This window comes from Bubalus kerabau, chromosome 11, assembly GCF_029407905.1.
Source record: "Bubalus kerabau isolate K-KA32 ecotype Philippines breed swamp buffalo chromosome 11, PCC_UOA_SB_1v2, whole genome shotgun sequence".
NCBI classification, from domain to species: Eukaryota; Metazoa; Chordata; class Mammalia; order Artiodactyla; family Bovidae; genus Bubalus; species Bubalus kerabau.
The window spans coordinates 11,103,525-11,175,613 of record NC_073634.1 but is presented as its reverse complement, the minus strand read 5'-3'; the positions used below and the strand labels follow the sequence as shown (position 1 = coordinate 11,175,613).

The following is a 72,089-nucleotide window of genomic DNA, read 5'->3' as shown; positions in this document are numbered from 1 at the left end:
CCTATAATAAAACAAGCTGTATTAATAAAAGTTGTTATTTTGTAAAGGATGTTATTTCATGTTGGTTTTCTTTGGAAGTAAAATATGTATGAGATAAACACATTCTATAGCATATCAGAGTCTGTTGCATACTATATGCAAATAGAGAATGACAATCAGGAAAATCATTTTTACATTAGCTTAAATCATATGACATGATTTATTACCCATTCAATGTCACATTGAACTATCTTATGGAATATATATATATATATATATATATACATATGCACACAATGTATAAGATAGACTAAGATAGACTTTATGTATTGCCTGGACCATCGCTATTAGGGGTGGGATGCAGAAACGGATGGCAGAGTGGAAACAAACAGTCCACAGTGGAAATATTGTCAATGATAAGCCCCATATGGACCATCGAGAGGTAATTGGATTTGATACACATTTTCAGCTGGGGCTTTAAATAATTCCCGGGTGACTTCAACCCATATTAAAACTTCCCTTGAATTGTAGATTTCTCTAAAATAATATCCTTTTTTTATCCTTGATGATAATGTATTAGAGTTCAGCCATTTAAAATAATAACATGATGGCAAAGTTTATCACTAAATTCTGTTTTTAATTATAGTCCCAGCAAAATTAATCTTTAACTTCTCCAGAGGGAGTATGGCCTAGAGCATTGATTATTTGACTTTAACAGCATAAAAACATTTCACTTGAGAGTCAAAGTGCCTATGAACACCTACCTCATAATTTCCCCTTTCACTGGAGATAAATTATAAACTCACGCATATAATAAAGAAACAACAGGCACTCTGTTGTTTACTTCAGTACGCAGGCTGTATACAGCAGCTCAGAGCAGATGAATTTCAGAACATGGCCTGAGTTTTTCTTTCTCTTTCGCTTCTCACCCTCTGGATTCAAAATCATGGACCTACACAGTTAACCTGGTTTGGATTCATCCCAAAGCATTGTCCTTGATTTGGAATTTTGGTGGGTGTAGGATGGTGCCTCTATGTAAGATGTCTTCGTTTATCTTTTTAAAAAACAAAATAGAGCTGCCAACATTTAAAAATTTGAAGATTTCACCAAAAGTTGGTGTCTCAGTTTTTCTTGAAAGTACAGGAATCTTACAAAACCCACATTTCCTCCATACCTTGTCATGGGGGGCACCCCTTTGTAGGAGATCTGGTCACTCAAATAGGTTACTGACAGTCCAGAGTTTGCATCTCTCACCTCCCCCTACATTCTAGTCTGAAAACCAGTGTTATCTTAATTTAGACAGAAGAGTGCATGACCTTAAATGCTTCCCTAGACTTTTCTCACATTAATTCAGGAGCTAACTGGTCAGAAGTATTTAAGAAAATTGGTTGAGAATATCCTTACAGTAGAGCTTGCCAAATTCTGTTCTATGCAAGATTGACATATATACACTATTGATACTATGTATTAAATAGATAACTTAGGAGAACCTGCTGTATATCCCTGGGAATTCTACTTAAGTAGAGTTAATGTCTAGTTAATGCTACTAAAGTTAAGTCTACTTAATGCTCTGTGGTGAGCTAAATGGGATGTGTGTGTGCTCAGTCGTGTCCAACTCTTTGAGACCCCATAGACTATAGCCCACTAGGCTCCTCTGTCCATGGGATTCTCCAGGCAAGAATACTAGAGTGGGTCGCCATTTCCTACTCCCAGGGATCTTCCCAACCCAGGGGTTGAACCTGCAACTAAATGGGGAGGAAATCCAAAAAGAAAGGGGTTTATGTATATGTATAAATGATGCACTTTGCTGTATAGTAGAAACTAGCACAACATTGTACAGCAACTATACTCCAATAATAATTATTATATATGCACACACATATATAAATTCCCTAGGAACTAGACATTATAAAAATAAGAAAGGTTCCTGTTGTCAAATAACTTTTGGAAAAGCTGATTAAGCAAAGTCAAAAGAGTTTCCTCATGCAGAATTTCCTTGTGCATTGCGTGTGGGTTGCGAATTATGAATAGACCATGTATAATGCAGTATTTTCCTACTTTGTTTGATCATAGAATGTCCCTTTGATAAGTCACACTGTTTCAAATATGGTGCTTGGAGGTTTGTGTCATTATACATGCATGTAGGAGCAGTTGTGCAGTTCAGGCTTAATCCGAGCTTCAGCTGCACGTGAAGTGTGTCTGAGGTCCAAACTTTGGGATACTCTGCCTTCACATGGCATTACTTGATTTGGCATTTTCCTCCACTGAAGAATTAAGGCAGAGTTTTGAAAGCACATTTAGAGAAAGAGAAAGTAGGTTGGGACTACAGAATGGCCCCAAATCTGTATGAGAAAGCTAGTGGGAAGCTGCAGTGTAGCACAGGGAGCTTAGCCTGATGCTCTGTGATGACCTAGAGGAGTGGGATGGGGGTAGGGGTGAGAGGAAGGCCCCAGAGGGAGGGGATATATAAGCATATAGCTGATTCATGTTGTACAGCAGGAACTAATACAACACTGTAAAGCAATTATCCTCCAATTAAAAAAAAATGAAAGATAGTGGTCTTCCGAACACTCCATGGACTTGGATCTGAGTCTGTGGAGTGAGGGGCAAATTCAGAACTTGAAGAAATTGTTTTCAAGAGGGCCTCCATTAAGCCTGAAGATAGCAACTGAAGTCTGTTCTGGTGCCTGGGGAAAAGGAACACAAGTTAAGGGAGATGCTTTTTTTCCATTCTGTCCTGCCCCAGCCTCATTTCAGCTCAGGGCAGGGGGTGGGAACCAGTTTACTCTCACAATTAGATGGTCTACATGAGGGCCGCCTAACAGGTGCCCTGCACACAGACCTGAGTGGGCACCCAGAGGGCACTGGCCGCTGTGACAGTGAGAAGCACCGTCTGCAGAGACTTCCTGACAGACATCCACAAAAGGCTGGGTCTAAAGTCATGAGAGAGCTGGCCAGACTCACACAGCGTGGGCTTCCTAGGCGGTGCAAGTGGCAAAGAACCTGCCTGCCAGTGCAGGAGACATAAGTGATGCAGGGTCCATCCCTGGGTTGGGAAGATCCCCTGGAGGAGGGCATGGCAATCCACTCCAATATTTTTACCTGGAGAATGCCATGACAGAGAAGCCTGGCAGGCTACACAGTCCATGGGGTCATACACAAGGTCACACATGAGACCCCCAATCCCAGGAGGAGGAGCATATGGGGGGCTGCTAAGACCTTTCCTCAAGCAGTGAGCAAGGGTTTCTGAAATGTCTGTTTCTGCCATGTGACCCATATAATTTTCCTAAAAGCTGCGAATTCTCAGGAACTTGGGTTTTCTGTACTATGGGTAGTAAACCTTCTAATCTTCCTGATTACATGAAGACCATGGGAAAATTCTGCAACATTTTCCTTTCACGTGCCTGGAAAATCCCATGGACGGAGAAGCCTGGTGGGCTGCAGTCTGTGGGGTCGCTAAGAGTCGGACATGACTGAGCGACTTCACTTTCACTTTTCACTTTCATGCATTGGAGAAGGAAATGGCAGCCCTCTCCAGTGTTCTTGCCTGGAGAATCCCAGGGACGGGGGAGCCTGGTAGGCTGCCCTCTAAGGGGTCACACAGAGTCGGACATGACGAAGCAACTTAGCAGCAGCAGCAGCAGCAATAGATTCATATTTGGCTCACAAAGCAATTTTCATAAAAATGGAAAAGAAAGAGGCATTTATTGAAAGTTGTGCTTATCTTGGTAGCTTTATTGTTTCTATATTTTTAGATGGCTTCTCTTAGGATTTGACACACAGAAACTTTGTCTTTAGTATAAGATTGGGAGAAGGCATGAAGTATGCCAATTGCTCAGTGAGGATCCCGCCACCCAGTCGGCTGGGCTTTAAATGATAAGAGCCCATGACTGTCAGCTCACCCCTGCATGGTCCTGGGAGCAGTAGACATCCCAGGGGTTGAGCATCTGCATCTAGCAGCTGATATTTAGGCTCATGCATTAAAGAAGCAGTTGAAGGAAAGGTCACAAATTCAGCCTAGGGGATTCTGAGCATGCAGAGCACAAAGTGCGAGGGCTGATGGAATCTCTCCAGCTCCCCCCCAGGGCTGCCCAGCACACACCAGCTGGAGGTCATGGACTGGCCTTTTTACATGGCCTCCTAAAAGGAAACTTTGCTGTGAGCCAACCTAGGTTTGCGCAGTGAGACTGAATCATGGCGGGTCTGCAGCGTTGCCACAGCCCGACTCACTAAAAGCTTTAACCATTGCCCGACTGTGTGTGTGAGTGTGTGCAGGCAGCCCCAGGCCTCACAGGGGTTTCAGATGGCCTTGAAGGCTCTCTGTCTGGTAAAGCCTGGAAGTGGTGGAAGCTTGCAGTTAGTGAGTGAGGCTCTGAGCCCCTGGGCTTGTTCAGAGCTGATGAGTCTACAATTCTTCATCTCTGCCAATCAAATGCCTCTGGAGTTGAATTACAATTCTTCTCTAAGCCTCTAGCCTGTCTACTCTGTAGGTTTCAGATTTGCCAAGCCTCCACAATTGTGAGTCAATTCCTTAAAATAAGCCAATGTCTCTTTCTCTCTCTCTCTCCATGTATATGCGTATGCGTGTGCGTGTATGCATGCTAAGTTGCTCAGTCGTGTTTCACTTTTTGCAACTTTAATAGCATAGCCCACCAGGCTCCTCTGTCCATGGGATTCTCCAGGCAAGAATACCAGAGTGGGTTTCCATGCCCTGCTCCAGGGGATCTTTCTGACCTAGGGATCACACCCACATCTCTTAAGCCTCCTGCATTGGCAGGGGGATTCATTACCAGTAACATCACCTGGGAAGCCTGTATATGCCTATACACACACACACACACACACACACACACACATTCTGTTGGCTCTACTTTTCTGGAAAACCCTGAGTAGTATACACTGATTTTACTCTTATTATCTCCTTTAATAGGAAAGCTAGACAAACACGCTGTCCTGTTTTTGTTTTTTTTTTTCTCATTATGATTATGCGGGGCTTTATTTTACACCCAATTCTCATATCTCTAGTTTTCCCAGTACCTCCTGCCCCTCAGCCACCTGACCCATGACTTTAGCATCAGGAGGATCAGGAAAATGACATCGTCCTTGGTGACTATTGATCACTTCCACCACGTGCTTCCCTTGAACGTCCAGGGCCCTCATTCATCATGTCTCAAACCATCCATAGCAATACCAGGGGACACACAGCTCAATGCAGGCTTGGTAGGAGAATTAAAGGTGACGTGATGGATAGGTGCCCCATAGATACTGTTCTTTTATGAGAGTAAATGTGCAGTGGCTTTTTACTATATTTTTATTATAAAGTAGCACAACTCTCATAAAAATAAATAACTCTAAAAAATTGAAGCTGAGGGACTTTCTTGGTGGTCCAGCGGTTAAGACTTCCCCCTCCAATGCAGAAGTGTGGGTCGATCCCTAGGCAGCTAGGGATCATGCCTCATGGCCAGAAAACCAAAACATCAAACGGAAGCAATATTGTACCAAATTCAATAAAGTCTTAAAAAAAGAAAAAAAGAAAAACCCTGAAACCGGTATCCTCAAGCATTATCTTTACAGTAAAAAACAAGTCCTTGGGGATGTTTCTGTGGCTGAGGGGTCTGGCTGTAGCCTCCTCAGCTTATTTTACCTTCTGCCTCTCAAATAACAGTGGTGACCTCATGTCTCACCACATGTTTGGGAAAGCGAGTCAATCCATTTCCTTGTGGCAAATGCAGCCAGCCTTTATCATAATTTGAGGTTCATTGATGGCATCACCGATTCAGTGGACATAACTTGGGAGAACTCTGGGAGATGGTGATGGACAGGGAGGCCTGGCGTGCTGCAGTCCATGAGATCTCAAAGAGTCGGACATGACTGAGCGACTGAATGACACCAGTAATTAAAGCATTAATAGCTGGCATTCTGTTTGGTCTTTCTGAAATGAGCTGTGAGTGTTCTCCAGAAAATAAGGCACTTATGCAACGGAGCAGGAGCCCATGGTCATTTCCTCCCCCACCGTGCCCTCTGCCTGCTTTTTGTCTGTGGAAAAACTTCAGCCAAAGGACACGTTTAATCAGAGAAGTGAGAAAATGCAGAAACAGGAAAACAGTCCAGCAAGACCAAAGAACAGCAGTTTAGTCCCTAAGCACAAAGTCAAAGACCTTTAGTTCCTCCTCAAGAGCTATAGGTAATATTCTGAGCCGTGTCCTCTGAGCCGTCTTATAGATACTGACGCTCTCACCAGATGGAAGAAGTTAACTACATAATGATAAGGCTGAACGAAATATTTGGCCAACCCAAAACTTGAAAGGAAGAAGAGCCCAGTCTAGAGGCAGGATGACTGGCCTAGAATGAAGGACACAAGAGTGGGGAGATCTGATAGCAGCGGGTGTTGAGGTAGTTCATCTTTATTGGACTTGATATTTGTTTTCATATGTGACTTGCAGAGTCACTCCAGTCGTTTCTGACTCTGCAGCCCTATGGACTGTAGCCCGCCAGGCTCTCCTGTCCATGCAATTCTCCAGGCAAGAATACTGTAAGGGGGTGCCATGCCCTCCTCCAGGGGATCTTCCCGATTCAAGGATCGAACCTGCGTCTCTTAGGCCTCCTGCACTGGCAGGTGAGTTCTTTACTACTAGCGCCACCTGGGGAGCCTTGTTTCATACCGTAAACATAAAACAGGAATGTCACCCGAAAACCAGGAGGCTGCTCAGGGACCTGAAACAGAGAGGTCAAGGTGAGTCTTCAAGCCACTCCTAACTAAATATTGCTTTTTGCATCACTCTCCAGAGCATGACTTATTGTATCACAATTTATCCTTCGGGAATTACAGGTGCTGTGACTGTAAGTAGAACGCAATGAAATTCAGTCCTTTGTTTTTAGCAATAATGCTCATGTCTAGTATCGTAATTATTTGCTCTATAGAAACTTGCCAAGCTCACCATTCCATTTTAGTCCAGAAAACATAAAGTGTACTAGGTACTACGTGTTGGAAAGGCTGAGAGGGGAAGGTCAGGTAACTCAGAGATCAGAAGCTGATCTGTAGAATTCTAAGAAAGGAACTCCCCCCACCCCATTTTTGTCATTTCCTTTTGTAAAATACCTTTTGTCATTTCCTTTTTTTAATTAAATAAATTTGATATGCAAGAACAACAACAACAAAAGAAACAGATCTGTAGAGTGAAGGTCTTAAGATGAGGCAGGGGCATTAACAGAATGCAGGACAGAGAGCTGGGACAACTAATACCAGTTATGGACTGTGATAAAGATATAATTGGGCTTCCCTGAGGGCTCAGAAGTAAATAATCTGCCTGCCAAAGTAGGAGATGCAGGTTCATTCAGTCTCTGGGTTGGGAAGATCCCCTGGAGAAGGAAAAGGCAATCCACTCCAGTATTCTTGCCTGAGAAATCCCATGGAGAGAGGAGCCTGGCAAGCTATAGTCCATGGGGTTGCAAAGAGTCAGACATGACTGAGTGACTGAACAATAACAAAGATATAATTATGTTTGGCCCTTGAACGGGAAACCTGTGGTTAATGAGTGCTCACCCAAGACGGAGATAGAACAGTGAAGCCGGGACAACAAGGACTAGCCTGGAATCATGGAGGAGTAGCTACCCGATCATTGTTGGGATTATCAAGTGAATCATGGGTGGCTACTTGACCAAAAGCTAGTTCAGGAAGAAATAAAGCCACCTTCAGGGAATCTATGACAAGTAGAGAAGGAGAAATAGATAAGAAATCCTTCTTTTTCCTTCATGCTTCTGATGTCAGGCTAGATACCTTAAGAGCAGAACTTAAATATAAGCCAGCTTTCAAGGGACCCTGGGAAATCAAGCAATAAGGACGGGATGTGAGTAAGACTTAGAAACAAAAGGTACATCAGTGACATCTAAGTACCTTAATTAAGAATAAGTCTAATCCAGAAAGCCAATTGCTATAATACTCTTTCCGCACAGAATTTGTAGCTTAATATGCTTGCTTAACTCAATCTGGCGACATTTCCTATTTCTGTATGCTGGTGTGGGGTTATGGAGATTTTAGTGAAGATTAAAGATGACAATTATGTAAAGTATCTATCACAAGGCCTTTATTGAATAAGAATTCAATGAAGCTTATTATTCTTTTGCATTTTCACCGTTATCATGGATTTTCCATGTTCACTATTTTATCTTTAAATTATTACTTAAAATTTAACCATCTGACATTGACTTTATTAATATTTAGAGGGAATTGTCAAGAGTCCTATTACATTTTCTTTTTAACTCAATCACGTGACTCAGTTGAGATGCCATTTTTTTTTTTTTTTTCTGTGAAGGCGAAAGTCCCTTCTTCATGCTCCCAGTTATGATGAAGAGTTAGGAATTTGCCTCTAAGTTGCCATGTCCAGTTATTCCTTAGATATTGAAATATTAGTGGCAATAAAAGGTCAATTTTTTCACTTGCATTCTTCTCTTCCAAAAATTATGCAATTCCTGTTATAATAATAGATATTATTCCATCCTACATGGTCAATGAGTTTTTATTGTGATAACTGCAAGATAGCATATGAACATTTTGACTTATCATGCATTGGCATCCTTACAAAAATAAAATTGATGCACCAGTGCCCTGGAATATTGTGGTTTATAACAGACTCCTTTCTCAGGAGGAAGAAAGAATAAGTGCCAAGAAGTATAGAATTTATAAGATATGGTTTCAATGGCAACTGTTTACAAAATCTTGCATTGATGGAGAAAAATAAGCATGTGCAGAATTTATTTTATTATAATGGCACAGACCCTGGACTGAGAGTAATGATACATGAGTAGAAATCTGGTCATAGACAATGATTTTTTGGTCAGGGTACAAGTGAGACTCAGTCATGTCCAGCTCTTTGTCACCCCATGGACTGTAGCCCGCCAGGCTCCTCTGTCCATGGGATTATCCCAGCAAGAATACTGGAGTGGGTTGCCTTTCACTTCTCCAGGGGATCTTCCCAACCCAGGGATCAAACCAGAGTATCCTGCAATGCAGGCAAATTCTTTGCCATCTGAGCCACCAGGGAAACCCTCTAGTGGGACTAAAGGACTTAAAAGCAATGATGATATCTAATGTATTAATATTTTAACTTGGTTTCTGTGTGGTGTCATCATGTCAGTTCCATTCAAACTCCAGATTTTATTCAATAAATTATTTTCTATATGTAAATATCTTCTAGTGAATTCCTTAATTAACTAATTAATTGTATTAGATATGAAAGTGAAAAGATTGTGCTACATGATCAGCCAGCTTGGGACATTAGGAGGCAAATAGTGGCTGGATGGGAGACAGACTTGATAGAGAGAGCAGAGGTTTACTGAGAAGTGAGAACCTACACACAGGCCCTTGAATTCTGCTTACTTGAATGACAGACTAAACAGATTCAGATCAAACCTGCTGCTGAAAGCAACTAGAGAAGTTGAGGAATTAAATAAATTTGAAGACATAGAAAAAATATCAAAACAGGAGAACTTCTGGGCCAGGCTCTGAGAGATGAACTTCCAGAGAGATGAACTGAGATCTTCCAGATGTTCAAGCTGGATTTAGAAAAGGCAGAGGAAGCAGAGATCAGATTGCCAACATCCGTTGGATCATAGAAAAAGCAAGAGAGTTCCAGAAAGACATTTACTTCTGCTTTATTGACTACGCCAAAGCCTTTGACTGTGTGGATCACAACAAACTGTGGTAAATTCTTAATGAGATGGGAATACCAGACCACCTGACCTGCCTCCTGAGAAATCTGTTTGCCGGTCAAGAAGCAACAGTTAGAATCGGACATGGAACAACAGACTGGTTCCAAATTGGGAAAGGAATACATCAAGGCTGTATATTGTCACCCTGCTTATTTAACTTATACGCAGAGTACCTCATGCAAAATGCCACACTGGATGAAGCACAAGCTGGAATCAAGATTGCCAGGAGAAATATCAATAATCTCAGATATGCAGATGACACCACCCTTATGGCAGAAAGGGAAGAAAAGAACCTCTTAATGAAAGTGAAAGAGAAGAGTGAAAAAGCTGGCTTAAAAGTCAACATTCAAAAAAGTAAGATATGGCATCCAGTCCCATCACTTCATGGAAAATAGATGGGGAAACAATGGAAACAGTGGCATATTTTATTTTCTTGGGCTCTAAAATCACTGCAGATGGTGATTGCAGCCATGAAATTAAAAGACTTGCTTGCTTCTTGGAAGAAAAACTATGACCAACCTAGATAGCATATTAAAAAGCGGAGATATTACTTTGCTGGTGAAGGTCTGTGTAGTCAAAGCTATGGTTTTTCCAGTGGTCATGTATAGATGTGAGAGTTGGACTATAAAGAAAGCTGAGAACTTAAGAATTGATGTATTTGAACTATGGTGTTGGAGAAGATTCTTGAGAGTCCCTTGCTTGGGCTGCAAGGAGATCAAACCAGTCAATCCTAAAGGAAATCAGTCCTGAATATTCATTGGAAGGACTGATGCTGAAGCTGAAACTCCAATACATTGGCCACCTGATGTGAAGAACTGACTCACAGGAAAAGACCCTGATGGTTGGAAAGATTGAAGGCAGGAGGAGAAGGGGATGACAGAGGATGAGATGGTTGAATGGCATCACCGACTTGATGGACATGAGTTTGTGCAAGCTACATGAGTTGGTGATGGACAGGAAAGCATAGCATGTGGCAGTCCATGGCTTCATAAAGAGTCAAACACGACTGAGTGACTGAACTGTACTGAACTGAGAGGTGAAGGAGGCAGGCAAGGCAAGCCCTGAACCAGGGCTGCTGGGTTCCTCTGGATACTTGTGCATGAAAGCTATGACTGATGTTTGAGAAGGTCTTTAAACAGAAGCATAGAGCTGAAGGGAAAAGGCAATGGAGAGCAATGCCTGCCAGTGTGTGGTGCTTCTGAAAACATTGTAGGCTTTCAGTTGAAACCCCAGAGGTCTACGTCCTAGAGTAAAGCTAACCCAGAAAGTGACCAGCACATACACTAAGGGAAGTCTGTCTGCCAATACCTACTTGGATAAAATGTTTTGATATTAACATATTATCATATATGGGGAGTCTAGAAAAATGATATTGTTGTTGTTTTGTTACTAAGTTGTGTTCAAATCTTTGCGACACCAGGGACTGTAGCCCATCAGGCTCCTCTGTCCACAGGATTCTCCAGGCAAGAATACTGGAGTGGGTGGCCATCTCCTCCTCCAGGGGGATCGACCTGTGTTTCCTGATCCAGGGGTCGACCTGTGTTTCCTGCACTGGCAGGTGGATTCTTTACCACTGAGCCACCAGGGAAGCCCCCCAGAAAATGGTATAGGTAAACCTGTTTGCGGGGCAGAAATAGAGACATGGACATGGAGAATGGATTTGTGGACACAGAAGGGAGGGGGAGGAAAAGGATAGTAGAACAAATTTGGAGATTTGAAATGACATATATACAGTGCTGCTGCTGCTACTGCTGCTAAGTCGCTTCAGTCGTGTCCGACTCTGTGCGACCACATAGACGGCAGCCCACCAGGCTCCCCCGTCCCTGGGATTCTCCAGGCAAGAACACTGGAGTGGGTTGCCATTTCCTTCTCCAATGCATGAAAGTGAAAAGTGAAAGTGAAGTCGCTCAGTCGTGTCAGACTCTTAGCCACCCCATGGACCGCAGCCTACCAGGCTCCTCCGTCCCTGGGATTTTCCAGGCAAGAGTACTGGAGTGGGATGCCATTGCCTTCTCTGATACATACACTACCATGTATTAAATAGATAGCTAGTGCAAAGCTGCTGTAGAGCACAGAGACTCAGCTCTGTGCTCTGTGATGACCTAGAGGGGTGGGAGGAGGGGGAGAGAGGCTCAAGCGGGAGGGGATATATGTACCCACGTGGCTGATTCACACTGTTGTACAGCAGAAATGAACACAACTTTGTAAAACAATTACTTTCTAATTAAAAAACACAATCTTTTAAAATTTTTTCCTATAAAATCATGTTTTTTTCTAGCATATACATGTATTTTTAACATTTGGTCACACTTAAACTTAAGAAAATAAAAGCAATAGTCCCAATTTGTTTTTGTTGTTGTTTATGTAGTCACTAAGTCATGTCTGACTCTTTACAACCCCATAGACTGTAGCCCTCTAGGCTTTTCTGTCTACGGGATTTCCCAGGCAAGAATACTGGAGTGGGTTGCCATTTTCCTCTCCAGGGGATATTCCTGACCCATGGATGGAACCTATGTCTCCTGCATTGGCAGGCGGATTCTTTACCACTGAGCCACCAGAGAAGCCCTGATAGTATCAATAGCGTTTCATAAATTTATTAAGTAAACCTATTCAACGTGATGAGTTTACCTAGGGAACCTGCTATGCACTGGACAATGTGTCATTTCTCTGAAGCCTTGAAAAGGGACATGAATCAACTGAGAGTCATCTAAACTCCTGGGCCTGAACTTTGTTATCTTTATGAATTGATGCCTGAAGTGAATGAAACAGACACAGACACCTTGCATTATCATGGGACACTAAATCATCAGGGTTGTCTGATCACCTGGAAGGCAAAAACAAATCCAAAGTGGTCTTGATGAATGGCAAATGGTTCCACAAAAACATATTCAGTAAGAGGAGTAGAAGGCGGTATACGTAGGGGGAAAACACTACTAAAAGCATGAGACACTATTGTGTGGTCTAAAATGCATAGATTCTAAGTGAGTGTGTGGGGGTCCCCTTGTCAGCAGTGATAAAAACAATAATGGTAAACATACCAGTGATGCTACTGGGCTCCCAAACTAAATGTTTGAGTCTTTATATTAATATCCCCTTTCTATACAAACTTCCTCTCATTTAAATGATAAATGTGGCTTAATATTCCCAATAGTATTACTTAAAGAACACTGCTATCTGTAACCCAGTAGAACTCCATGAGGCCTTGCCCAAACAGGCCTTCTCCCACATCCTCTGCTTTAGCTCCTCTCTCTAGTACCTGTTCTCGTTCAGTCACTAAGTCGTGTCCAACTCTTTGTGACCCCATGGACTGCAACACACCAGGCTTCCCTGTCCTTCACTATCTCCTGGAGTTTGCTCAAATTCATGTCCATTGAGTCAGTGATGCCATCTAGCCACCTCCTGCCTTCAATCTTTCCCAGACTCAAGGTCTTTTCCAGTGAGTCGGCTCTTTGCATCAGGTGGCAAAAGTATTGGAGCCTGAACTTCAGCATCAGTTCTTCCAATGAATATTCAGGACTGATTTCCTTTAGGATTGACTGGTTTGATCTACTTGCCGTCCAAGGAACTCTCAAGAATCTTCTCCAGCACTGCAGTTCAAAAGCATCAATTCTTTGGCACTCAGCCTGCTTTATGGTCCAACTCAAGCACCTAGATAATAGAGCTTGTTGCACGTCTCCTGAATTGTTTTGCAGATGGAAAAAAAAGACCTCTACTCCACCAAATGGAAAATGTTAACTGCTTAACAAACATGAGCACACAGTCCCAGGCTTCCTGAAGCCTAGGACTGATGATGTTCACCCCTGGACACTACCCTGCTGCCTCACCATCAGTCAATCAGAGAATTATGCACCAGCTGATCACACACCCTGTGACCACACTCCGTCACCTGGCTTTTTTTTTTTAATTAATTAATTTATTTTAATTGGAGGCTACTTACTTTACAATATTGTGGTGGTTTTTGCCATACATTGACATGAATCAGCCACAGGTATACATGCGTCTCTCCATCCCAAACCCCTCTCCCAACTCCCTGCCTTTCCCATCCCTCTGGGTTGTCCCAATGTACTAGCTTTGAGTGCCCTGTTTCATGCATCGATCTTGGACTGGTCGTCTATTTCACATATGGTAGTATACATGTTTCAATGCTATTCTCTCCATCCTCCCACCCTCACCTTCTCCCACAGACCTGGCTCTTAAAAGGGTTTTGTCCAAACCCTTCAGGGAGCTAGGAGTTTTTTAGAGCATAAGCCATCCTTCTCCTTGCATGTCCCTGCAACAAACTTTCTCTGCTGCAAACACCAATGTTTCAGTTTGTTTGGCCTCACTGTGCACCACCTGCCAACGCAGGGGACATAGATTTAATCCCTGGTCTGGGACGATCCCATATACAATAGAGTAGCCAAGCCCATGCGCCACAGCTGCTGGACCTGTGCTGTTAGGCCTGTGCTCCGCAACCAGAGAAGCCACCACAGTGAGGAGCCCACTTATCACAACCAGAGTAGCCTCTGCTCTCCACAGCTAGAGAAAGCCCTCGTAGCGAGGAAGGCCCAACACAGCCAATAAATAAAATTATATACAAAAGAAAACCTTAAAAAATTAAAAGAACTTGCATTAACATATGCCACAAATGATGCTTCATGTTTTATTACTATGAGGCAGGTGCTACTGATCCGCTTCAACAGCAAGGAGCTGAGGTTCATTGAGGTTACATTCCCTGCCCTGGGCTCACAGCTCAGTGATGGCTCAGCTTGCTCTTCTAAGACAGCCGTGTGCAATGGCTATGACGTTCTAAGCCTCTTGGTCCATTTCTCACTAGGTCCCACCTGTTCCCTGGCTATGAACACTCAGGAGTATTTACTGCATTCACTCAAAGGTGTTGGAGGGGAGTTATATCATGAGTATTGCTTTATGATTTGACAATTTCCTATCCCATCTCATTGTTTGATTTTTTATTATTTTAAAAATTTCATTGGAGTATATTTGATTTAAAATGTTGTGTTAGTTTCAGGTGTACAGCAAAGGGATTCAGGTATGTGTGTATATATATATATACACGTACATTGTTGTTGTTCAGTCACTAAGTCATATCCAACTCTTTTGTGACCCCATGGACTGCCAGGCTCTTATCTCCATGGAATTTTCCAGGCAAGAATATTGGAGTGGGTTGCCATTTCCTTGACCCAGGGATCAAACCCAAGTCTCCTGCATTGGCAGGCAGATTCTTTACCACTGAGCCACCTGGGAACGTCTTTCAATAAAAACTGTTTTGTTATTTTATTTTCAATGCAAATTTAACTAGGTGATATGTAATATTGCACAAAAAGTAGCAACTTCCTTCTTTTGTATGCTAAGTCTTTTTTAGTTGATTGGAGAAAGAATTGCTTAGGCATTTTAAAACTTTCACACACAGTATGCTTGTTCTCTAGAGCTATTTAATAAAAGTCTCAAGTCAATAACAGTACTTATAAGATCTTATACATATGTGTTCTATATTGTACTAATAAATGTTGAAGTGTTCTGACAGAGTCTGATGTATTCTCTACTACTCATTCACTAGCAATCTTAATCTGATGTGAAAGTAGTAATGCTGTAACTTAATTGATTGATATGATTGTATTAATAAATGTTAATTTTCAAAAGCTAACCAAGTCCTCTAATTTCTGCTTGGATATATCACCTAATTTTTTTTTTTTTTTGCAAACATCTTCTTAATTCTTACAGAAAACTTATTCTTTTGGAATCAGGACCAATTAGAATTTCTAGAAAGTTAAACAATATTCAGAGACATTCTAGAATTATCATAATGTTTGAGTCAATTGGAACTCATCAAACAGAAATATCAAAAATTAAATGGTGAAGAATTTAGAAAGGGTAAGATGGCAAAGCTCTACTTCTCACTGGCTGAGAACTTTTTTTTCTCTCTCTAGACACATTAGATTTGAGAATCCAAGAAGCTCTGTTTAATGATCCTGTATTGGCTGACATCCAAAGGAAAATTGCTTCACTTCTAAATATCCATGACATAACTGTATGTCTAATAGGAAGACCTGCGAAGTACCATTTGCTGTTGTATCCAGCAAGTCTGCGTGCTGTGCCTCCCAGACTGAAATTTGTAATTCATATTTCTTTTGGCCGGAACTTTGGAACGAATGCCCAAAAGGTACATTACTTGTACAAGAGGTTCTTGCAAGATGCTATTGGTTCTCCTTTGAGTACAACCCCTCTTTCTCTCTCTCGAGCCAGACTGTTTGTCAGAGAGGACCCTGCCACTTGTCCTCGTAGTTAAAAATGTAGAAACAATCTCTCCTTGGACAGATTCCTCCTGTTTTGAAAAATTGCCACGGCAAATTCTGCAGCCTGCCAAGTTGGCAGACTGTAAGCCCAAAGCTGGAACCCTGCCAGGCATCGATGGTGCATTCCAAACCTCTGAGTCAGCATCCAACACCATGCCACTCACTGTCTTCTGCAAAGAAAGCATCTCATGCCATGGAAATCATTGTTAGCCAGACATTCAACTTGTCTTGGAAACTAAAACGACGTTTATAGAGTGCTTTCATAACCTAGGGTGGAGAACACAGGAAAATTGCAAATCTTGCAAACTTCTAATTTAGGGATGATTTCTCAAGAAGTTGGGTGGATTTGAGCCTCACCGTTTCTTTCTTTTCTTTTTTTTTCTTTTTAGAGTGAGAGCAAAGTCTGAATAATTTTTTGGCCTGAGTTGTAAAACACAGGCCCTGCCCCCTTGTCGTCATTAAACATCCCATGGGCTCTTTTGAAAGGACTTAGAGGGATTAACCTTTCTGTTCTGGCTAAATTCCTAATTGGATAATTGCACTCTGCCTCCCTAAATTATCCTTGTAGCTCCAATTGGATATGGAATTTTCACTTCCTGTCATAAAGAGTTGTAGGGTGTTTCAACATTTCACCCCAGGGGTGATACCAATTAAGTCGTTAGTGAGGTGAAATCTGTATGTGGGTTGTCTTTCTTCTTTCTACCCACCCCCTTTTTCCCACCTCCTTATGTAGAGTTTCAAATGTATGGGAATCATTCAATCATTTGGGATGAAAAGGGGTGTCATAAGTTAATGACACTGCTTATTGTCACATCATTTCGTAGAGTATAGGAAAGATAGTAATTGATAAGCGTTTGCAGAGAGCATCATCCTTCTAAAGAGAATGTAAGCACTTAGCTTGAAATGCTGTCCAGACACAGAAACAGGATGATATGACAAAGTCAACATAAAGCAAGTTCACAGATTGTGTGTGTGTGTGTGTGTGTTTTGTTTTTTAAACTGAGCAAGTCATGATGTGTCTGTGAGCATGCTTGCCTGGAAGTCTTTGTGGGAGGTCATCTCAGTATGCCGAGAAACACTCGGCCAGGGACAAAGCCAAGGGGAGTCAATGTGTCTCCTGCATTCGTATCCAGCATTAACCACGGGCACATTACGCAAGCACTTGGTTTGGAAAGCAAAGGTGACCCGTCATCTCTTCAGCTGTATTGGCCCACATTGAAAATCATTGCCCGAGAACCACCTTTGAACCTGCAATGTAGTACCACCACCAGCTGCCATAGGTTTACTCTGAGCTGAGAAAAAAGTTAATCATCAGCATATTTGCTTTGTCAAAAATTTGATTTGAAACACATCAAGAAAATAATCCATCAAGAATATAAACCATATTTATTTTTATTCTTCATATAGACTATGTCATCAATAAACACTTTTATAAGAATGTAATTATTTTCAGAGTTCTCTAATAAGAATTATGGATTAATTCTTCAGAAGCAGGGATGCAAAGATACTCATGTTACATCAGTAGACCACCCCAGTCACTCATGATCTAACGTAGTTACATATTCAACTAGATGAAATTTGGGACTAATTCATTAAATGTAAACTACAAGATCAAACAAACAAATACTTGTATGTGCCTGACTGAGAAGCTCTCTTTACACTTCATCTCACCCACATCACAAAGACCATGATTTATGACAACATGATGAGAAATAACCAAAGGCTGGAAGCAAAGGGCTTAAATAAACCATCTCAGTATTTGAAACATAAATTTCAAAACTGATGCTTCTGTGTTAGTTATTTGATCCCATTTCATTTTACTTTCTTGGTATAGAATATACAGAAAGATTCATTTTCAAACTATTCAATGCAATTTGACAGGCATTTGAAGAATGTTCATCTCTGGCTATCTGACATGAACACTTCAGCACCTTCTATTCATCCTAACACTTTGTTCAACTTGACCTTCCCTCTTCACCCATTTCTATCTCAGGGAAATTTGTCCCATGGAGGCCAAATCTATCCTGGTGGGTGTCTAAGAATAAGCCAAACAGAGCTACTGCAACTGTTGCTTTCTCATCACCAATATCTTAGAAAATATATGCTGTAGAGAAGTTTGAGGACAAAAAGAGAATAAAAATAATCTGACCACTAGCTTTCCCCCTATCCTCTGTTGGCTGTGGTTCTAAGATTTCCTAATTAAAAAGTGACCTGGTAGAATTGATGGTAGGTGTTGTTCTGTGCTTAGTCACTCAGTTGTGACTAAGTGCGACCCCATGAACTTAGCCCACGAGGCTCCTCTGTCCATGGGGACTCTCCAGGCAAAAATATTGGATTGTGTTGCATGCCGTCCTCCAGGGGGTCTTCCCAGCCCAGGGATTGAACCCAGGTATCCCGTATTACAGATGGATTCTTTACCATCTGAGCCACCAGAGATGCCTAGGAATACTAGAGTGGGTAGCCTATCGCTTTTTCAGGGGATCTTCCTGACCTAGGAATCAAACCAGCGTCTCCCGCATTGCAGACAGATTCTTTACCAGCTTAGGTACCAGGGAAACCCCTTGATGACAGGTATTGCTGTGAAAATAGTAAGTGAACCAGGAGCTAACATTCTATTACCCTATAAAACAGTTGGGCTAACTAGTAAGCAGATGCATATCACTCTTATCTCTTCCAAGTTACATCACTGACTGTCCCAACGGATTGCCAGACCACTGCATTCTCTGTGAATGAGTTCAAGTATCTGCTTTCTACCAATGTTGTATATGATTACTTTTATGTGTGTGTTACACACATTATTTTGGGGGTACAGATGTATGACAACATAATTTTTATGACACACTATTGTGTTAGTATCACCAAGTTGAAATATCAACCAAAATATGTGAGTTACACCCAGGTATAGATAGCAATCTTACCTATAAATCATTATAATCCTAAAAATAAAAGTAGTTAAACTATTATGAGCATAAAATGCACTTTGACAGAATCACAGGCTGAAAACCACATTTAGTGCCCTAACCCTTTCATCCTGCCATGCCCTGCCACATCCCTGGTAAATAAATGAAGCTGGGACTTGGACATCAAGAAACATGTTCTCAGTTGACCTCATCTGTGCCCAGAGGGCAAGACGACCACAAGAGAAACTAACCAGCCAGCCTGGCTACTGCACTGCCTCCCCGAGCACAGAACCCCTGAAACACTCATGTAAAATCATGATTTGAGATCATCTTCTGACATGAATATCCTCATAATTGTATTGATATCAGATGACTATTTTTTTTTCATTTGTTTTTAGTTTTTTTTTTTTTTATTTTATTGAAGTATATTTGTTTGAAGGGTGTGTCAGTTTCTGCTATGCAGCAAAGTGAATCAGCAATATGCACACATACATCCCCTCTCTTTTGGATTTACTTACTGCTCAGGTCACCACAGAGCACTGAGTAGAGGTCCTTGTGCTCTACAGCATGTTCTTACTGGCTGTCTATCCTATACACAGTATCAACAGTGTATATGTGTCAATCCCAGTCTCCCAGTTCATCCCACAGCCCTTCCCTCCTTGGTGTCCATACCTTTGTTCTCTATGTCTGTGTCTCTATTTCTGCTTTGAAAGATTATGTTTAATTTTAAGACACTTTACTTTAGAAGCAGAAGAATGAGGATAGGAAAAGCAAAACACAACTTCATTGATGAAGCATTTTACCCACTTAATGCTATGTAGTATCTTATCTTTCAATCCACTGTATAAATTATTGACAATTTTATACTTTAAAAAATATAAGCATTATATATTTTTAATAGAGAAAACCTGGGTTGGAAAATTTGACTTCTGTTAAACTGTTGGACCCGAAATGCCATTTTCTGAGAAGTTAAGGATGATAAGTTAGTCTTTAAAATCATAAGGAAGCCAACAAAGTCCAATCAATCAGCACCTGAGAGAAAACCATACTGCATGCAGTTCACTTTAAGTAATTAACAGGATAGAAAGTATACACGTGAATTTCCCTGTGACTGGAAAGGGCAATAAAATGTGTAGTGGCAGATTCTGTCCTTCACTCTATCGAAGGTCCCATTGCTCTGTTTTTGCTTTCCTGCCTTGTAAGGCATTAGCCAAAGAGTTCCTTTGGGTTTTTTTCATAAGATGTTACAGAAAAGCTGAACAAACATTGTGGCCAACCTAATGTATCTACTCTCAGGTGAGCAGATCGCAAGCATGTTCAAATTTAGAGATGAAAAATTTTAAACTTTTTTATTTAAGCACTCACTGTGAAAACTGATTTCTTCTTTATTAAAAAAAAGGGTCTTTTTTTTTCAGTCTGTTCTTTGCGCTTACAAATCTTACTTGGCCAAGTCACTAATGAAAAAGAAAATTGGGTAAGGTCCATCTGAATATTCTGAGTCCTTCACAAAAACTAATCTAAAAGGAAGTCATCTTTGCAGGGAAGAAGGTGAAAGAGAACAAAGATGTGAAGGCAAAATAGAGTATTTTTATTAATGCAAAGGAGAGAGATGGTGCAGAGATAGTTATTGTGTTTTCTGCATTGAATGGACAAAATGGTTATGGACGAGAAAAAGAAGCAGAGAGAAATTGGAAGAAAAGAAAAGGGAGAACAGGGAAGTTGTGAGGCAGATACTGCTGAGGGCAGGAAGAAGGGAAGAAAAGGCACTGGCAAGAGCTGAGAAATGACTGAGATTCATAGTACAACACCACAGATCCCCCCTCCTACCGCCCAGCTAGGCCTGGAAGACTAGAAATGGCAGTCCATGCGTGAATTCATCCCTGGCTCTGTATTTCCTCCCCTTCACAGCCTGTCTTGCAAAAACCATCAGGGTGTCCTAAACATCCCTGCTTCTTTTATGAAATCTCCTCTATTTATAAGGTGCAAAGGTAACAAAGCACCAGAGTCAACATTCCTTTCTAGTTAGCACAAACATCCTTTCGGCTTGAATGAGGAGTTACTTATAAGATGGATAATGACCATGTACATCAGTTGCTCAGTCGTGTCCAACTCATTGGGACACGGTGGACTGTACCCTGCTAGGATCCTCTGTCCGTGGGGATGCTCCAGGTAAGAATACTGCAGTGGGTTGCCATTTCCTTCTCCAGGAGATCTTCCTGACCCAGGAATTGAACCTCCATCTCCTGCATCTCCTGCGTTTCCTGCATTGGTAGCTGGATTCTTTACCACTAGCGCCACCTGGGAAGCCCCCTGTAGGAGACCATGGAAAGCAGGAAAATAGCGTGTGTCTGGCCACTTGCACGCGTGCTAGGTCACTTCAGCTGTGTCTGGCTCTCTGAAACCCTATGGACTGTAGCCTGCCAGGCTCCTCGAAAAAGAAACTGTTCTTTTTCGAAAACAAGCTGTTTGCAAAGTGCATTTTGCAAAACAAAACTGTGAATGGTTTCTGGAGCTTCAAGTGAATCCCAGTGTGAGCGGTGCCTGCAGTTCAATCAATGAGAGTAACTGACCTCTGCTCCAGGCCTGATACAGCAAAGAACACCTTGTCTTTTTAGGATGGAAAAAACAGGAGGCCAACACCTGTTGCCTTTGAGAGATGGGACCCCGACTGACCTTGAAAAGTTTTCTAATTTTCTCTGTTTCAAAATTTTCTGTAATGAGTCAGTCTGTGATGTGGCTTCCCCGCACCGCCCCCCCCCCGCCCACCCCAAATCAGTGTTTGCTGAGGCAGAGGTGACAAAAGAGTGACCGGCGGCTGTTTTAGTGATTCTCCATCAAGGGATTCTTCTCTGACCCTGGACCAAAGCATCCATGATCACCTGGAACTTGCCTGTGATGCCCTGGAGGGTGAGTTCAAACTGACACACACAGCCAGTCTCTGTATCCACAGCGTCTGAGACAGTGGCTCTGGGATGCAGCCTGAAAACATATATTTCTACAAAGTTATTTGGTGCTGGTGCTGCTGCTGCTGCTGCTGCTGCTATCAGGACAGCTCTTTGAGAATCACTAGCCTATGGCAACCCACTCCAGTACTCTTGCCTGGAAAATTCTATGGACGGTGGACCCTGGTAGGCTGCAGCCCATAGGGTCACTAAAAGTCAGACACGACTGAGCGACTTCCCGTTCAATTTCCACTTTCACTCATTGGAGAAGGAAATGGCAACCCACTCCAGTGTTCTTGCCTGGAGAATCCCAGGGATGGGGGAGCCTGCTGGGCTTCCGTCTATGGGGTCGCACGGAGTCGGACATGGCTGAAGCGACTTAGGAGCAGCAGCAGCAGCCTATGGCAACCCACTCCAGTGTTCTTGCTTGGAGAATCCCAGGGATGGTAGAGCCTGTTGGGCTGCTGTCTCTGGGGTTGCATAGAGTCAGACACAACTGAAGTGACTTAGCAGCAGCAGCAGCAACCTAATAGGAGGGCTTCCCAGATGGCTCAGTGGTAAAGAATCTGCCTGCCAATTCAGAAAACGTAGGTTCAATCCCTGCATCAGTGAGATCCCCTGGAGAAGGGACTGGCAAACCACTCCAGTATTCTTGCCTGGAGAATCCCATGGACAGAGGAGCCTGGCGGGTTACAGTCCATGAGGTTGCAAAGAGTCAGACACGACTGAGCAGCAAACACACACACATCTCCCCATACAAACATACACACACAACACTTATTAAATATGGACCAACTTCTGTCTTTCTTAATAATTCTCAGATTAGACTCCTCCTCTGATCCTCTCTATTAACAGTAAGGCCCAGTAGATGTCAATTATGATGGGATCACTCTTAACTGACTGAGGGATGTCTAGCAAGCTGTGAACAGGAAGACGATGCATTGGATCCACAAGGCCAGAGACAAGTTAAATAAGGAGCCAGAGGAAAGACACCAGCAAACAGAAATCCCATCCATCATAGGGTACTTGAGACCCCGGGGTGTGCAGGGAGAAAGTGAAGCATGAACACTGAGTTCCACTGGCCTGCAATGGATGTTGTCCAATATGTCCGTTGGTCCCAGAGGACTCTCTTCCTAAAGCCAAGTCTGGGAATGCCCAGGTTCAGGTCTTCCTGACATCACTTGGTGTTACCTATCTACTTCTTCCTCTGGTTTAGTGTCAAGAGAGCTGCTCTGGAGCACCATGTGATTTATCACTCTAGGATGTGTGTATATAATGTCAGTCATTCAACATATATTCCTCTGTCCATGGGATTCTCTGGGCAAGCATACTGCAGTGGGTTGCCATTCCCTTCTCCAGGGGATCTTCCCAACACACAGGTTGAACCTGGGTCTCCTGCATTGCAGACAGATTCTTTACTGTCTGAGCCACCAGGAAAGCCCATACACACATATACACACATTTTATTAATATGTTAGTAAATAAAAGAATAGTTGCTCTTATTATGAAGCATCTCTAATCTTTTCTATCAGGCTTTAAATTGACTCAGGAAATATTATACTGGAAAAAAAAATATTAAGTTGGTCTTCAGATCAGATCAGACCAGATCAGTCACTCAGTCATGTCCGACTCTTTGCGACCCCATGAATCGAAGCACGCCAGGCCTCCCTGTCCATCACCAACTCCCTGAGTTCACTCAGACTCACGTCCATCGAGTCAGTGATGCCATCCAGCCATCTCATCCTCTGTCATCCCCTTCTCCTCCTACCCCCAATCCCTCCCAGCATCAGAGTCTTTTCCAATGAGTCAACTCTTCACATCAGGTGGCCAAAGTACTGGAGTTTCTGCTTTAGCATCATTCCTTCCAAAGAAATCCCAGGGCTGATCTCCTTCAGAATGGACTGGTTGGATCTCCTTGCAGTTCAAGGGACTCTCAAGAGTCTTCTCCAACACCACAGTTCAAAAGCATCAATTCTTCGGCACTCAGCCTTCTTCACAGTCCAACTCTCACATCCATATATGACCACAGGAAAAACCATAGCCTTGACTAGACAAACCTTTGTTGGCAAAGTCCCGTAAAATAATGAAAAGTAGAATATAAGTATTTTGATAATGGATATGATTTCTAACTAATTCAAGTGCGTGCATCTGATATTGAATCGTCATATCTCAAGGACCATCTGTGGCTGTTTGTGTTTACACAAAGCCGATTACTCAGGACAGAACCCACCATTTGCAGTCAATTTGGCCTCAAGCACTCTGATAAAGCAGTAATGAGGAGTGATGAAGGAACCTCAGAAGATGCATGGAGATTTAGAAGCTTCTGTTCAGCAGCTAAGGGCTCATGCTGGGGTTTGTTCCTTTTACCTCCAGAAGTGATTTGAAGTACTACTGAGACCATACCCCCATAAGATAGTTTCAAAAGCAGAGCTGATGACTTGTACATGATAATTATTGTAGTGAGTACTGGAGTACAGTGAGTTTGAGAACTGGAACAGATTCAGTTTTGCAGCTCGGCTGTTGCCTGGTTTGATTGTGGAATAAAGTGGGAATGTTGGCGAAAGTCAGGGACGAGGTCATTGTTCTCCTGTTATCTCTCATCCAATTTTGTAATGAAGCCTCATGCATTCGTTCAGATTCTTAGTAATGCCGTTGTCATTATTACCTCTTGAATAGCATTGAAAGCAATGTGGTTGTGCCCAAGTCTAATGATTATGATCTCTCTGGCTTTGTTTCTAAATACAGTACTATACAATCTGCAGGTGGTTGCAGATGGTGAAGCCTTGTGGTGAGGATAGATAACTGGATTCAAATCTAGTTCTGCCCCTTTCTGGCTAGATGAGGTGTGCAGCCCCCTCCCTAAGTCTGAACAACACACCTCCACCGAGAGCCCCAAGTTCCTCTTCATCCTTTGGACTGAACTCAAGGGTGTTACCTCTCCAGATCTTCTCTTGGTGCCCCAGTGCTCTCCACACAACCTTTTTTCCTTCTTTAACTTAAGCACTTGCACACTGGCCAGGGATCCCTCCGAATGTCCTACAACTTGGTTTTGTTTGATGATTTTTCTCACAGTTAAACTGGGGTTATGTATTTTTGGGAAGAACACTGAGTAGGTGAAGTGAAGTACTTTTGTGGTGAAGTCATATCCATATGACATCAGAAGGAGGGCAGGAGAAGGGGCAACAGAGGATGAGATGCTTGGATGGCATCATTGACCCAATGGACATGGGTTTGAGCAAACTCCAGGAGACAGTGAAGGACAGGGAAGCCTGGCGTGCTACAGTCCATGGGGTTGCAAAGAGTTGGACACGACTGAGCGACTGAACAAAGACAGCTTATCCATATGACAGCACTGATGATGTAAACACTCAGTTGGCTAAGGCAGTGTATGTCAGATTTCTCCAGGTGAAGTTCCCACTTTCCTTTTCCCTTCTCTAGTCTTTGGAAGTGAGTCAGGCCATGACCAAAAGGGAAAAGGACAGGGATTAAGCTCTCCCTCCTGGAGTGGGAGGTATCTAAATAAACTATCCAGAATTCTCTAAGGAAAAGTTTGACCTTCGATTTTTAATTTCCAAAAATATTGATGTACTGTTCTTCTCCTGCTTCTAAAGCTGCATCTTCTTGCACAATCATCTTGAGTCTTTTTGAGAATACTTATTAGCCTGTTTCTACTCTCTTCTGCTCCCTTAATTATTCCCAAGTCTTCTGCAATTCCCTCTTCATCTATATGACAGAGATTTAGGTCAATGATTTTAGTTATTAGGCTGGGTTTTCTTTGCCGTTGTGTAGAAACTTTTCCCCCAGAAGCCAGAACAAGGTTAAGTGTAGTTTCTGTTTAGGGTAGTAGCTCATGACAGGAGGAACACTGGTGGCCAGCCAGGACTCTCAAAGTTACCAGATTAAGGTAAAGAATGGGGAGGGAGGAGGGAGGAGGGTTCAGGATGGGGAACACATGTATACCTGTGGCAGATTCATTTTGATATTTGGCCAAACTAATAGAATTATGTAAAGTTTAAAAATAAAATAAAATTTAAAAAAAATTAAAAAAAAAAAAAAAAAAGAATCTGCTTGCAATGCAGGAGACATGGGTTCAACCCCTGGGTCAGGAAGATCCCCTGGAGAAGGGCATGGCAAACCACTCCAATGTTCTTGCCTGGGAAATCCCAAGGTTAGAGGATCCTGGCAGGCTACCGTCCATAGAGTTGCAAAGAGTCAGACATGACTGAGTGACTAACACTCACTTTTCACTTTGGAGGAAGGTAGAGATTTGCAGGAAACGTCACTCGCATCTAGAGTTCCCTTGATTTAGCATTATGTCCCTGTCTTCCATTCCTTTCTGTCACAGACAGTGGGAAAGCCTGAGCTCCCTCCATCTCTGTTGCTATATTTTTGTTTTTCAGTCTCTCATCCTCTTGGCCTTCACATCAGTTCCTCATTTGTTTTTAAAAGCTCTTCTCTGGCATTTGTTCTGAGTGTAAAAGTCATAGTCGGCAATTAGGAAGGGAGGACAGGCAACCAGAAACTACCCTGATCCTTTCCCAAGGCTCTGCTCTTGGTATTTTTCTGCTGTCAGATTGGTTCTCCTCAGGGTCCCCATTTGTAAGAAATGGCCCCACCTCTAGCACTTGGACTTATGAATTTCACAACCCTACTCTCTTAACAGATGTGAATGTCTTTGTATTTTTGTGAATCCCTCATACTTTCTATTCTGCTAAAACAGTTCTTATTTTTGAGTAGTTTCATGGTGTGACATCGAGCAGAGTGTTCATTGTAGTATGGCTATGTATGGGCTTTAGTGGCGTTAGTGGTAAAGAACCCACCTGCCAATGCAGGAGATATAAGAAACATGGGTTCAATCCCTGGGTTGGGAAGATCCCCTGGAGGAGGGCATGGCAACCCACTCCAGTATTCTTGCCTGAAGAATCTCCATGAACAGAGGAGCCTGGCGGGCTACAGTCCATAGGGTCCCATAGTGTTGGACATGACTGAAGCGACTTAGCATGCATGCACACATAACTATGTATGACAGTGTGTATATGTCTATCACACATATACATACACACACATTTGTGAGTGCACTGACTATTCTAACCTGTCAACATGACTTGTGCATGCGTGTGTGTGCAGTCACTTAGCAGAGTCTAACTCTTTTGAGACCCCATGGACTGTAGCCTACCAGGCTCCTCTGTCTCTGGGATTATCCCAGCCACAGTACTGGAGCGGGTTGCCATTTCCTTCTGCAGATGACTTGTGAAAGGAGGATATTTAGATGTGGTTGCATTATTTGCAGTCTTGGACTAGAAATCCGTTGAGGTGTGGAAACAAGTCTGCATCATAGACAAAAATGCAAATGTCACATCTGAACAACTTAGCTCTGCATTGAAGGGGCTGCTGCCAAGGCCAGTAGGCACCTGCACTGAGAGAAGGTATTTCATGCAGTCGGATAACCTTGGGCATGTAGGCGTTCCGTTCTCATGAATTTGCTGGCAGACTTTTAAAAATGTCTTTTTCCAAGGATCATGTGAATTTACCCTAATAGGCATTCTTCCCAAATCCATGTCTTCATCCTTCCACATCCTTACCCACATCCTTAAGTGAAAGGAATCGTCGATATAAGACTGATCCCTGTCTTGAAGTCAAGGTCAGAATAAATGTGGGATTTTAAATAACAATAAGGCAGCAGAAAATCTGCACACAAAGGACTGAAAAGCCACGTGTATTAATGCACCAAAGAGGACTTGTTTGGTGAAGGAGTTGTTATGTCACGGTCACCATGGTTATTACTTTTAGATGGGGAGGGACTAATTTCATTTCAGGAAATAAACCTAATAATTGTGCTTTGCTTTATTTGTGTTCACTTTATTTGTAATGATTTCCTAGGCATGTGCAAGTGTAGATTTCATTAGGTCCAATGGCAGTATTTGTCTCACCTTAATAATACAACAGTAAGTTGTTTATATTTAAATATGGTCATGTGAAGAAACCCATAATTGTTATTGCCCATAAAGGCAAGTGAAAACGGTAAAACAGAAGTAGGACTTATTGATCTCTTATAACCAAAAGCAGAATACATTACTTTAAGAGGCTCCAGCAGAGCAATGCCTGATACAAAGCCACTATATGTTCGATTCCCACTCTGAGTGTACTTTGTATGTCTTCTTTCTGAGAAACATCTAGAAAAAGAATTTCAATTCTGTGTATGTTGAGAGCTATTGATTTCACAGTATCTTGAAGGCAATACATTATGATTTCCAAAATTTTATTTTCAGGCCTGGGCTTAAGGCTTATGTTCTTATTAATTTCATTATTCTTTCTGATAGAAATAAGTTTTTGAGGTAATATTTGTGCAATTCTAAAAGTATTAAAGGAGAGAGAAAATTAAAACCAAAGAGGAAGGGCACAATAATGTACAAGAGGAGAATTTCACGATTTTTTAATTTCTAGTAGAAACTGGGTTATTCTTTTGGGGTGCCAAGAGTTTTTGCAGCTCCAAAAATCGTGGGAATTTAGTTCACCAGAATCGCTTTACTTCACTAGAGTTTTTTTGTTAAAACTGTTAAATCATCAACTCACCATATTCCACAGTGTAAAAATTATATGTGGTATGAAGAGTCTTGAGGGCTTCCCCAGTGGTTCAGTCATAAAGAATCCACCCGCCAATGCAGGAGATGCAAAAGACTCGGATTCGATCCATGGGTCTAAAAAATCCCCTAGAGGAGGAAATGGCAACCCACTCAAATATTCCTGCCTGGAAAATCCTAGGGACAGAGAAGCCTGGTGGGCTATGGCCCATGGGTCACAAAGAGTCAGACATGACTGATGAACTGAGCATGCAAGAGAAAACCTACATGTACACTCAGACAGGGACCCTCTTAGGGTTCAGAAATCAGCTGAGAGTTTTCCTAAACAAAGAGCATGAAACAGAGCTCTGAAGGTTGTATAGATGCTGAAAGCTGTCAGTCCCTGGAGGTGAATAGCAAACAGATGTCAAATATCCCAAGGGAGTGTTTACAGACTTCAGAACATGCTCCAGATGTAATTTCTGGCCTCCGTGGAAATCTTACCCTGAAATTTTACCTTCTACCCCTTAGGCATGTCCAATGGCTTGATTATGTGTAGTCCCAATCCTTAACTAACCTCTATCTAAATCTGTGCCCTAGGCACCACGAAAGGAAACCTGCTAATGAGCATGCAACCCAAAAGGGAACCCCAGCCTGATTTTCTGTGACTCTTTCTCATGAAACTGCATCTGGAGTAGTCTGGTAAGAAGAGATAGTTTTGCTATTGTACACACACAGAAGTCACTCAGTCATGTCCAACTCTTTGCGACCCCATGGATTGTAGCCCACCAGGCTCCTCAGTCCATTGGATTTTCCAGGCATGAATACTGGAATGGGTTGCCATTTCAAGAAGCCTGAATGGTGAGTTTCTGCCTTGTCGAAAATAAGGAACCAGAATCATAGGCTTAGCTATTCTATTGCAAGAATCTTATAATGTTTGTTTGTAGAAGGCTGATTGAAAACTTTGGGCTTCCCAGGTGGCACTACTGGTAAAGAACCTGCCTGCCAATGCAGGAGATGTAAGAGACACAGGTTCAATCCCTGGGATGATAGATTGGGATCATCACCAGGAGGAGGGCACCCACTCCAGTATTCTTAACTGAGAATCCCATGGATAAAGGAGCCTGGCGGGCTAAAGTCCATGGGGTTTCACAGAGTCGAACACAACTGAAGCGACCTAGCACACAATTGAAAACTTTAAGCTGTGGGTTGAATTTCAATTGGGGTAATTAATATTTTCTTCTACCTTTTTTGGTCAGTGTTATCAGCTTTCCTTGTTTCCAGGTAATACGCATTTCTTGGAGAGTTTTTCTTTTTTGAAGTGTTCAGTTCAGTTCAGTTCAGTCGTTCAGTCATGTCCGACTCTTTGTGACCCCATGAATCGCAGCACACCAGGCTTCCCTGTCCATCACCAACTCCCGGAGTTCACTCAGACTCACGTCCATTGAGTTGGTGATGCCATCCAGCCATCTCATCCTCTGTCGTCCCCTTCTCCTCCTGCCCCCAATCCCTCCCAGCATCAGAGTCTTTTCCAATGAGTCAACTCTTCCCATGAGGTGGCCAAAGTACTGGAGTTTCAGCTTTAGCATCAGTTCTTCCAAAGAAATCCCAGGACTGATCTCCTTCAGAATGGACTGGTTGGATCTCCTTGCAGTCCAAGGGACTCTCAAGAGTCTTCTCCAACACTGATGCTCATTACTAAGACAGAGTATGACACAAAGTGACACATGGCAGAGTAGCAGGATGTGCACTCATTTTCTCCTGCAAGAACTCCAAAATTACAACTTGCTGCTGAACAGCTGTTGACAGGAGAATGTTGGATCCCACCAGAAAAAGATACATTTCCAAGGGCAAAGGAGAAGCCCCAGAAGATGGTAGGAGGGGTGAAATCATGTTTAGAAACAAACCCCATAACTGCCAGAGATGCTCAGAGGGCTCAAACAAACCTTGTGCCCACCAGGACCCAGAGACCCCACAGAGACTGAGCCAGAACTGTGTTTGGGTGTTTCTTGAGGAGGTACGGTCAGCAGTGGACTGCTGCAGGGACAGGGCTCTGGGTACAGCAGACCTGGGTATGGCATAAGCCCTCTTAGAGGAGGTTGTCATTAACCCCGCCATAGAGCTGCCAGAACTTACACAGGACTGGGAAACAGACTCTTGGAGGACACAAACAAACCTTCTGTACACCAAGACTGAGGAGAAAGGAGCAGTGACCCCACAAGAGACTGTCCTGGACTTGCCCATGAGTGTCCAGGAGTCTCCAACAAAGGCATGGGTAGGCAGAGGTCCGCTGCAGGGTTGGGGGCACTGAGTGTAGCAGTGCTGCATGGGACTTTTTGAAGGAGGTCACCATTAACTTCATTACCTCTTGGCTTCAGGTCAAACAACAGGGAGGGAACACAGCCCTCCCCATCAACAGAAAATTGGATTAAAGATTTACTGAACATGGCTCCACCCATCAGAACAAGATCCAGTTTCCCCATCAGTCAGTCTCCTCCATCAGGAAGCTTCCATAAGACTCTTATCCTTTTCTATCAGAGGGCAGACAGAATGAAAGCAATCACAAAAAACTAACCAATCTGATCACATGGACCACAGCCTTGTCTAACTCCAAGAAACCATGAGCCATGCTGTGTAGGGCCACCCAAGACAGACGGGTCATGATGGAGAGTTCTGACAAAACGTGGTCCACTGGAGATGGGAATGGCAAACCACTTCAGTATTCTTGCCTTCAGAACCCCATGAATAGTATGAAAGGGCAAAAATATAAGATACTGAAAGATGAACTCCCCAGGTCAGTAGGTGTCCAATATGCTACTGGAGATCAGTGGAGAAATAACTCCAGAAAGAATGAAGAGATGGAGCCAAAGCAAAAACAACACCCAGTTGTGGATGTGACAGATGATGGAAGGAAAGCCCTATGCTGTAAAGAGCAATACTGCATAGAAACCTGGAATGTTAGGTCCATGAATCAAGGCAAATTGGAAGAGGTCAAACAGGAGATGGCAAGAGTGAACATTGACATTTTAGGAATCAGCGAACTAGACTGGACTGGAATGGGTGAATTTAACTTAGATGACCATTATATCTACTACTGTGGGCAAGAATCCCTTAGAAGAAATGGAGTAGCCATCATAGTCAACAAAAGAGTCTGAAATATAGTACTTGGACGCAATCTCAAAAATGACAAAATGATCTTTGTTTCCAAGGCAAACCATTCAATATCACAGTAATCCAAGTGTGTGCTCTGACCAGTAATGAAGAAGCTGAAGTTGAATGGTTCTATGACCTTCTAGAACTAACACCAAAAAAAAAAAAAAAAATGTCCTTTTCATTACAGGGGACTGGAATGCAAAAGTAGGAAGTCAAGAGATACCTGGAGTAACAGGCAAATTTGGCCTTGGAGTACAAAACAAAGCAGGTCAAAGGCTAACAGAGTTTTGCCAAGAGAACGCACTGGTCATAGCAAACACCCTCTTCCAACAACACAAGAGAAGACTCTACACATGGACATTACCAGATGGTCAATATCGAAATCAGACTGATTATATTCTTTGCAGCTGAAGATGGAGAAGCTCTATACAGTCAGCAAAAGCAAGACCAGGAGCTGACTATGGCTCAGATCATGAACCCCTTATTGCCAAATTTAGACTTAAATTGAAGAAAGTAGGGAAAACCATTGGACCATTCAGGTATGACCTAAATCATATCCCTTATGATTATATAGTGGAAGCAACAAACAGATTCAGGGGATTAGATCTGATAACAGAGTGCCTGAAGAATTGTGAACAGAGGTTCATGACATTGTACAAGAGACAGGGATCAAGACCATCCACAAGAAAAAGAAATGCAAAAAGGCAAAATGGTTGTCTGAGGAGGTCTTATAAATAGCTGGGAAAAGAAAAGACATGAAAGGGAAAGGAGAAAAGGAAAGATATATCCATTTGAATGCAGAGTTCCAAAGAATAGCAAGGAGAGATAAGAAAGCCTTCCTCAGTGATCAATGCAAAGAAATAGAGGAAACAAGAATGGGAAAGACTAAAGATCTCCTCAAGAAAATTAGAAATAACAAGGGAACATTTCACGTAAAGTGGGCACAATAAAGGACAGAAATGGTATGACCCTAACAGAAGCAAAAGATATTAAAAAGAGGTGGCATGAATACACAGAAGATCTTCATGACCCAGAATAACCATGATGGTGTGATCACTCACCTAGAGCCTGACATCCTGGAATGTGAAGTCAAGTGGTCCTTAGGCCTCACTACGAACAAAGCTAGTGGAGGTGATGGAATTCCAGTTGAGCTATTTCAAATCCTAAAAGATGATGCTGTGAAAGTGCTGCACTCAATATGCCAGCAAATTTGGAAAACTCAGCAGTGGCCACAGGACTGGAAAAGGTCAGTTTTCATTCCAATCCCAAAGAAAGGCAATGCCAAAGAATGTTCAAACTACCACACAGTTGCACTCATCTCACAAGCTAGCAAAGTAATGCTCAAAATTCTCCAGGCCAGGCTTCAACTGTGTGTGAACTGTGAACTCCCAGATGCTCAAGCTGGATATAGAAAAGGCAGCGGCACTAGAGATCAAATTGCCAACATCCACTGGATCACCAAAAAAGCACAAGAGTTCCAGAAAAACATCTGCCTCTGCTCTATTGATTATGCCAAAGCATTTGACTGTGTGGATCACAACAAACTGTGGAAAATTCTGAAAGAGATGGGAATACCAGATCACCTTACCTGCCTCCTGAGAATTCTGTATGCAGGTCAAGAAGGAACAGTTAGAACTGGACATGGGACAACAGAGGGAAAGGAGTACATCAAGGCTGTATATTGCCACCCTGCTTATTTAACTTATATACAGATTACATCATGAGAAATGCTGGGCTGCATGAAGCACAACCTGGAATCAAGATTGCCAGGAGAAATATCAATAACCTCAGATATGCAGATACCACCATCCTCGTGGCAGAAAGCAAAGAAGAACTAAAAAGCCTCTTGATGAAAGTGAAAGAGGAGAGTGAAAAAGTTGGCTTAAAACTCAATATTCAATAAACTAAGGTCATGGCATCCGGTCCCATCACTTCATGCAAATAGATGGGGAAGCAATGGAAACAGTGACAGACTTTATTTTGGGGGGGCTTCAAAATCACTGCAGATGGTGACTGCGGCCATGAAATTAAAAGACACTTACTCCTTGGAAGAAAAGTTATGACCAACCTAGTCAGCATATTAAAAAGCAGAGACATTACTTTTCCAACAAAGGTCCATCTAGTCAAAGCTATGGTTTTTCCAGTAGTCATGTATGGATGTGAGAGTTGAACTATAAAGAAAGCTAAGCACCGAAGAATTGATGTTTTTGAATTATGGTGTTTGAGAAGACTCTTGGAAGTCCCTTTTCAAGGAGATCCAACCAGTCCATCCTAAAGGAAATCAGTCCTGAATTTTCATTGGAAGGACTGATGCTGAAGCTGAAACTGCAATACCCTGGCCACCTAAGCAAAGAGCTGACTCACTGGAAAAGACCCTGATGCTGGGAAAGATTGAAGGCAGGAGAAGGGGTCGACAGAGGATGAGATAGTTGGATGGCATCCCTGACTCGATGAACGTAAGTTTGAATATGCCACGGGAGTTCGTGATGGACAAGGAACCCTGGCATGCTTGGGATTGCAAAGAATCAGACACAACTGAGCAACTGAAAGGAAATGAACTAAGACAAAGTATATGTACCTACAATGTTAGTACAGGCTTAGAACTAATGATATGAGACAGACGTAGGGAGATGCAGATAGCTTTGGGAACATTTGGATAAGCTTATGAGCAGTGAGATAGTCTCATGAATAGTTGGGTAGCTTAGAAATGGTAGGATAGCATTAGGAACTCTGGTTTAACCTTAAGAATATTTGGATAGGCTTAGAAATGGTGAGATGGTTTTGGGAACAGTAGAATAGCCTTAGAAACTTTGGCATAACCTTAGGAATATTAGAATAGGCATAGCCAACTGAGCATGAAAGATCAAGCCTTTACTGAACCAATGTGGTCAAGAGAATCAACTATTGTAAAGTGGTTTGACCCTTCTTTGTAATGAAGTTGGACACTTTGCAAAAGGGAATTCTTTCTTCCAAATTTATTAGACATACTCCGACAGTGCATGTTGGGAGTTAGGTGATGAAACAAATCGATTTATTTAGATTAGCATTTTAACTGTTCAGTTGTAATTACTAGACATAACCAGATTAATGGTAATAAAGAATAGTTGATAAGAGTTGATGCAGAAGGAAAAATTGAAACCGTGTGCTAACTTTTCATGTATTATCTAATCTTCATAGCAACATTAACAAGTAAGTATCACTTGACCCATTTCAATAATAAGGAAATAAAAATTAAAGGTAAGCAACTTACTGCCTATTGCAAAGGTAGAAAGTAAAGAAGCAGGGTCAGTCTTTCTTATCCCCAGACTCACAGTCGTAACTCCTGTGGGAGCTAGGAGTAAAAGCAACTTATCTTTCTCCTAGGCAAGTAAAAGTAAGCGTGCTGTGCTTAGTTGCTCAGTTGTATTCAACTCTCTGCAACCCCGTGGACTGTAGCCTGCCAGGCTCCTCTGTCCATGGGGATTCTCCAGGCAAGAACACGGAGTGGGTTGCCATGCCCTCTTCCAGGGGATCTTCCCAACCCAGGGATCGAATTGAGGTCTCCCACATTGCAGACAGATTCTTTACCATTTGAGCCACCAGGGAAGCAAAAAAAAGTAAGGGGGAGAAAGCTAAATATGAAGCAAAACAAAGAAATAAATGAAGCTGACACACGTAAGCATCCCCTGGGAAGAAAGTAAAACTGTACTCACACATATCACTGTGTAAAAATAAACTCTAGATTAATTAAAGCCTCTTCTATAACAAAAGTAAAAAAAAAACCTGAAAACCCTTGTGAGAAAAGCCAGGGGAATATTTGCACAATCAAGAGCATAAATGGGTGGGAAGAACTTTCTAATTGAAGCTGAAAGCTCAAAGCTACCTACATAAGGTGTTTCTCTGTCAAAATTTAATAGAAAAGATAAATAATAGGTTTTGCAAAATTACAGAGAAAAGCAAAGGCTAATATAAATACTTAGTTCTTTTTTTAATTTATTTTTTGATTAGAGGAAAATAGCTTTACAGTAGTGTGTTGGTTTCTGCCATACAACAATGCGAATCAGCCATCAGTTCCGTTCAGTTCAGTTCAGTCTCTCAGTCATGTCCAACTGTTCTCGACCCCATGAATTGCAGCACGCCAGACCTCCCTGTCCATCACCAACTCCCAGAGTTCACTCAAACTCACTTCCATCGAGTCGGTGATGCCATCCAGCCATCTCATCCTCTGTCATCAACTTTTCTTCCTGCCCCCAATCCCTCCCAGCATCAGAGTCTTTTCCAATGAGTCAACTCTTCCCATGAGGTGGCCAAAGTACTGGAGTTTCAGCTTTAGCATCATTCCTTCCAAAGAAATCCCAGGGCTGATCTCCTTCAGAATGGACTGGTTGGATCTCCTTGCAGTCCAAGGGACTCTCAAGAGTCTTCTCCTACACCACAGTTCAAAAGCATCAATTCTTCGGTGCTCAGCTTTCTTCACAGTCCAACTCTCGCATCCATACATGACCACTGGAAAAACCATAGCCTTGACTAGATGGTCCTTTGTTGGCAAAGTAATGTCTCTGCTTTTGAATATGCTATCTAGGTTGGTCATAACTTTTCTTCCAAGGAGTAAGCATCTTTTAATTTCATGGCTGCAGTCACCATCACCAGTGATTTTAGAGCCCAGAAAAATAAAGTCTGACAGTTTCCACTGTTTCCCCATCTATTTCCCATGAAGTGATGGGACCAGATGCCATTATCTTCGCTTTCTGAATGTTGAGCTTTAAGCCAACTTTTTCACTCTCCTCTTTCACTTTCATCAGGAGGCTTTTGAGTTCCTCTTCACTTTCTGCCATAAGGGTGGTGTCATCTGCATATCTGAGGTTATTGATATTTCTCCCGGCAATCTTGATTCCAGCTTGTGCTTCTTCCAGCCCAGCGTTTCTCATGATGTACTCTGCATAGAAGTTAAATAAGCAGGGTGACAATATACAGCCTTGACGTACTCCTTTTCCTATTTGGAACCAGTCTGTTGTTCCATGTCCAGTTCTAACTTTTGCTTCCTGACCTGCATATAGGTTTCTCAAGAGGCAGGTCAGGTGGTCTGGTATTCCCATCTCTTGAAGAATTTTCTACAGTTTACTGTGATCCACACAGTCAAAGGCTTTGGCATAGTCAATAAAGCAGAAATATATGTTTTTCTGGAACTCTCTTGATTTTTCCATGATCCAGCAGATGTTGGCAATTTGATCTCTGATTCCTCTGCCTTTGCTAAACCCAGCTTGAACATCTGGAGGTTCATGGTTCACATATTGCTGAAGCCTGGGTTGGAGAATTTTGAGTATTACTTCGCTAGCATGTGAGATGAGTGCAATTGTGTGGTAGTTTGAGCATTCTTTGGCATTGCCTTTCTTTGGGATTGGAATGAAAACTGACCTTTTCCAGTCCTGTGGCCACTGCTGAGTTTTCCAAATTTGCTGGCATATTGAGTGCAGCACTTTCACAGCATCATTTTTCAGGATTTGGAGTAGCTCAACTGGAATTCCATCACCTCCACTAGCATTGTTCATAGTGATGCTTTCTAAGACCCACTTGACTTCACATTCCAGGATATCTGGCTCTAGGTGAGTGATCATACCATCATAATTATCTTGGTCATGAAGATCTTTTTTGTACAGTTCTTCTGTGTATTCTTTCCACCTCTTCTGAATATCTTCTGCTTCTGTTAGGTCCATACCATTTCTGTCCTTTATTGAGCCCATCTTTGCATGAAATGTTCCCTTGGTATCTCTAATTTTCTTGAAGAGATCTCTAGTCTTTCCCATTCTTTTGTTTTCCTCTATTTCTTTGCATTGATCACTGAGGAAGGCTTTCTTATCTCTCCTTGCTATTCTTTGGAACTCTGCATTCAGATGCTTATATCTTTCCTCTTCTCCTTTGCTTTTCGCTTCTCTTCTTTTCACAGCTATTTGTAAGGCCCCCACAGACAGCCATTTTGCTTTTTTGCATTTCTTTTCCACCAGGATGGTCTTGATCCCTGTGTCCTGTACAACGAACCTCAGTCCATAGTTCTTCAGGCACTATCTATCAGATCTAGTCCCTTAAATCTATTTCTCACTCCCACTGTATAATCATAAGAGATTTGATTTAGGTCATACCTGAATGGTCTAGTGGTATGGCAAATCAGCCATAATTATACATATAACCTCCTTCTTCAGCCTCACTCTCCTCCTCCCACACCATCCCTCTAGGTCATCACAGAACACCATCCTAGGCTCCCTGTGTTATACAGCAACTTCTCACCAGCCATCTATTTTACACATGATAATGTATATATGTCAATGCTACTCTCTCCATTCGTCCCAGTCTCTCCTTCCCCTGCTGTGTTCACAACTCTGTTCTTTATATATGAGTCTCCATTCTGTCCATGCAAATAGATTCATCAATAACATTTTTCTAGATTCCATATATATGCATTAATATGTGATATTTGTTTTCCCCTTTCTGACTTATATCATTCTGTGTAACAAGCTCTGGGTTCATCCACTCCACTAGAATGGGCTCAAATTCATTTATGGCTGAGTAATATGCCATTGTGTATAGATAGCACATCTTCTTTATCCATTCATCTGTAGATGGACATCTAGGTTGCTTCCATGTCCTGGGTATTGTAAATAGTGCTGCTATGAACATTGAGGTGCCTGTGTCTTTTAGAATTGTGACTTTTTCAAGGTATATGCCCAGTAGTGGGATGGCTGGATCATTATGGTATTAAAACACTTCCTAACACAATACACATAAATAAACTTAAAATGGATTAAAGATTTAAATGTAAGGTTAGAAACTATAAAGCTCTTAGAGAAAAACATAGGAACTACCCTCTTTGACATGAAACACAAGATCCTCTTTAAGCCACCTCCTAGAGTAATGGAAATAAAACTAAGCAAATGGGACCTAATTGAACTTCAAAGCTTCCTACAGCAAAGAAAATAATAAACAAGATTAAAAGACTACCCTCAGAATGGAAGAAAATAATTGCAAAAGAAACAACTGGACAAAGGATTAAACTTCAAAATATATAAGCAGCTCATACAGCTCTGAATCAGAAAAGGAAACAACTCAATAAAAAAAACGGGCACAAGACCTAAACAGACATTTCCCCAAAGACACACAGACGGTCAATAAACACTTGCAAAGCTGCTCAACATCACCAATTACTGGAGAAATGCAAATCAAAACTGCAATGAGGTATCACCTCACAACAATCAGAATGATGATTATTAAAAAAAAATCTATAAATAATAAAGTCTAGAGAGGATGTGGAGGAAAGGGAACTCTGCTACATTGTTGGTGGGAATGCAAACTGATACAGCCATTATGGAGAACAGTGTGGAGATTCCTTAAAAAACTAGGCATAATACTCAGTTCTTAATGTAAAAACAAAGGCTGCTACTGCTGCTAAGTCACTTTAGTCGTGTCCGACTCTGTGCAACCTCATAGATGGCAGTCCACCAGGCTCTGCTGTCCCTGGGATTCTCCAGGCAAGAACACTGGAGTGGGTTGCCATTTCCTTCTCCAATGCATGAAAGTGAAAAGTGAAAGTGAAGTCGCTCAGTTGTGTCCAACTCTTAGTGACCCCATGGACACCCAAAGGCAACCCAATAGAAAAAACAGCCAAGGATGCATATTATGCAACACAAGAATAAGCCCATACCTATATGCATGGACTGCAAGGAGATCCAACGAGTCAATCCTAAAGGAAATCAGTCCTGAATATTCATTGGAAGAACTGATGCTGAAGCTGAAACTCCAATACTTTAGTCACCTGACGCAAAGAACTGACTCATATGAAAAGACCCAGAAGCTGGGAAAGATTGAAAGTGGAAGGAGAAGGAGATGAGGACAGAGGATGAGATGGTTGGATGGCATCACCAACTCGATGGACATGAATTTGAGTGAACTCCGGGAGTTGGTGATGGACAGGGAGGCCTGGCGTGCTGCAGTTCATGGGGTCACAAAGAATCAGACACGACTGGGCTACTGAACTGAACTGAACTGATATGCATGGGTCTTCAACGTAACGCAACACACACCATTTTACCCCTATTAAACAAACAAACAACAAAAAAAGTTACACATCTCAAGTTGATAGTGGATTAAGAAGCATGTAACAGTGCCTATGGAAACTGCAGGTTTTAGAATATTTTGGAAAACAAAAATCAGTATTAGGAGTCTACTAATGGCACCCACTCCAGTCTCTTGCCTGGAAAATCCCATGGACGGAGGAGCCTGGTGGGCCGCAGTCCATGGGCTTGCTAAGAGTCGGACAAGGCTCAGCGACTTCACTTTCACTTTTCACTTTTCACTTTCCTGCACTGGAGAAGGCAATGGCAACCCACTCCTGTGTTCTTGCCTGGAGAATCCCAGGGACGGGGGAGCCTCATGGGCTGCTGTCTATGGGGTCGCAAAGAGTCGGACACCACTGAAGCGACTTAGCAGCAGCATAGAAACAAAATTCCTTTAAATCAGAAGTTAAATATATATGGTCATCTATTTTACTATTGTTTATGGAATAATTTGTAATATATCAATGGCAAGAATGTTATTTAGAATTAAAAAGAAATAATTAGGAATCAATTATTTTTTTGTGAGTGCAGCAAACAATTACAGAGTCTGAAAAGCAAAAATGCTGACCAGTATGTATAATATGATTCAGTTTTATAATGTGTACATGTATCTACACATGTGTATGTATTAAGTAGCCTTATAAACATGGAAACATGAGCAAATGCCTATTAGAGAAATTAGGAACTCCAGAAAATTGTTACTTGTAGCTCATCAATAAGAAAAGTACTTTCTCATCATATAAACCTTTTGTAAATATTCAATTTTAGCCTACCTGTTTTTTCCCCCATCTGTGTTGAAAAAAATGCAAATTCTGGCTTTTATGTCTTGTCTTTTTGCCTTCACTAACATTTCTCAATTTTACTAATGGCCTTTCAAGATTTCCAGAGCCACAGTTACTTTGTCTTCTCTAACTTCTTGCATTCTGTCAGCTCTCTGTTATGGCATTTGCCATGATCTGCTTTATTTGTCTAACATATGTTTTTTGACATTTTTAAATTTTTAATTATTTTTTAAATTTTATAATATGTATTTTTGGGCCATGCCCCCAAGGCATGTGGGATCTTAGTTCCTCCATCAAGGATTGAAACCATGGCCTCTGCAGTGGATTGGAGGAGTCTTAACCACTGGATCACCAGGAATTTTCCTGTTTTTTTTTTTTTAACACTTTTTTAGGATAAAAATTCATCTATATCACAAAATATCTACTATAAGAATTCTCAGTAGAATTTGGCACTTTGTATATAGTAAAATTATAATAAATCATCATTCCAATATTCATTAACATATTCAACCAATAAGTATTTTAAATCAATTATATGCAAAATTCTAGCTATGTATTATGGGTATTACAGATAAAAATATGGAATTTTTGGAAGAATAGTGCCATAAAAATGTCTATTCTTGATTAATTTGATTCTTAAGAACTAAGCCACTCATGATATTAACATGTTTGTTTAAAATTTTATATTTAGTAACTCAGAAAAATTTATCAACTATGTAACTATATATGTGTGTATACATAGATATGTGTAAGAGAACATGAGACAATTTGTATATTGTTTTATAAATCATGAATATATGTCTTAAAGATTAAAGAGATTTATGTGTGAAGTAGTTGGATCTCTATGGTAGAAATATGCAAGACCAGTTTCGTAAAACCTCATTAAAATCAAAATTCATGGAACCAAAAAAAAAAAAATAGCTTTAATTAGCCAGTTTGGATTTCCCAATATTTTGTTTGATAATATGAGAAATTTTATTTGGCTAGGGAATAGCAGTTGTTTTGAATTATGCACTCTTCTGAATCAAGACGCTGGTTTAATGAGGTGTTAGCTTATGAAGGATTGTTACAAGTTTATAGAGTGTAGAGGATTACCATTAGGTAATGTTCAGTGAAAACTGCAATTTAACAGACACAAAAACAAAGGATAATTTTGCAAGTGCCTTTCAAAGAAGACTGTCTAATAGTGAGCATATCTAAGTTTATTGTAACTTCAGTTACTCCCAAGTAGCCGTGGAAAAAGAGGGTGAGATGGAAAATACAGGAGATGATCATTTATTAATACTTGCAAAAGTAATTTCACAAAACAATGACTTGAAAATAAACTTTAGAAAACTCTGGTAAGTTTCTCCTTTAGCTTTTCTTGGTTTACGGAGTCACTTCTTCACCCTATATACCTGACAATAAACTGTTTGCATTGTGTCCTCTGAAGAAATAAATGATTTAGTCTCCTCTTCAACCCCTTACCTCCTTACCTTTGAGGAGCGCTGTCATCTGAGTGTGCAGTGCGCTCAGTCGCTCAGTCGTGTCTGACTCTTTGCGAGCCCATGGGCTGTAGCCCTCCAGGCTCCTCTGTTCATTGGATTCTCCAGGCAAGCATACTGGAGTAGTTGCCGCTCCTCCTCCAGGGGATCTTCCCAGTGCAGGGATCGAACTCGTGTCTCTTGCATCTCCTCCATTGTCAGGAGGGTTCTTTACCACTCGTGCCACCTGGGAAGTCCCCAGCGCAATAGAAGGCTCAAATAATACATGCAGCTGCCTTTGTGTCTAATTGTTTGGTAGAGATGACAATGCAAACTAAGGTAAACAAGACCAGCATCAGCATTAACTGCTGGCTTTGGGGTACAGATACGCTCAGGTCTAGTTCCCCATTAAAGAGCTTGTCAGACACAGGCAAGATCAGTGCAGAGAGATGACCTCTGGACAAAGACACCAATCCTGACACCAGAGCTTAGGTCCCAGGAAGGAGGCTGGTGTCATTAACCTGCTGAATAATCTTTTCAGCAATAGCGGTGACTTCTGCTTTGCTGCAGAAGAGGCGCCACCTCTTTCTGCATCATTAACTAAGGACAGGCATAGAGGTAAAAAAGATCTCATTTAAGCAGGCTGAGGTGAATGAGGAGCAGGGTTTGAGTGGTTCCTAAATGCCCAACACTCTTCTAAGCAGTTTCTATAAATCATCACATTTAATGTATATCATCCCTGTAGAGCACATGCTACTAATTAACCTGTTTCAGAAATAAGTAAAGTGAGCCACAGACTTTAAGTTCTCTGCTGAAATTAAAAGACGCTTGCTCTTTGGAAGAAAAGCTATGACAAACCTAGACCGCAGATTCAAAAGCAAAAATATCACTTTGCCGACAAAGTTCAATGTAGTCAATGCTGTGGTTTTTCCAGTAGTCATGTATGGATGGGAGTTTTGGACCATAAAGAAGGCTGAGAGCCAAAGAATCGATGCCTTTGAACTGTGGTGTTGGAGAAGACTCATGAGAGTCCCTTGGACTGCAAGGAGATCCAACCAGTCAATCCTGAAGGAAATCAATCCTGAATATTCATTGGGAGGACTGATGCTGAGGTTGAAGCTCCAATAACTTGGCCAACTGATGAGAAGAGCTGACTCATTAGAAAAGACTCTGATGCTGGGAAAGATTTAGGGCAGGAAGAGAAGAGGGCAACAGAGGATAATATGGTTAGATGTCATTACCAACTCAATGGACATGAATTTGAGCAAACTCTAGGAGACAGTGAAGGACAAGGAAGCCTGGCATGCTGCAGTCCATGGAGTTGAAAATGTCAGACACAACTGAGCTACTGAACAATATCAATATGAACACAAACTCAAGTCTCATGGCAAAACTCTGGGGGGAAATCATTTACAGAGCACAGATTTCAGAGTGAGCAAGTGCTGGGTTTAAATCCCACCTTTGGCAAGTACTTGCTGACTTCATATAATTTATATATGACTTTTTATAACTTCAACTCTGTAAATAGTACCATGGACTTAGCTCTTCCCTGGCAACTCAGTGGTAAAGAATTGACCTGCCAATGCAGGAGAACAGGGTTTTATCCCTGGTTTGGAAGATCCCCTGGAGAAGGAAATAGCAACCCACTCTAGCATTCTTGCCTGGAAATTCCATGGACAGAGAAGCCTAGCAGTCCATGAGGTCTCAAAAGAGATGGACATGACTTAGAGGCTAAACAACAACAACAATGGACTTAACACCTGCTTTCAATAATTGGAATAACAACATGCTGCGATAAACATAGGAAACCTCAAGAAGAGTTAGACAACAGACATTAAAAATTATTATCTTTACTTAGAAGGAAAACATGGATCATTGTTTAGATATAAGATGTGCTATTTGTTCTTATCTCTTCATAAATTCTGCTTCTCAGGAATTAATAGTTCAAAACTGAACAAAATAATAAAGGTAACTTGAGTTCTATTTTGTTGGAGCCCATTCTAGGTGACACGACATTACACTGAAGTCTTGCAACAAATGTTATGACTAAATCTTTGGGAAGCGATGACTAAAATTATAGACATTCGCAATTTCACAGTGAAATGCGCAGTTTCACACAACTAAATTTTCAATGTTATGTTCGTTTCAACTATGGAAGTCACATTGCTTTACTTCCTAACCTCAAGAGTTAGTAATCTTATTTATATTTTATTGTCCTTGAGAAAAAACTCAAAATGTATACACGTATTTCGTAATATCAACTCTATAAAGAAGAAAAGATAAATCTTCTCTTTGAAAAAGATTCCAAAGTTACTAATGCTAATCTTCCGTGTTAATTTATTCATTTTAAAGAAATAGGAAGTAACTAGCTTGCCCAGTGTCAATAAGACATGATTTAATTTTAATTATCATTCCAAAATATGTCTAAATGAACATTGTGGGGATGGTAATTAAACAATCATAATGTGAAATGTCAATTAGATATACTGTGTCTTTATTTTCGAACACTTTCGTTGAGTGTTATTTAGCGAGTTGCCTATAATTTGGAATAGAAATTGAATTGTTATCAATAAAGACATGCCATTAATCTCACTATGACAATCATTAAGATATGTTTGCCCTCTAAGGGCATTCATTCCGATTCTCTTTATTTCATTCAACAATGGATGTCAATAACTTACACATGTTTAGAGAATATTATTACAAGAATTCTTCTATTATTGAATTAGAGAGGTCTTTGGGGGAAATGTGCTTTGATGTGTTTTACTCTGTATGTATTAAACAACATGCAGTTAATATGAGTTTCACTACTCTTAGAAGATGAATAGACATGTAAAATACATAGTTTCAGGGTGGTAATATACAATTATTAAGATATCAGACATTAGTAAAATGACTGATACATATATTTACATATCATCCCTGTGTAAGAAATCTGGGCTTTTTTTTTATCATGACCTTCAAATTGTTTCTCATATGTTCTGTCCTATGTACTTATTTCTAGCATTCTTCTTGAATTATACAGGGAAAAAATATTCATTTCTGATTAGGTTGGTGTTGGACATCTAATCAATTAAATTCCAGAGATAATTTGGAAAGAAAGTAAAAATCTACCCAGCTTGTTGCATTTTTGATGGGCTATCAGGTTCAGGACTTTTGTTTAGAAACACTCATGAGAAAATGTGTGTGCGTAGCCAATGAACAGAGAAATAGAAACACAGATCTAGATACAAGGAGTGTTGTTCTTGTTGGTTAGTCACTAAGTTCTGTTTGACTATTTTGTGGCCCCTTGGGCTATAGCCCACCAGGCTATTCTGTTCATGGGATTTTCCAGGCAAGAATACTGGAATGGGTTGCCATTTCCTTTTCCAGAAGATCATCCTGAACCAGGGATCGATCCTGGGTCTCCTGCATTAGCAGGCGGATTCTTTACCGCTAAGCCACAAGGGAAGCCCCAGATATATAGATAAATATTTTGAAAGAGAGTTATAAATGTATTATATACACTAATACTCATTCCAGTCTACTATTTTCCCTTTACTTGGATCACTTTTCTGTAAATTATTGCCAAAATTGGAAACGGAGTTCAGCATATATAGATTTTAACCTACAATTTAGCCCGCAGAATTTCAGTGTTTGTTTGCTTTGTTATTGGGTGGATGGGCAATTGTAAATAACAAAGAAAATTTTACACTGCTCGAAACACCAATTTTGAACAGAGAAAAAGATGTAGATTGTGGCTTACCTGAGTTGATCCAGTGTTTCTGAACATTTGACTGGGGACGTTTGTCTGCCAGGGTTGATATTATGTTTCCGTGTGCTAATTATACGGGCAGGTGACATTCCTGTGACCAATTTGGCTATTCCAGAGAAGCAAATAAGGTGTTCTCCTTCTGCTATTTGAAGCCATTGTGTTCAGGTACATAAAACCCTAGGTGCTGGCAATATTTCCCCATGTACCCAGTCTTAAAAGACCACTCTAAATGATCCTCCATAATGAAATTTCGTGGTGTGCCCATCAAGTGCATTCCACTGTATTAGGTACACTCCTAAGATAATCCCACCCATTACTGGAGATGAGATTTCCTATATGAGAATTACAGTTTCTTCAGAGCAAATGAGCTTACATTGAATCCCATTTCAACTGAGAGTTATTTGGGTTCTCGGTATAAATCACTTTATGAGTGAGCATAATGCTTTGAAAAAAAAATCATTACTAATTTTTAAACAATTTGAGATGGAAACCACAAAGACTACTGAATATTCATTGGTTTTGGAGTTAAGACGATCTCATTATCTTAACCATGCCCTTCACCAGAATCCCCCTCGGAACCATTGTTAGGAGGAATTATACGTCTTTCTTTTCTTCCTGGCCACATCAGACACGTTTTTGTATCAATGAAGTCTGTTTCAAAGGCACATTGCCAAAATGATAATTTACCACAAACAAAATAAACAAGACGGAAGATGAGATACTAAATATTGGCAGAAGAGTGGAGAGTTTGCAGAGGGTGAGCGAGTTCTCTCCCAGCACCACTGATGTTGCCTTTGCCAAAGCAAACCATGATATCAAAAGCTTCAGAGGATTTTGTAAATTATTTTCAATAATTAGATATTATTGCAAAATTCAGCATAGTTGTATGATCCACAAGACATACACACAAGCATGCATATAATTAACCCACCACTTGGGTTTAAAAAGTTTCCCCAACATAATCTGAGAGATGTTACTTTTCTCCTTAATCCTCATCTCTTTCAGACCTCAACTTTTTTTTCGGAAAATAAGAGCACTAAAGCGTTCTCACCCATATTCAGCATCAACTAGACCAGCTGCCACCAAACACAACAACAAAATAAATTATACATTGTGCTTCTTAAAAATTCCTGGGGACACACATGATTTGATCAATTTAAGACCCAATGGAAGCATCACTTTAGTCTACCACCTCTGCTCTGCATGTCAATGAAATATGCCTTTAGCGGAGAGGAGTAACAGCTTGGAGAATCACAACAGAGAAAAGACACCAACAGGGAGGAGAAGGAGGGGTAGAAAGTAGTGACCACAACTGGACAGGATGAAAGATATGGTCTGCATAGAAATAAGGGAAAACTCCTGGATGAGCAAATGATAATCTGTATAAACAGCATGTCTTCATCAGTTTCCCTGGTAGCTCAGTTGGTAAAGAATCCACCTCCAATGCAGGAGACTCCAGTTCGATTCCTGGGTCAGGAAGATCTGTTGGAGAAGGGATAGGCTACCCACTCCAGTATTTTTGGGCTTCCCTTATGGCTCAGCTGGTAAAGAATCTGCCTGCAATGTGGAAGACCTGGGTTCAATCCCTGGGTTGGGAAGATCCCCTGGAGAAGGGAAAGGCTACCCACTCCAATATTCTGGCCTAGAGAATTCCATGGACTGTGTAGTCCATGGGGGCCGTAAAGAGTCAGACATGACTGAGCAACTTACACTCACTTCATCAGTTAGAATAAGGAAGTTAACAGAAACAGAAGTGAGAAGGAACGGCCCTTATAAAAGGAAGAGAAAATAAGCAAAGACATGTGTGAAGTAGTAGTATTTAATATACTGCATTGTAGGAAATTTTGTTTTGACACAACAGGCAGAAGTATGTATGAAGGATAGACCCCAGGACAGGGGATTTGGGGAACAATGAGAGCAGCAGGTATTGGGTAAGTGAGAGTGTGAAAAACCAAAACCAGAGAGAAAATAGCTGGAGTGTAAATCCTCAGCTAGCATTGCCAAGAAATTTAATCAGAGAAAGAGCTTAGGAGAGGCGCAGAGAAATACTTAAAGAATGGAAACTGAGGGGTCCCCATGGCTCTCCGTAGCTCTCACTGGGAGAAGATCTCAGAAGGTAATGAGGTGTGGGCTGTGTAATTGAGAAGAGAACAGGAGAGAAGGGAGATCCATGAATAACCAACGTAGGGTTAAGAGACCATTTGACAATTATTTTGTAGTAACTGGCTGGCGATAATTGGAGCTGGGGAAAAGTGGGATGGTGCGGGTGTGTCTAGACCCAAAGCAAAAAGGAAAAAAACAAAACAGTAAAAGCGCTGAAACTGTCAAAGTAGAACTGGCATCTTCCAGCTTGAAAGATATAATTAGAGTTTTAATCTTTATCAGCTTTGCTCTACTTTTAACAGTTGCACTCCTCTCCCTGACATTGAAGCCTGAGAGTTAGAGTTTAAATGTGTAATGGTATTCTTTGTTGCTCTTTTAAACACACACACACACAACTACCCCACATATACACACAGGTGGGTGTCTTCACGCTATTGAATTCACGTTGATAGTAGAGTCGATGTGGTATCCATCCAATCCGTGGCCCTGTTCTGGCTCTGGGAATGAAATGGTCCTCTCTTAAAGCAATGGAAGAGATGGGTACTTTGAAAACAGACTACCAAATAGGCAATTGCTCTTCTCATAATGTAAACAGGGTAATGAGGGAACGTATATTGAGAAGAGAAACAATTAGTGAGCCTGGGCAGGAAGTGTCGTGCTGTTCCACTTAATTAAATAATTTGTTTCAAAGAAGGGTTTCTCCCTATATCATTCCAGCATTGTCATTTTAAATCAATTCAGCCTCCACAACAAGAGGTCTTGCCATTGCCAACTCCACGGTCACTCCCCACCTCTTGTTTCTGTTAACTTTGCCCTCACCAGTCCAAGGAGCCCCTTCCTGAACCTCTTCTCTGTGTCTCCTGGTTTCCTAAGTAGTGTGTGTGTGCGGGGGGTGGGGGGGGGGGGTCCCACTACCTTCTTCCAGATTTTGGCAGATTTTTGATTTGCCTTTTTGGTTCAAAAATACATTATGAGCTAAGTGTTAATAGTAAAATGTTGGACTAGCCAAAAAGTACTTTTGGGTTTTTCCATGCCATCTTACGAAAAAACCTGAAAAATCCTTTTTTTCTGGGGGGGCTAATCCAATGCAATTTATTTTTCCTTCTCTCCTAAAATACTTATAATTTATACGTAGATTGTGGGACATCACCGTTCACACTCATTAAATTGGAAATGAGTAGATTGTAAAATTTTATCAAGCATACTATTTTATTTTAGGTTTTTTGTTTTGTTTTGTTTTGCACTAGATAACATTTGCATTGGAGAGGACTGACTAAGAAGTCCTGGATAAAAAGTAGAATCAGACATGGGGAAGGAGAAGGTGGGATGAATTGAGAGAGTAGCACTGATATATACGTGCTGCTGCTGCTGCTGCTAAGTCACTTCAGTCGTGTCCGACACTGTGTGACCCCATAGACGGCAGCCCACCAGGCTTCCCCGTCCCTGGGATTCTCCAGGCAAGAACACTGGAGTGGGCTGCCATTTCCTTCTCCAATGCAGGAAAGTGAAAAGTGAAAGTGAAGTCACTCAGTTGTGTTCGACTCTTTGCGATCCCATGGACTGCAGCCCGCCAGGCTCCTCCATCCATGGGATTTTCCAGGCAAGAGTGCTGGAGTGAGGTGCCACTGCCTTCTCCGTATACATGTGCCACCATGTGTAAATAGGTAGGTGGTGGGAAGCTGCTGTATAGTACAGGGAGCTCAGTTCAGAGCTCTGTGATGACCTAAAGGGGTGGGATAGGGGCAGGGAGGATGGAGGGGGTTCAAGATGGAGGGAGTATTCATATGGCTGATTCACTTTATTGTACGGCAGAAACTTTCAGTGTAAAGCAATTATGCTCCAATAATAAAAATGTAGAGTTAACTTCATGGTTTCCTGCTCCAATATATGAAATTTTTACCTTTGCAGCACATGGGACACAATTAGTGTTCTAGATGCCTTTTCCTTTATGTTGATTATTTAAATGTCACTGAGATAAATGCTATGGCTTCTGGATGGTGCTTTGGATACCTCTTGCCAGAACTTTCTGTAACAGGTGATATCCAACTGAAAAGTGGCAGTTTTGAAAAATTGTTACTTATATTTCCTTCGGATGCAAGTGTCTACAGAGCCATGAATGCTACCTCAGATGGTGTGTTTGAAGAAAACAGCGGCACAAACAAGCAATGGGTTTACTTTGAGCAGCACAGCTTTAACTTGGGCCCCATGACTCTGCCATAAGAAAAGTGTTCACCATTGCTTTGCCCTTTGAATATACTACACACATTTTAAGGTGGTAGTCTATTGGTAGTCTGATTCTGTTGCTGGGAAAGATTGAGGGCAGGAGGAGAAGGGAATGACAGAGGATGAGATGGTTGGATGGCATCACCGACTCAACAGACATGAACTTGAGCAAACTCCAGGAGATCGTGAAGGGCCGGGAAGCCTGGCTTGCTGCAGTCCATGGGGTTGCAAAGAGTCAAACAGGACCTGGTAACTGAATGACATCACATTTCCTTATCCATAAAATCACCTACTCTAAGGCGCTATTGTTAAGGATTGCATGTGATGATGGGTGTGAAACCTTTAGCAAAGTATCTGATCTGTTGTCATAACCCAACACTGAATTCTGTTATTATTCCTTTTGTCTAAAGTTAAGGTAAGCAGTTTAACTGAATTGCAACTGCTTGTGTTTGAAATGCATATGGTATATACCGGTATGGTTTTTATGGTCCTTCCCATAGCTTTGCAATTAATTGACACATATTTCTGCAAGATGATTTTCATTCATTAGTGTATTACTTGAGTTACTCTTTGGCATATCAGAGGGTTATCTTGCTTTCTTGATAGGTTGCAGTTAAACTAATTTAAGTTATGTCGTATTCCACAAGAAGCATTAAAACCAAAAAATAAAACAACTAATAAGCACCTGCTCTTTTTGTTGCCTGCCTCTGTCACAATCTTTCTGATTCACTGCTCTTGGCATAACGCAGGCAGCCTCCTTTCAATGCCAAGGCTAAAACTGCGGTGAAGAAGTGCCACGCATCTCTGCTAAAAGTTGAAACCAGATTTCCGCCATTTAAAAAATGATGATTTAAGGTGACACGTTCTCAAGTTTAATATGCATTAAGAATTCAAATGCTGTTGCGATAATTTTTTAGTAAAAGCTGCTTTTGAGGACTACCTTTGCACATTTTCTTCAGGAGCAATAATTCTTCATCTAGGGAGTAATTTATTTCTTCTGGTTTTAATATGTTACAGATGAATGGTTGTATGTCTTTCCTGTTAGAGCATTACAAGACAGGCCACTTTTGCATTAGGCTGGTACTACAATGGATACCTGTGGTGCTCTTCATGCTTCATGTGGTACTAATTTAAATGGGAAGTTGCACATATTTCATCGAAACACTTGGTAAAGCCAGCTTTCACAGAAGGGTGCAAATGATGGACTGTTCTCTGTGTGCAGCTGAACCGCTCTAAATGTGTCAGAGAGGGTTATGGATCATTTCATTCACCCATCAACTCTGGTCCGCTATGTGTACAAATCACAGCCTCGTGTCATCCAACAGAACATTCCTGACAATACTAGAACATTTATAGGACTGCCATTTTTAATAGGAGTTCTGCAACCCCGTTTAAATCGTATTACTTCTTTAACACTTTCGCTCCTGATCCATTTCTCAAGCGGGCTTGGCCATGGTTGCAAGTTGTCTTGTGACTACTCAGCCATAGGAAGAGGGTGTGTCTGTAGATTTCACTGCACACCACACCCGGGTCCTAATCTGACTTCTATCTGCTTGTAATGCTTTGATGCTGTGAGAACCTCTTTCTTTCATCAAAAGCAAAGCCACTGATCCCTCCATGGTTTGTTCTTGGGTACAACCACTGATATCATTTCAAACAGGCAGCTTTGGTTTCCAATAAATATGTTGAATAAATTGACTGTAATTGTTCTTTGATTTCTAATTTTTTTTTTTGCTTTTGACTACTACTGTTAACAACAACAACAAAAAACCTAAAGAATTCAGCCACTCTAATTTTTTCCATATTTTTGAGATACCATTGTTGTTGGGTTTTGTTTGGTTTTCTTTTATAAAGATGAAAGAGTTTGGAGACTACTGCAAATAAGTGTACAGGGTTTGTTTTCAGTAGCTTCATATACAGGCTTCCGGCTGCTGAAACGAAATTACAAGAATCCCATGTAACTTTGTCTATACCAGGGTAATGAAAGAAAGAGATCCAGAAAATGTATTTTGGGTTTTATGACTTATTCTTTTTATTTTGCTGCTTATTTCAAGTGGCTGTCTAGTGATTCCAGTAGTTGCTTTATATGCATATAGATAAACCAATATAGTTTACAACTTAAAGCTCACAGGGGACTGTAAGAATCTAAGACAATTTGAGGGACTTCTCTGGTGGTACGATGGATGGGAGTCTGCCTGTTGATGCAAGGCACAGGGGTTCATTACTGGTCCAGAAGGAGTCTTCATGCTGTAGACCAACCAAGCCTGTCCACCACAACTACTGAGCCTGTGCTCCACAACCAGAGAAGCCACCACAATGAGAAGCCCGTGCAGCACATTTAGAAAGCAGCCCCCACTCACCACAACTAGAGAAAATCCTGCACTCGGTAATGAAGACCCAGTGCCACTAAAAATAAGTAAATAATTAATAAAAGAATCAAGGCAAGTTGAAAAAAAAATGATATTACAACTAGGGGAAACACCACAATGACAACATAAAGCAGACTGCAGATTTCCCAGAGATTCTACACAAAGCCTTAACCCAGGCCTTGCCACAATACTGTTATTGGGATAAACTGAGTGAGAAATAGAAGTGTAGATATTGAAAGATTATCTGCCATGTAACCTTCAGAATTAGAAATTACGGCTTTAAGAAAAAAATAAGCATTCTTCATCATACTTAGAAATTATCTTTGTGTTAGCTACCATATTAATTTACTGATATAAACTGGGGGAAATAACCTTAAGAAAGATACCATTTGTATAATGTCTTTCTCAAATGTAATGTCTAAGGAAGAGTAAAATCTGTAAAGTGAAGGACAGGGAAGCCTGGCGTGCTTCAGTCCATGGGGTCACAAAGAGTTGGACATGACTTAGTGACTAAACAACAACAGCAAAATCCATAAACCAATGATTATGATTTTTCTGGGGTTTTTTTTGAGATGAATATTCAGCTCTAGGATGTACTTTTCATTTTAGATAATAATATTCACATGATAAAAAGTAGAAGAGCCATCACCTCTTGCAGTCTCAAGGGAGGTTCTGGTTGTGCAATACCTGAAATGCACAGACCACTTAGAGGAAATCCCAAGAAATGAGATCCATCAGAAGGGAGAGAAAAGCACCTAGGAAATCCAGGCTGATACCAAACATCACACCATTCTGCTAGCAGAACAGGAAATAGAAATCCATCCCTGTATTAACAAAATAAACCCAGGTTTACATATTGATCTTTTAACAATTTGAGTCCTCTGGGCTCACCAGCTTCCATTTGAGAGCTGCAATCACTGATGACTGTCACATTCTTTGCTTACTAATATGGAAGGAAATATTCCACCTCTTGCCCCTCAGAGGCCAAGAAAGGAGGAGGCCCAGGCTGAGGAGCTGGTGTAGAAGCAGAGATAGAAGGTTCCAACAAAAGCAGGTTCTGGGTCCAACTGGAAGCAAGCCCCCCAACCCTTTTGTCTTTTGACCTTCTGGTCTTGGCCAGTGCCTCTCATCAGTAGTATCTTCTTGGAAGCTGAAGAGTGGTCAAGGCAGACAGGTGTGGAGAATGGATCCAAGGAATGGGGAGGCTTAGAAAATAACAATCAAAATAGCCACACAGGAGAACAATAGAGTTTAGTCATTTCTAACAAATATACCAAATAATCAAAACCAAAATACAATTGGAATATAACTGCTTCACAATGTTGTGTTAGTTTCTGTTGTACAATGAAGTAGATAAGCCGTATGTATACATATATCCTCTCCCTCTTGAACTTCCTTCCCCTCTCCATCCCAACCATCTAGGTCATCACAGAGCACCGAGCTAAACTTCCTGTGCTTTATAGCAGTAAATGCTGGTGATGATGTGGAGAAATGGGACTATCCTACACTGTTGGTTGGAATGTAAATTGATATAGTGACCGTGGAGAACAGTGTGGAGGTTCCTTAAAAAATAACTATGGAGCTACCATATGAACCTACAATCCCACTACTGGGCATATACGCTGAGGAAATCATAACTGAAAAAACACATGTACTCCAATATTTACTGCAGCACTCTACAATAACCAGGACATGGAAGCAACCTCAATGTCCATAGACAGAGGAATTAATAAAGAAGATACAGTACATATCCACAATGGAATATTACTCAGCCAAAATATTCTTACACTGACTTTTTTCCTTATGTCTCTTGGCTGTGTTTAATCCTAAAATCAAGTTATGAAGCTCCAGTTGGACACGTGGTACACTGGAGCATATGCTCTTTCTCAACTGGGTTTCCCCATCAGAACCATGAAACACAAAGCATAATTGGAGGCCTTTTTTTCAAGTCTCCCAAGATGCACAATCAGTACCAAATGAAGGAATGGGAGAGCAATGAACTGACCACATATGAAGGACGCCGTAGTCATTGTTGTTTAGCTCCTAAGTCGTGTCTGACTCTTGGCGACCCCATGGGCTGTAGACTGCCAGGCTTCTCTGTCCATGGGATTTTTCCAGGCAAGAATACTGGAGTGGATAGTCATTTCCTCCTCCAGGGGATCTTCCAGACCCAGGGATCAAACCTGAGTCTCCTGAGTTGGCAGGCAGATTCTTTAAACTGGGCCACCAGGGAAGCCAACTGTAGTCGTTAGGACTTGGTTATCTGGAGAAAACCAGGGGAAACATGCTCGAGATCCAGTGCTCTGGGGTTACTTGCTGGAAGCCTTGATATATGGATGATACCCTTTCTGAAGAAAAGTTCTACTCTGTCACTATTCGAATCTCTTGTTGATGGAAACAGGGCATGGTTTTGCTACATCTTGTGACAATAAACGTTTTTCTTAGAAAGCCCTCACTCCCCACCACCTGATACAGAGTGCTGGGTGAACATTACTTGATGATGAGTACATGAATGAATGAATAAATCAACATCTGTGCTGATAAGTTAGTTCAAAGGCAACTCTCCACTGAAAAGTGTAAACAGTCTCAAAGAAAGTTGTACACCTCTGACTTAGGATGAGCTTTATGTTGGTGATTTTAAAAAGTCTGGAATGTCACACTGCACTTGAAAATGTGTGGATTATTTTCCAATATCTTTTGATATTGATCTCTAATATAATTCTACTGTAATAAGAGAACAGACTTTGTATGATTTCAATACCTTTAGACCATGAAATTTCCGCGCCTCGTCTTAGGTCTCCGGATATGTTCTAAAGTCTCCTTGTTTATAGTCTACAGGAACTTGAATAGAATTTGTATCCCACTGTTGTTGTTGCATGAAAATTGTATAAATCTTAATTATGTCAAACTGGTTCATAATGCTTTTCAGTTCTACTATATTCTTCTGTTTCTCTTTACGTTCATTACATTAATTTCTGAGAGTTTGATATTGAAACTCCAACTAAAAATCTTAATTTATCTACTTAAACAATTGCAATATATAGTGGAACTACGTGCAACTTTGTTCTGTATTTCCCAAGTCTCCTATAAATGAGTTATCATATTTTCATAATTTAAAAAATAAAACAAAGATTTAAAAAATACATTTGGAGAGGTATTTAAACACTTCTTTAAAAGGAGCAACACAGTCTTATCTTTAATACTGCTGTTTCCTTCGTGTGTTTTTCATACTTCTTTTTTTTTGCATTCTATTTATTTCCTTCCTGTGTCTTGAGTCAGTTAACTTCCTTAAATGGCCAATTTTATAACTTTGAGTGTCATTTGAATCCATGTATTGGCCTCATTCCCAATCCTTCTAAACATAAGTGCTCACATTTAATAAAATGCATGGCTTCCCATCTGTGTTTTAATATCAAACTTCTAGGGAAATCAACACGGGAAGTATGTTAAAGGCTGTCAGAAAACATGGTCATGTTAGGGTGCAATTTGAAAGGAAGGTTGGAGGGGGAAACTGAAGCAGAGGAGGCTTGTGCTCCTTTTGGGGTCTCATTTTTCCATGGCTGTGTGTGGAGACTCAAAGGCGGCTGAGGCTCCCCATTGAACACAGAAGGGCATAAATTGAAGCCCTGAATGTGTGAACTGCATTGTACCCTCTTTTGTGAGCATCTCTGAATGCTACCCCGTTGCAAGCATTTAATTTCATTCTATAATAACTCACTTGCCAAAGTCTTTGTCTTTGCTTCCTCACATATGCCCCAAAGGCTTGTTTCACGCCAGCAGGTGCCATTAAATATGTTTATTAAGCTTAAAGATAGAAAATGCTACCTCCACCTGCATAGATGTTGTAACACAGTTTCAAAATTTAATGAAATATTCCCTTAAGAAAGTAATGGCATTGATTTCTATGTGGCATCAAATCGCAGGCTTCCATAATTTCAAGAACTAATTAAGCAGATAGAGAGTAGTGCCTGTGGCTTAATCCTGTGATAAATCTGCATGAGCCCCAGACACTGGGGCATCTCTCATTTGAATTTGCATTGGATCGACAAAATAAACCAAGTTCTGGAAGAAATACTTATTGTATAATTATACTTGAAAGATACGCACTATGATAATTACTTAAATCAATAGGAATTGCAGACAGTTCATGGAACCCTAAGTACAGGAAGGTCTATGAACTACATAACTGTAAATGTTCTTCCTTAGAAAGAATGTGGAATAAGCAGGTTAGAATTGGCGAAATTCCTAAGCAGTGAGAAAATCTCTCAGTTGTTTCCCATTGATATGCCACAAAAGAACCAAACTTGGAGACCGATGTGGTTTTTCGGGAAGAAGTGAATAGAATTCTCAGGGGCATGCCATTTCCAGGAGTTGGCATGTTGCTTAGTTTTGTCCAATTATCAATAAGTGAGGGGGATTAGCCGTTGGTAATGGTGCAACGGATAAAAGCCTCAGGTCATAAGCAGTGAATTTTAAAAAGTGAGAGTGTACTTAGAAGGGGGAAAGCTTTTCTAAATTAGCAATAAAATGGGATGATTAGGTTAACTGTTTAGTTTCTAAAGTAGATAAATCCTGGTGATATGAATTATACCCTGAGTGGTATGTCAAGGTTCATCTAACTTTCATTTCCTTACTGGAAAATAATCGTTTTGGCCTTCATTGAGCAGGCAACAGAAGACCCTGGGTAAAATTTAAAATGCCTTTGGAAACTGCAGAAAGTGACCTTGAGAAGAGTAAAAAGGAAAAAAGACAAACAGAGGGAAGGAAAACTCATAATGGTTAATATAAAGTTTAGATTCAGATTAATGATTTTCTTTGTTTAAATGCCGGTGCTTGTATTCACAAGAAAATCTGTCCTAAAAAGTGCAGTTAGAACACATCAATCCTTAAATGCTGCATACCAGAGATAAATGAAAAGTCATTGTGCTAAAAACAAAAATGTTGATTTATGGCTGGCAGAAGCTGACTACTAGCTTTTCTATCATCATTTTGGGGTATCGGTTCACAAGAAAAATATGCAAGGTAATTAAGAAAGCAGAAAATTATGAATTTAGAATGTGTTTCAAGACTTCTCTAAGCATCTACAATATTCACATCCCATTAGCTAAACATTCCAGGAAAAAAGAGAAGAAAAAATTTTTACTTTATTCCTCAGTCATTAAAAAATTAACCTGTATTTCACAGATATTTGCCCTGAGGGGGGTAATCTTAATTTGGAGGTTCATGAACAAAAGCCATCTTCACTTCTTTGATGTCCCGAGTCATCTCTAAAATACTGTCTCCAGGACAAGCACAATCTGGATAGCTAAGAAGATCCAAGAAATGTTACCCTTTTTAAGTTTTCTGAACGCCCAGAGAAAGCACACAGTTAATATTTGTAAAAGCTTAGCCGTAGAAAGCCCAGCCAATAGAACATTATGTGAGATCTGACATCATGTGTTCCATAATTAACCGATGAAGTCCACCAGGCGCTGTCTCTTTTGTGCTGTGTAAGACATAACAGTGGCTGCAAACCCAGTTCACAAGCTGTCTGAATGAGTAATATGTGGGAGGAGTGAGGAGAAAGACGCTAGCATTGTAATATATTTTCATTTCAAAATGCCAACTTTTTTTTTAACAAGCTGGGCCCCTGGACATTGCTCGTTTTAGTTGAGTTTTGAAAATTGATATTTCAAGTTAAGTGAAATCTCTTAAGAAACACCACATTCGTAGGCATGTCCAATGGCTGTTTTGTGGTTAAAAAGGAAAGAAAAAAAACAAACAGAAAACAACTGGCATACTCAACTGAAGTTTAGCTCATATTGTTATTATGTGCATAATGAGCGTGCCTAGGACGGAAAGTGAGAAGATGCTTCTGTGTGCTCATCTATGAGGTTTGATCTACAAGGAAAACAAAACTGGAATGAGGCAGATGGGGAATTCTCTGTTATGGAGAATCTCCTGGTGTTTAAATAGTTTCAGTCTATGGCAATTCAGTATATTTGAAATTGACTGTATTGGCGATAGAGGCATAAAGATGTATAATATGATGTGTGATGTCAACTATCATCAAAAATTGCCCAGCTCACCCCACTGTATCTCACCCTCTTCCCTTCAGTTTTCTTTCCTTGCGCTAGTAGTATAATTTTTTTAACATCCAATATCCTTTTGACTACCTAAGATATAATAGCTTTTGTTGGGGGAAAAAAAGAAAACTAAAAGCCCTTGTATAAAGTTTGAAATCTGGGCTAATGGTTTGGTATAATTGGGCTGATGGCAGTTATGTAATCTTGGATATGGCTGACATTTGATAAACAACTGATGTTTATTGGCAAAAATCTTATGAAGACAGAGACATGAAACAAATTCAAGGAATTCAGAAAAATTGCTGAATTTGATGTTGGGAGAAAACAAATGTTGAGTACTAGATTAATTTCTTCCTTATGGAAAATCTTCATTCAAAGATAGAAGTTAATTTTGCCAGAAGTAATGCCAAAGTTCACTGACTCCAAGTGTCCACCCCTGAATTCAACAGACATTTTTGTGTGCCGAGTACATGGTAAGCAATGAAATGAACCCTGCATGCTCCCCAACCCCTTGAACTATTAAATGCTAGCCATGTGCCATACAGCACGTGGACACTGCACACATCAGATACACATGTGTTAGAATAGTTGTGATTGCTCAAATCCCAGAAAGTACCAGAACTTTAAAGTAATAGCAGGAACATAGTGAAGATGTCATTTGAACTGAAATCTGAAGACTGAGTGGGAATTTCTTAAGAAAAGAAGCATTTTGAGTAAAAGTAATGGTGCTAATTTTGCTGGGATACATACACATCCATACTTAACACTTAGTTGTCATTCCTCCTGAGAGATCAAACAATATTATGACTTTTATTTATATAGTGTCCCAAAATTAAAAACTATCTCGGTATCAGTACTGCTTATATAGGCTAAGCAGGCATACATTTCAACTTCTCTCTCACTCTCTCATATTTCTCTATTTCTGATACACATAAAATTGTGTGTGGTATGCTCAGTCACTCAGTTGTGTTCGACTCTTTTGTGACCCCATGGACTGTGTCCTACCAGGCTCCTCTGTCCATGGGAATCTTCAGGCAAGAATACTGGAGTGAGTTGCCATTTCTTTCTCCAGGAGATCTTCCCAACCCTGGGATCGTACCCATGTCTCCACATTGGCAGGCAGATTCTTTTCCACTGAGCCACCTGGGAAGTCCAACACATAAAGTTATAAATTAGTGAATTCTCCTTTTCCTACGTGGTATGTCCAGTGGTTCTTCCCTAAGTAAAGCTCGCTCAGATAAGGTATTTTTGTTGTTACTACTTTTTGTTTTAATAAAAATCTATGATTGTAATTGACTAGAAATAGCCATATAGCTTAGGACAGTCTATGGCAATTATAAGCTAAGGATTCACTAATAAATTTGTCTAATCTGGGTTATATTAATACAGTGAGTCATCTTGCCTTAGAAATCAACTAATTTTATTTCAAAAATGAACTTCTCTGAAGAAGTGGACACTCATTGTGTCTTTATCTGATTTCCGTTTGTCTGGTTGTGTGATTCCTCATAGACATGAGCGTTTGGAGGTCCCATCTTCCTACACCACCCCTGACGATGTTGAGTTCTTAACCTAAGCACAGGATTTTTTAAAAATGTATGTGTAACTTTCTGCTAAACTATAATATTAACAAAGAACAATTAAAGACAGCACATGGAGAGCTCAGTGAATTTTCACAAAGCCAAGGGGCCATCCGGATAAGGCAATAAACAAAGCAAAACACTGCCAACACCCAGGAAGCCCCTCATGTATCCTTTATGTTCTCTCTCCAAAGATAACCATTATCGTCAATGATTTGTTTCACCGGTTTCTCAAACTTTTTGTTAAAGGAATAACATTACATGTACTCTTTGGTATTTTCTTCAACTTTACAACTTGTTTGTCACTTATAAAGTTTTTATTCTGAAAATTGTCAAATGAGCATAAGAAAAAACAGGATAGCAAACCCTCATGTGCTTATCATCTAGTGATGAACTTCAACAAAAAGGCAACCTTATCCTGGTTCATTTATACATTTTTCCTTATCTTTTCTTTCAACGTTTCCTTTATTTTGGTTTTGTGCAGTTTGAATATGATATACTTAGGTTTATTTTGCATCATATTTTCTCAGATCCCTGGGCTTGTCGCTTGTTTTCTGTCATTATTTTTGGAAAATTCTTATTCATTACTTCAAATATTTTGTACATACTATGTGTATGTGAGGGTGTCCTTGGTGGCTCAGACTGTAAAAAATCTGTCTGCAATGCAGGAGAACCAGGTTTGATCCCTGGGTCAGGAAATCCCCTGCAGAAGGGAACGGCAACCCACTCCAGTACTCTTGCCTGGAGAATCCCATGGACAGAGGAGCCTGGCGGGCTGCAGTCTGTGGAGTCCCAAAGAATGGGACACGATTGGGAGAATTAGCAGGCACACACAGGATACCGATAATTATTCCAGATCCACAAGTGGAAGCTGGAATTGCCTCAGGAAACCTGGCCACCCTACCCATGAACCTTTCTGAAAAGACGGGGAAGGAGACTAGGAACTTACTGTCATTCTTCCTGACTATATTCCAGCTCTAAGTTTTCCTTCAAAACCAGGAGCATTCTTTGACTTTCATAATCTCTCATTTCTAATAAATTGACCCTCCACAAGAGGGTTTGGACAGCATCACTGATTCAATGGATATGAGCTTGGGAGAACTCCGGGAGATGGTGAGGGACAGGCATGCTGCAGTCCATGGCGTCACAAAGAGTCCGACATGACTTAGTAACTAAGCGGGAACAACAACAAGGGTTAATTTTACTTTTGTTTTTTCTAACCAAACCAATTTAAAATCTGAATGGGAACCCACAACTAACTGTTTGCACAAATCAAAATGGAACAGTGGAGACATGTGGGGAGGGGTGACTGTAAAACAATAAGTGTACTGTTGCCTAATTAGGCATCTTATCTGTTTCACAGAATATGTAGAATCTGGGTGTTAAATACACAAGTCAGCTGATTGATTTCAGGGAGCAGTGCAATGTAAATATCCAGATGCCTTGTTCAGGTCACAAGAAGTGCTGTTCAAGGTACTGAACAAGGTACTGCACAGCACTGTAAGCTCTATGTTTTTCCCTGGTCTCTCTCACAACCTGCTATAATATTTTTTGTTTTGTTTTGTTTTTTTTGTGGCAGGGGTGCAGGTGGGATCTTCCCTGATCAGAAATTGAACCCATGCCCCCTGCATTGGGTACGCAGGGTCTTAACCACTGGACCTCCAGGGAAGTCTTGCAATTTTTTTTTTTAATTCAAGAAATCTTTACATCTAAAGATTTAGGTGTTAACCTAAGTGTTTAGGTGTTAATCAAGAATGAACACATTTATTACTTAATAAAAGTGTTTAGGTGTTAATCAAGAATGAACACATATATTACTTAATAAATTTTGCAGGAAAAGAATTACATTTTACTTTAACATTTATTGGTTAAAAAAATTAATGATGCATATGGTTTTATGGGGGCTTCCCAGATGGCAGTAGTGGTAAAGAACCTGTCTACCAATGCAGGAGACGTGAAGAGACTCAGGTCAGGAGTCTCTTCCCTGGGTCAGGAAGATCTCCTGGAGGAAGGCATGCAACCCACTCCAATATTCTTGCCTGGAGAATCACATGGATAGAGAATCGTGGCAACCCATGGTCCATAGGGTCGCAAAATATCAGACATGATTGAAGCAACTTAGCACATACATACGCATGGTTTTATGGATAGTTTCAACTGATTTTTGTTCTTGTTTTCATTTAGTACACTTAATCTTGAAAAGGACACTGATTAGCTAGCTCACTGCTCATCATTTTTACTTATTTATTATAAATTTGTTTATCAGAATCACAGAGGGCAGAGTTCACACATGGGCAGGAGTTTGGACATACATATTAAGGTTATAAATAACCTGGTAGAAGAATATCATGCAGCTTAGTTCTGTGCATTTGATAGTATACAGATGAGTTCAATGAATGGTACTAAGAAAATGAGATGAGTAAGCGAGCATTCTAAAAACAAAAACAGATAATCCTGACTTCTCTATATATTTCTGCTCTTGACTAGGAAAAAAAATATATCTTTATGCTGCTATTTATAGTTCCTGGAGCTGTATAATAATGAGAACAGAAGTAGAAATATATGAAAATTATAATGCAGTGGGAATCAAGATACATTCATAGCAACACCAATATGAAAATATATATTTTGTCTGTGTCTCTGATTTTTATTTCTTTCCATACCCAACTCCCAACATCCTCATTAGACATCATATAAAGACTGCCGCCTCATCTCAATTCTCTAAGGACAGCAGAAGTAGATGAAGGACTTCAAAACTGAAGTGGAAGAGTTTGAGCAAGCAGGAAATCACTGCAACACAGATGAAATTTAAAGCCCATTCTTAAGATATTTATGGAGGAAGTTTACATAGGATTATTTTAGCAGCAACCAAACAATAAACACTTCATTTATACCCATCCACTTAAAAACAAAAGCAAAACTCATTTCTGAACAATACTCATTCTTACCAGAACTTTTCACACTTTAAGCACATGACTTACCAGAGAATCTTGTGAAAACTCAGGTTCTGGTTTAGTTGGTCATGGTGGAGTCTGAGAATTTTCTTTTCTAAGGAGCTCCCCGCGTGATGAAGTTGCCTTCCAGAAACAATACTCGGGGTGGCAAGACCGTAAAAGGCACAGAAGAGAAACGCCAGATAAAATGGCTGGAAAGACACTTTCTTCAGAAAACCCAGCCCACGGAAGTTCCTGGTCTCTACCTAGCACAATGTGGTTTGCTCAAATTTGTTCTCAGAGGTGATGAGACAGAAGCTGTTGTTCTATTTCTCCTGATCACTTTCTCTGCAAAGCAGACTTTCCCCCAGAGGAATGTGTTGTTTGGATATTGCTATAACTAATGTTTTTAAAAAAAATTTTATTGAAGTATAATTGATTTACAATGTTGCATTATTTCCTGCTGTGCAGCAAAGTGAATCAGTTATACACAAACACATATCCACTCTTTTTTAGATTCTTCCCCCGCACAGGTCATTACAGAGTATGGAGCAGAGTTCCCTGTGCTATACAATAGGGTTTTTATTGTTTTTTTTTAGTGTGTGTGTGTGTGTGTGTGTGTGTGTGTTAGTCTATCAATCGTGTCTAACTCTTTGCGGCCCATGGACTGTAGCCCACAAGGCTCCTCTGTCCATGGAATTCTCCAGTAAAGAATACTGGAGAGGGTAGCCATTCCCTTCTCCAGGGAATCTTCCCAATCCAGGGCTCAAATTGGGGTCTCATATTGCAGGCAGATTCTTTACCATCTGAGGCACAAGGGAAGCCCTTTTATTAGTTATCTAGTGTGTATATAGTAGGATGTATATGTCAATCCCAATCTCCCAATTTATCCACCACTCCAGTAACCATAAGTTTGTAAATAGATTCCTTTGTACCATTTTTTTTAAAGATTCCACATATAAGCGATGTCATAATTTGTCCTTCTTTATCTGATTTACTTCACTCAGTATGACAATCTCTAGATGCTTCCTGATGCTGCTACTGCTAAGTCGTTTCAGTCGTGTCTGACTCTGTGCGACCCCATAGACGGCAGCCCACCAGGCTCCTCTGTTCCTGGGATTCTCCAGGCAAGAACACTGGAGTGGGGTGCCATTGCCTTCTCCCTTGATGCTTCCATGTTGCTGCAAATGGAATTTTCTCTTTCTTTTTATGGCTGGCTCATATGAAATTGATGCAAAAAAATATGCTTTCCAAATTATTACTTCATTTCTCTAGAGACAAAAACAGACTTGTATCCTCAGTTCCACCTCCCTTTTATTTTTACAGATTTGCTTTCTCCTTCTACACTCAACTCTGGAAGAACTGTAGCCCTCATTTGGCCACCTCACTCGAGCTTTTTTTCAACAACTGCATTGAAAACCCTGCTCCTTTCTGGATCTTTTCAATGCATCTAGGATAAGAACCACTGACATTTCCTCAGATAATCTGATCCATTAATACACTCATGAATGGAAAGCTCTAGAAAATATATATAGGTGATGCTTGTATATCCCTGACATTGGGACATATAAGGAAAATAAGTCCTACTGTTTCCATTTTAGTGATGGGGAAATTGAGGCACAAAGAGGTTAATGCCTTGTCCAAGGTCACATGGCAACTTATGGTGCTGGGATCTGGACCCAGCAAGCCTTGCCCTCTGGTCCTCACTTAAAGGTACAGGACTGCTATGATAACAGAGATCTTCACTATTGAGGACCATGTTGTGAGGGATGGTGGGGATGGTATCAGTAAGGAAACTTCTAGGTTATGTTTACAAAATTTCTGTGGCTTATCTTTCACCCTGAGGGTCTCCCTTCTAATTCCAGATACAGGTATGGTGAATAATAGGAAGGTTTTCAGTAGTTTTGTGCATGCACTATCTCCTTCTGCCTTTATAATGTTTGTCTAAATAATGTAAGCACGTCTAAGGGTAATTAACATTAAGCAGAATATTTTCATTGTACCTGCTGCTGCTGCTGCGAAGTCGCTTCAGTTGTGTCCAACTCTGTGCGACCCCAGAAATGGCAGCCCACCAGGCTCCCCCGTCCCCGGGATTCTCCAGGCAAGAACACTGGAGTGGGTTGCCATTTCCTTCTCCAATGCATGAAAGTGAAAAGTGAAAGTGAAGTCGCTCAGTCGTGTCCGACTCCTAGCGACCCCATGGACTGCAGCCCACCAGGCTCCTCCGTCCATGGGATTTGCCAGGCAAGAGTACTGGAGTGGGTTGCCATTGCCTTCTTCAGGTTTAATATAAGTTAAATATTAGTATATCTGTTACAAATTTGTCAGCAAGGAAATTACCTCGTGTGAAGAAACTTCTTAAAAAAATGTACATTTTCCAGGCAAGAGTACTGGAGTGGGATGCCATGGTTATATTAGGCAGTTAGAATAGGGAAAGAGTCCAAAATGGCGGTCGCTAAAAGACAAGGAAGGGAAAAGCCTGCGAAAATAGAACAAAGGCAGGTCCGAGGACCGGGGTGAAGACCTCAGGAAGAACAAACAGCACTCCTGGCTATGCCCAATTTGCATAGGGCAGGCCCAGGGGGAGGAAAAAACATATAAAAAGAGGAGCCAAAGCGCTTGCTCGCTCGCTCTCTCTACCGCGTGCTGGCACGCTCCTCCACTCTCTTCTCTTCGCGTCTTTGGGTTGGCATGCCCTCACGCTTCGAGGACGGATTCTCCTGCTATCTTCTAAGTTAAATAGAGCCATAACACTGATTTGTCTACGAGCTATAACACGGTGTGTCCAAGACCCGAGAGCTGTGACACACTGAGGGCTTTAATGTCTGTCGCTCCAAACCTTTGTTGTGGACAAGACGAGGAACCGAGGAGCATACACTGGCCTGACAGTTAGGACTAAGTTTGGGGCTTCCCTGGTGGCTCAGACGGTAAAGCGTCTGCCTGCAATGCCGGAGACCCGGGTCCCTGGGTCAGGAAGATCCCCTGGAGAAGGAAATGGCAACCCACTCCTGTACTCTTGCCTGGAAAATTCCATGGACAGAGGAGCCTTGTAGGCTACCGTCCATGGGGTCGCAAAGAGTCGGACACGACTGAGCGACTTCACTTCACTTCACTTCTTCACTCTGACAGCCCCCTCTTGGCACGCTTTACATGTGCTACCTAAAGCTACTACAGAGTTTACAATTATGGGGCAGCCTCAACCAATGAGTCAGAGGTTGGAGCCAGTGGACAAGTACTTTCCCTTTGCCGCTGCAGATGGACAATTCTGAGAAGATCCATAAGCAAACTTCTAATGCAGCTATGTTCTTCAGAGGATCATGGCTATGAAATACTTCGCCCAAGTCACTGAAAGCTGGCCCTGGCTAAGCTTATGTACTTGTTTCTTTAAGAGTTTGGAAACCTGGGTGTCCATCATTTTGTTTGTTTTGTTGGGCTTCCCTGGTGGCTCAGACGGTAAATAATCTGCTTGCAATGCAGGAGGCCCAGATTTGATCCCTGGGTCGGGAAGATCCCCTGGAGAAGGGAATGGCAACCCACTCCAATATTCTTGCCTGGAGAATTCCATGGACAGAGGAGCCTCGTGGGCTACAGTCCATGGGGTTGCAAAAGAGTCAGACACCACTGAGCAACTGAAAAGTGGTATAAGACATTAGATTCACTTAAAACATATTAGAGAAAATGAAAGTCACTATATTGCATTTATATTTGAATATTTGATTTATGAAGAAATTATTTTAGAAGAATAATGTAGTGTCTTAAAGACTTATCTGGTTGACGAAGGGCATTTGGTTATGTCTATTTGCTCAGATTCTCAGTCCTGTCTCTTTGTAACCCCGTGGACTGTAGCCAGCCAGGCTCCTCTGTCCATGGGATTTCCCAGGCAAGAATACTGGAGTGGGATGCCATTTCCTCCTCCAGGGGATCTTCCCAACTCAAGGATTGAACCCATGTTTCTTAAGTCTCCTGCACTGGCAGATGGATCCTTTACCACTTAACCACCAGGGAAGCCCCCTATGTCTAATTGTCAGGGAAGTATTAAAATTAATATGCTTCTTTGGTCATCTGATTACAGTGTTCCCTTCAGCGTTTTTACAAATCTATCAGGAGGTAGCATTTTGGGTTAATTTTTCAGGTAGGAAGGACAACTTATTGATTTAATTAAAAGAGGAACTCTAATTCAACAAAAGCAAAAAAAAAAAAAAATGTAGCTTTGTCTCAACGATAACCCACAGCTAATGCAGTTCAAAGTACGTGTCAAAGATATAATCCTGACAGTATTTGGATTGATGATTAATCTTAATTATGCCCAGATATTGTTTTGCATGTTTTGTTATTAATTAATGTCAGTGTGGCAATTTCAATCTTTTTTTAACTAGAAATCTGATAAAATTGCAGCTCTACCCTCCTGAGTATTTGATGTAAATCAAATTTATTCTTTTTTAGCTCTATATACAAATGATCACTCTCTTTACTGACATTTCAAAAAAAGTTTTAAAGTAATCACTCTGTAAAAAAAAAAGTTAGAAGCCCTAATAACATACAAATGCCTCAGAATCCAACAACATTCATGAATTGCTCCTCTCACTCTTTTCTGTGACTTTATGTGACAGTATGCATAGGGTGGATGGAGTCCTTCCTTCCAAGCCCTTGCTGCTGCTGCTGCTAAGTCGCTTCAGTCGTGTCCGACTCTGTGCGACCCCATAGACAGCAGCCTACCAGGCTCCCCTGTCCTTGGGATTCTCCAGGCAAGAACACTGGAGTGGGTTGCCATTTCCTTCTCCAATGCATGAAAGTGAAAAGTGAAAGTGAAGTCGCTCAGTCGTGTCCCACTCTTAGCGACCCCATGGACTGCAGCCTACCAGGCTCCTCCGTCCATGGGATTTTCCAGGCAAAAGTAATGGAGTGGGGTGCCATTGCCTTCTTCAAGCCCTTAGCAAATGACAACCATGTGGGCAGAGAAAGCAAGTTCATTCTGATCCTCAGTAGCTGGCAAAGAACAGGTTAAACTATAAACATCAACTAATAATTCTAGAAAGAATAAATTATTTTTTCTAGTACTCAATTCAGTTCAGTCACTCAGTCGTGTCCAACTCTTTGCGACCCCATGAATCTCAGCGCTCCAGGCCTCCCTATCCATCACCAACTCCTGGAATTCACTCAAACTCACATGCATCGAGTCGGTGATGCCATCCAGTCATCTCATCTTCTGCCGTCCCCTTCTCCTCCTGCTCCCAATCCCTCCCAGCATCAGAGCCTTTTCCAATGAGTCAACTCTTTGCATGAGGTGGCCAAAGTACTGGAGTTTCAGCTTTAGCATCAGTCCTTCCAAAGAACACCCAGGACTGATCTCCTTCAGAATGGACTGGTTGGATCTCCTTGCAGTCCAAGGGACTCTCAAGAGTCTTCTCCAATACCACAGTTCAAAAGCATCAATTCTTTGGTGCTCAGCTTTCTTCACAGTCCAACTCTCACATCCATACATGACCACTGGAAAAACCATAACCTTAACTAGACAGACCTTAGTTGGAAAAGTAATGTCTCTGTTTTTCAATATCTAGGTTGGTCATAACTTTCCTTCCAAGGAGTAAGCATCTTTTAATTTCATGGCTGCAGTCACCATCTGCAGTGATTTTGGAGCCCCAAAAAATAAAGTCTGACACTGTTTCCACTGTTTCCCCATCTATTTCCCATGAAGTGATGGGACCAGATGCCATGATCTTCGTTTTCTGAATGTTGAGCTTTAAGCCAACTTTTTCACTCTCCTCTTTCACTTTCATCAAGAGGCTTTTGAGTTCCTCTTCACCTTCTGCCATAAGGGTGGTGTCATCTGCATATCTGAGGTTATTGATATTTCTCCCGGCAATCTTGATTCCAGCTTGTGTTTCTTCCAGTCCAGTGTTTCTCATGATGTACTCTGCATAGAAGTTAAATCAGCAGGGTGACAATATACAGCCTTGATGTACTCCTTTTCCTATTTGGAACCAGTCTGTTGTTCCATGTCCAGTTCTAACTGCTAGGCTGATAATTTGTCAAAATGAATTAACTGCATTTAATTTAATGATATTTAATGATATTTCTGCTTCCCAGGTGGCTCAGTGGTAAAGAATCTGCCTGCAGTGCAGGGGACCCAAGTTCAACATCTGGGTTGGGAAGATCCCCTGGAAGAGGAAATGGCAACCCACTCTAGTATTCTTGCCTAGAAAACCCACTCTAGTATTCTTGCCTAGACAATTCCACGGACAGAGGAGTCTGGCAAGCTAAAGAGTCCAGGGGGTCACAAAGAGTCAGACATGACTGAGACTGACTTTCACTTTCACTTTCATAACTTTAAAAGTGACCAACATTACCAAATGCCATTAAAATCATCTGAGAACCACAATATGGAAGGAAGGTGATCATATAGGTACCATCTACTTCCTCCAAGGAAAAAGAGCAAGAACATCTATCAGGTGTAAGTTAGATGTCCTGATGCTGTGAAAAGTAAGGAGAATAAAAACCCATGCTCTTTTCCTATCATATCTGACAGGCCATTCTGGGTGGTATCAGAAAACTGATGTACAAAGAAATAGATTGGACCCGGTTTGGAGTAGCTGGAGTCTTATCAACTGGACAGTGCGGTCCCCTTGCAGGGACATCAGTAGAACTCTGCTTTTAAACAGATCATTAGGCAAAAAAAGGGCAAAACAGTGTTTAACAAAAGCATTTCTGTTATGCTTTTGATGGCTCAGATGGTAAAGAATCTGCCTGCAAGGCTGGAGACCTGGGTTCGATCCTTGGGTTGAGAATATCCCCTGGAGAAGGGCATGAGCAACCCACTGCAGTGTTCTTACCTGAAGAATCCCCATGGACAGAGGAGCCTGGTGGGCTACAGTCCTTGGGGTCCCAAAGAGTCGGACATGACTGAGCAACTAATAACAGGCCAGCAAAACTCAGGCACCTCATCATCACCCAATGGACCCTCTTCTGCCTTGTCACTGCCTCTCTGAATGGACTGGCTTCTGAACATTCTATTCCACCCTGTGGTTGGACTTACCATGACATCTAATAAAACAAAGGTGTCTCAAGTTCTAAAGCCTGCTCTGACCACTCAATTCTTTTCAATTACAGATGATAATTACTATGTTAAGCATTTAAATCAAATCCTCATAAAACTTGGTGGATATGCCACAGAGTGCAGAAGACGAGATGATGATCTGTGCTGTGTCTCTTCCTGGACTCGCACCAATCCATCTCCGTTTTCCAGATGAACCAAAAAATGTAAGCCTGTTTGCCGGATTCTGTTTTTCCACTTTCTTAATTCTCCTCAGCTTCACAGTCACATCCTAAGAAAGGGACTAAGGAATTAAATCATTCTTGTGTATCTAACATATCTTATTCTGTCTTTGTATCCTACTGATAATTTCACCAGACGTGGGACTCCAGGTGTATGCCATTTTTTCCCTCTGAGTTTGAAGTCATCATATCTGACTTCTGTTCTCTCTGCTTAAGAATCTGCTGCCATCCCCACTAGCTACTTGTCATATGGCTTTCTTTTTCCTCCCCTCAGTAAGTTTATGGGCTCTTTATGTCTGATGTCCTAACATTTTATACTGATATTCCTTTTCATTTGTTTTGCCTGGTGGATCTCTTCAATATGTATTATCTCAGTTAAGGCTCACAATGAAAGTAGTCACTATTATCCTCAACTTTCAGATGAGAAAAGGGAGGTCCAGCTACCACGTGGGATGTCAGCAGGACCACGCAGCAGCAGCCCCAGAGCAAATTCTGAGACCTGAACTTCAACTGTCCCATTGGATGTTCAAGCATCCAAAGACTTCATTCTCCTACCTCAACTTCTCACTAAGTTTTACCTCCCACTTTCTGATTTTTAATTGTGAGCTTTCATCTATTAGTACAATTGTGCTTTTGTAAAAAATTAATTGTAAGAAATTATTTAACTCTGTTGAATAGTAAAAACTAAGCATCCTCTTCTCTAATTCCATCAAGTGTTTCTGGATTCTGGTTATGTCATTAGTTGCATTAATCATTGCTCTTAGTCTGATGTCATTCCCAAATCTGATAAGTAAGGATAAATTCTCTTTGATAAAAATGTTCTCTCCATTGACCATAAAGCCTCTGTATATGCTTAGTAAGGCAACATGAGAATAGCCTACAACTTAAAAAACATGAACCTTAGATTCAGACTTGAATTTAGAAACCAAATGTGAAATGATTTCTTTACCTATCAGAGTCTTCTGATCTAGAACATAGAAAAATGCCTATCTCAAAAATGATATAACTGATATGAAAAAATATAACATGAATATTCAGAAAATGGCTGCTTAGATTTTTGAAGACAATTTCTGAAATAGTTGATAAATATTAAGAAGAGACACACCATAGAATTAAGGCCTATTTTACAAAGAACAGAACAGAAAACAATCTTTTCCCCAAAGTACCTAAAACTATGAGATGTAAAACATATAAATATTATTAATTAGAATAGTCTCCTCCAAAAGGGGTTAGATTTAATTTTCTTTCAAGTTAAAGGATAATATTTGCAATTTGTTAAACAGATGTTAAATAACTATTTCAATGAGTTAATTATTTTAAGGAATTTTCATACTATATAAGGTTATAATATTTAAATCCTTGGCTAAGTATTTGGATGTGGTCTTTGAAGCAAGCAAACTCATTGGTGTGACAAGATACGGTAAATTCTGTATTAGCGATTATATATTTAATTTCATCTCATGTTGGTGATATTGTGGCTCTGGAGAATTCTTGCATGTTATCTCAGTGATGCTCCTCATAATTTAAATGCATATGTGAAGCATTTCTTTAGAACTTTATTGATGAGGTGTGTCTGTGCGTTTGGAGAAAGAGGGAATGACATTGATCTTTTTCCCTGAGACATCCCATTGCTGCTTTTTTGAGAAAGTTACATTTGAATCTTCATGAGATTTTTCCATCTTTCATATTAAATCCATGTGTTTGGATAATGTCTTGAAAATGGATAGTAACAAAAAATTGTGAAAGTATTGGTTTAGTATCTTACTTCTGAGGTCTGTTAATTAATGGAAAAGATCCTGATGCTGGGAAGGACTGAAGGTAAAAGGTGAAGAGAGCAGCAGAGGATGAGATGGTTAGATAGCATCGCCCACTCACTGGACATGAATTTGAGCAAACTCCAGAAGAGAGAGAAGGACAGAGGAGCCTGGT

The 72,089-nt window shown here is 40.9% G+C and overlaps 1 long non-coding RNA gene across 1 annotated transcript; it reads left to right on the top strand.

Annotated features, from left to right (window-relative positions):
* Positions 1-15,490: 15,490 nt before the first annotated feature.
* Positions 15,491-64,008, top strand: LOC129622343 (uncharacterized). The gene is made up of 3 exons (XR_008699918.1): positions 15,491-15,847; positions 28,983-29,084; positions 63,896-64,008. It is a non-coding gene; the product is annotated as an uncharacterized LOC129622343 (long non-coding RNA).
* The last annotated feature ends 8,081 nt before the right edge of the window (positions 64,009-72,089 follow it).